The sequence below is a fragment of the Columba livia genome, chromosome 3 (genome assembly GCF_036013475.1).
Source record: "Columba livia isolate bColLiv1 breed racing homer chromosome 3, bColLiv1.pat.W.v2, whole genome shotgun sequence".
NCBI lineage: Eukaryota > Metazoa > Chordata > Aves > Columbiformes > Columbidae > Columba > Columba livia.
In genome coordinates this window covers 22,915,809-22,987,897 of record NC_088604.1, presented here as the reverse complement: position 1 = coordinate 22,987,897, position 72,089 = coordinate 22,915,809, and positions in this window count along the sequence as shown.

Here is a 72,089-nt window from a genome sequence, read left to right as displayed (position 1 = left end):
TACACTCTGGATTTGTGCTGAAAACAGTGTGGATAATACAGGGATGTTTTAGTTACTGCTGGGCAGGGCTTGCACAGAGGCAAGGCCTTTTCTGCTTCTCACACCACCCCACCAGCAAGTAGGCAAGCAGCTGGGAGGTGACACAGCCAGGACAGGACAGCTGACACCAACTGACCAAAGGAATATCCCATCCCATATGATGTCACACTCAGCAATAAAATTAGAGGGGAGGTTGCCAGCGGAGGCTGCTGCACGAGGACTGACTGAGTTTGTGTAAATACAAGTGGGTTTCTTTCTCTTCATTGTTGTTGTTATTGTTGTTATTATTATATTAAACTATTCTTATCTCTATCCATGAGTTTTCTCATTTTTACTCTTTCAATTCTCTCCTCCTAGTCCACTGTGTGGCAGTGATCGAGCAGCTGTGTGGTGCTTAGTTCCTGGCTGGGGTTAAACCATGACTGTAAGCAGAAAACTGAATAAAGTAGAACAGGCAATGATAAAGGACTGTCTTATCTGTGCTTTTCCTGAATTTGGCAGCTTCTCTTCAAAAGGATTATATATAAATATTATCAAAATAACTAAAATTACTAACTTGTATGAAAACTCAGTTTTCATTACCTTTTATTTAAATATGGAATTTGATATTTTTTCAATAAGTTCTATTTCCTTAAGAAAATGTTTTTATTAAGAAAAAAATATTAAGTAAGCTCCTTTTAAAGTTTCTTGTGGCCATTGATTTTCTGGTTCTTACTGAGACTATTTTATTCTTTAAACATTTTAGAAGACTTTCAACCTTGCTTTATGCCATTCAGATTGGAATAATATACTGCCAAAAAAAAATACTCTGTTAGTTGTGTACTTTCAGATTATTTATGAAAAAAACACCCAAACCTTTAGCTTAAAAATCATGCAAATTTTATTTTAAAAAGAATCCTGACAGTATTCTTGTTCACATGTTTGGGAAGAAGTTCTTCATTGTTGAAAATAGTTACTTAGAATTTTCAGTTAACTTTCATAGTCCTCATGAAGAATTTCCTAAATTAAGGAACAGATCAGGAAAAGGTGAAGGTAACTCATTGCCATTCAGCAATTAAATATGAAGTGATTATCTAGATTTTAATGAAATCATTTGACAATTTCTTTCTATCTACCAGTCCTTCAGCTTTATATTTTTCCCATCTTTGTGAAGTTTTCTTGTGTTAACAGTTGTATCTGGACTACTGCATTGAAGCCTACCTGTGTCTGCAGCACTGCCTGTTTCAGTAGCCAGCAGTCTTGGGGTCAATGAGGACCAAAACTGTATTCTTTTTTCCCGGATAAGAGATTAAGTATATCTGTAGAAATTCAGTGGCGGCTTGGTCCCATTGATGAGCCTCCTACTATCATCACTCTTTTTGTTCTAGATGAAGCAGAAGCCTTTCAGCCTTGCAGTTGTAGCAAACTTTGAGACAGGTGTCTTCTCTGAAAGTCACACAGTTCTGTGTATTGTGTACCGACACTTCACCTAGCTTGACATCCTATGATGTAAATGTTATAAAATATGTGTTCTTTCCATGCCAAAGAGCTCTTTCTCACACTTATTAAAATGTATTAGCCAATAAAAGGTTGGTGGGGTTTTGTGCCTGTTTTTTTGTTGGTTTGGTTTGGGTTGGGTTGGGTTGGGTTGGGTTGGTTTTGTTGTTTCATTTGTTGTTGTTGTTGTTGTTGTGGGATTTTCTTTGTTTTGGTGGATTTTTTTTCCCCATTAAGGCGGATCTAGTGATTTTTTAAATCAAAACCTGCAATAGGCAATAAAGATTATCCCTCTTGTAATTTGGTGCCTGGGGCAACAGATGTGCAATGGGGTTACTGCAGTTTAAAAATGTACCGTGTGTCCATAGATCTGCAGTAACTTAACTGTGTGTAGTTTCCTAATTTCAGAAAGCCCATAGAAAAACAAGCTGGTTAAAACATTTTACTGAGACTGAAGTACTTCATTTTGCCCTAAATTTGCCATGAGGTGTGTTCACAGACTCTGTCACTATGCCTATGTTCACATATGGTAATGCCTCAAGAATCAGTAACTCAACCATCTCTGAGCTGTAAGAAATATTCAGTTCTCAGTAGGCAGTTCTGCTAAAACTGTACCAGAAAATGGAATTGAGACATAATCTTCTGGCTGGTCATAGTCTACCCTGCAGTCCTTTTTCCTGATCCAAATCATACAGTAGATCAACTGATGTGATTTTTTTTTTTTTTTTTTTCCCCCAGAGCTGATCAGTTCACATAGCAGAGAATGATCTGAGGTGTGCTCCAGTAAATTCTGTTTTCCAAGTTTGCAGGTGCACTGCAGAATTCTGTAACTGATGATGTAGATTCCACCTATCATAGAAACATAAAATCACAAAATAGTTTCGGTTGAAAGGGACCTTTAAAGGTCATCTACTCCAGCCCCTACAATGCATATCTTGGTGACTAAAGTTATTTGCAAAATGGCCTTTCAATTCATAAGTGCACTTTTAAAGATTTTTATCCTGAGTACTTCAAAGTGCTGAATTTATTTTTTGCCTTCACCTTCTCCTGCAGGGTCAATAGCTGACTTCCCTGAAGTCACAAACTAAATTTACTGTTCGTGAATCTCAGCATGGTGCCCTGCACACTAGAATGTTTTATGTGCTTCAATGGACTGTCTTTTCCTTTTTCCCTTGTTACCTACAGAATATTCACACCTGTGTGGATAATAAATCAAAATATCTAAGTTACAAAATTCTCAGAAATAATTCTGAAGACATATAAAAACTGATTATGGGAAAATACTCAGGCAAAACATATTCCATAGTATAAGTGTTTATGTAAATGAGGTAAACTGAGGAAAGGCAACATTATGTGTTAGATCAACTGTTAACAGTGGGTAAAGCAGAAAACCTGATGAAAACACTCAGCTGAAATGCATAGCTACTTTTAGTGGCTTTATAAACTGGACAAACAAGTTGTCTTAACTCTGCAAATATCTTGCTACAAAGTTTTATTTAAAATAAGTCCAGTTACAAGTCTTGAAAGCATGACCCACATACTTTTTCTAGGTCTAGATGACCAGTATGAATATTTAGGCCCTGGACACCTAGAGTGAAATGGGATGATAAAAACTTAAGATATCAGTAGTAATGGTCAATAATTGTAAGAAAATGGCACCCCAAACCTGAGTAATCACCTGAGTAATTATCAATGTTTGGTTTTATGTTAATAAAACATTTTGGTTAACGATGCACAACATGTTCGGAGAAGCAGATCCACTAACCACTTCCTGTAACATGTTTTAACCAGAGATCTTCCTATCTCATCTTGCATTTACTCATGCAGCTAAGATTAGGTAGGCAGTAAATTGAGGGTAGAATCTTATCTGCCCGATATGGTGACATCTGTCACTGCTCTTTTTGGCTATATATATGCTGGTAGGTTGAAGTCGTTGTGAACATTGCTGGGTTCTGGAATTTAATTTATTCTAAAATTTTTCAGAATTGACTTAGTTATTCTTTTGATCTCTTACCAATTAGATATGTACTAAACAATCCTAGGCCAGGGACAATTAAAAGTAAGCAGCTTATATATGGCTCCTTTATTTAGGAGGCAAGAATTTACTTGAAAGCCCTCTGTGCCAGTTTACCTTAGTATTCTTCTTTGTTTAATTTGGTAGCAAAGCTAGATTTGCTAGCTGGAAGCATTTGCTAGAGGTAGCAAGTAAACAGAAATATTCTGGAAATGCACGGTAAAGAAGAGGATAATTCACCTTCTTTTTGATCAGTGTTCTCTTAGAACGATGATCACACTTATTTGACAGAAATTGAGTTAATACTCTTCATGCAGTTAGAAACTCTTCTTCTTCATAGCCAGTACAGTTTGTTTGTATTTAGTTTGAGAACAGTAAGATAACACCCCAGGAAATGTTTTTCCTGAAGTAACTTTCCAGTGTTTTCAGGTTGGAATGAAGAGAATGTAAGAACTTACTGATATCTTAGCCATTGTCTGGGAGACCAAGTCTTTTTGGGTTTTCTGTCTGTAGGTGTGAGGCAGCGGTGAAGTGAGGCATAGATGGAATGGACCTTGACTGACATCCAGACTGATCAATGAGAATATTCTATACTATTAACATCACACTTCATATTCAATGGTAGTTGGGTATTCTGCCTGTGGTGACCCATTCTGGTTCATCTCTCTTTTCAGTGAGTTCCTTTTGGAAGCTCCTTTAGTTTGGCCGTTTGCCATCCTGAGATTTTGCAGTTGGTCTTTGGGCCTTTCTGCCTTTTTGGCCTTTTTCATTCTCTCCCTGGGATCAGCTGTTTGGATCAGGATGCTCCCTTCCTGGGACTGGCTGCATGATGAGGACTGAGCTCGTGAGGAATTGCTTTAAGCGTAACTATTTTTTTTTTAATTTTATATATATAATTTCTATTAGCAGTATTATTATATTGATATTAATTTGTTATTTTATTAAACTCTTTTTATCTCAACCCACAAGTTTCTCCCTTTGCTTTCGACTCTCTCCCCTAATTGAGAGTGGGGTGAGGGGAGCAATGTTCAGCTATCATGGTTTTGGTTACTAACTGGGCTTAACCATTGACAATGACACATTAAAATATTTACTTCTTGAATAAGATTTCTACAGATCTACAACACCCTGTTCCTATGTATCATTGTCTAATTGGGTTTTATGGTATGTTTAGTAGCTGACATTCAGTTTGCAGTGCTAATTTTTTAATAACATGCTTAAATATTAAGAATTCTGGGTTTTCTTCCCACGTTTACTCTGCGCCAAGATGCATGAATTACATCTTACTATGGGCAACTGTTGCAGAGCACAAAAGTAATTGAATGATAAATCCTAAAAAGTATTACTCTGAAGGAGATTAAAATAGCTTTTCAATTTTCCTAAATAATGAATGGACTTGAGGCTGTGTGTTTTTTTCTCTCAATAGCAAAAGAAAGGAACTGGAAAATATAAATGTAAGAGGGGTCTTCTGTAGTCTTTTCAGCCTCCTGGAGAACATCAGATGCAGTGGATCAATTATATCCTTTTGTATGCAGTATATTTTGGCATGATCTGTAAGAGAAGCACTAAAATGTATTTATTATTAGATAGTTCAGACCATTGGCCTGGTCACAGAATTAGGAGCTAGAGACTATTTAACTTTGTGATCTTCTACAAAATCCTTAATAACCCTCTGCTGACGTCAATAGAATTTAGTCTCTGGTTTTTACTGCCTCATCTATAAGGGAAGGATAATACTTATCAACCTCACAGGGACGGTATAGGATTAATTATTTAACAGTTACACAGTGATGTAAAAGGCAAAGCATTATATTGCCTTCAGAAATACTGAAATATGACACAGTTAGCTTGTCGTCTCTAGTTGAAAGTGGAAAGACAGTGTCTACTGTGTCATCAGCAGTATGCATGAAAAACTGCAGCATTTTGTGTTTGTTGATGAAAAAAAATCAGTTTCCACAGCTTGGCTCCACTTCTTAACAAATTTAATATTTAATATCCTATGTGCAGTTTGACTACACTGGTCATGGGAAAAAGACTGAAGAACATTAAATAGTAGCTAGAAAGTGCAGTACAGGCCATATACAAGAAAAAAAAAAATGGGAGACTCATGCATTTATCGCTGTTCCCAGAGATACATTTCTGTCACAGACACACAACAAGGATATGTTAATTGGTTGAACCATTCCGTAATTTCTCTGCTTCATCTGAACACTGAAAGAAGTCCTAAAATGCAGCTTGTCATTCAGTAATCTCTATACTGAAATATTTTTGTACTGTGTCACAGAAGAGTAATTTAGGGTCTTGATGGCTGTAAAGCAAAGTTTTAGATTACTTAAAATGCAATCTAACAGAGTTCAATGACAAGGTTCACTCTATAACTTACCACATGGAGGAAACATGCCAAGGAGAATCGAATCAGAGTCATTCTAGAATTATTTATCCGGGGATAGGAGATGCAGAAGTGTAGAGGGAGGACCTCCCATTGAGTCATGAGGTTCAGAATGGACTCTCTTTCTTAACTCCTTCTCAGAGAGCAGTCTAGATGCAGCTGGATCCACACTTAGTCCCAGACTTGATCAACAGTATATGTCTCAGAGACACAAAGGGAAAGGGAAAACAAGCAAGGGATTGTATCTGTTTATGGCCAAAGGATTATACATGCAAACCCAGCTCTTTATAGCTAGGATTTTAAAGTTTCATCATGCTGCATCTCAACCTGCTTATCTCCCCTCTAGGTGTCTGGAGACAGTTCACTAGGAAGTCTGCATGCTAGGTCTCTTGAAGCAAATTCTCAGGCATTGAACTTCATAGAAATAAAGAATTTTATCTAGCACAGCAACAGGGTCAGCTCAAGCTGAGTGCCTTTGAAGAGCTGCTGACCCTAGCAAAGAATCCGTGGGCAATTGCATCCTTACAGACTATTTACCCACACCTCGTATGATTTTTCAGTCCCATGGTAATATTCGAGTCTAGGGTTTTCTTGCTTCTCATCGGATTCTTCTATTGTCTTCAGACAGACCCTTGTCTTGTCTAACTGCAGACACTGTTGACAAAATTTGCTGCTTAGTGCTGGCCTTGAAGGCATTATTTTTCTTGAGTAGATACTGTTCTACTGTTCTACTCATTAATGTACGAACTAGACCTTATCTTGCAGGTGTTGTTGATAGTTTGTAGTTGCTTTGTTTTGCTCAAATGGACACAAGTTTAGTAAATACGCGTGGAACTTTACAACATACAGTTTAATATTTCAGCAAATTTAGCTAAGCAGTATACTAAAAATCACATGACCTTCTAAGTCAACATAGGCTTACCCAAGCTGTCGTATTTATAGAATAAAGTCATTGGCTTGTAGACAAATAGCGTACAGTGGGAAGAGTATGCACCAGACTCCTTGCACCCACAACTTATTGGGTTCAGTGGCCCGTTCTCCTTCCTTCTGTGTTTTCTAAAAGTTCTTGGCCTGGCTGCAGCTCAGGTCTTTACCTCCTTTGCAGCCTGTACCAAACTGCTGCTTGTTTGGTTAAGGGAGGGAGGGGTTTGAGTGCATCCATCACATTGTGGAGTCTTTCTGGAACCGGACAGATGCCATAATTCACAAAATACATATTAAAGTTCAGAAACTTACTGTATTTTCTGGTAAATGGGGAACTCACAGTTAATTTTGATGCTCAGAGTAAGAAAATAATTTCCCAAGTCCTACCTTCTAAAAGACTATTATCTTTCGAATCTACATTATTTGAACGCTAGAACTGTCGAAGAAAAACATACATGCTTCAAAGTAAGTTGTTATAGGTAACTGTTTTTATTTTCACTGTTTTGCCAAAGCCAAAATGGCATTATTATCCCACATAATGAAAAATATGTTAGTATATTCTGATTTTGAACATCAAGAAGCATCAAATTTTCAAATTCTAAATTTATTGACATATTAAGTCATAATAATTCATTTTGTACAAATGAAATCTGTAAAGCAGTAAAGGGAAATGATGAGGTAAACCCTGCAAAAAGGAGAGACATTCACTGATCATAACATTTTGTGTATACTCTGATAATTGAATAATATATAGCTAAGCATATCCATGAGAAAATGCAGTGTTGAACAAGGTGCTTTTACTAGCAGATGAGCAATTAACCAAGCTTCCATACCATTTTTCTCTGTAGCAGCAGGAAAAAAGTCCTGCTCTGCACTTTATGTGATGATTTTGCCATTCTGCTTCAACAAGTTATGTATTCATCATTTTCTGAAAAGTAGCTAAAGAAGAAACTGGACATTTCTGGGACATTTAATTGGCAAAGGCATTCTACTGGACAAGTGAAGAAACATGATCAAAAGATTACCAATGAAGGTACTAGGACACATGGGATATAACAAAGAAGTTTTCTAGCATAGAGGGGAATGGCAGAGTTTTGTCATATTCTAAATAAGGAAATAGAAAAGGCTTGTAGCAAGAATGAAATGTAGCCTGACTGCAGCTCACAAGCAATGTGTATCGCATCATTCTACGTATGTGACATGCTTTGTCTGTTGACCATTAGCTAGGTAACTCTCCCTCACTTCAGTGGGTTATCTGCAGCCAGTGACTGCCTTTCACATACATTATTTTTGCTCTATGTTGGTAAAGAGAAGGGTTTATTCTTTTTTTCTAGTATTAAAATGCTGAAAGTAAAATCAGCAAGAAATTATGATTCTCACTCAGAATCTTCTAATATATTTGTGCAAATTTACATATCTGAATAGCTGCATTGACTTTATTATGACTGTTCACATGAGTAATGCAAAATATAGATGCTTGCAGATCAACCCTAAGGCAGCATTTTCTGCATTATGCATTTTACTTCACTGAGTGACTAAAGCCATAGTGTAAGTCAATAGTCCCACAGTTGTATTGAAACAGAAAAAAAACATTATTACTCACATGTTTTTTGCTTTCCTTGCAATGAAATGTGAGTGCATTTCCAAAGTAGTAATTGGCAGAACTTACTTTCAGGCAGTCTTTTGTGGCTTTACCTACGTATCCAGTTCCAAACTCATTATCATCTCACCCTATGTATTCATAAATGACAAGTAACTCTAATGAGATATTCACTACACTGTCTAAACAGTTAAAAAATAAAAAAGCTACAGAAGCACTAAACCTGGTCACATCATACCCATAATGTGCTGCTGCACTGTTTTATGAGGCAATAACATAGTTCCAGTTTTGGAATAAAGTGTTCATCCTTCAGCCTCATAGTCTGGAAACAGGATTATAACCTCATAAAATAGCACAATAGTACTATTATCACTTAATTAGAAACCAGAAATTCTACTGTACCTGTTTATTGTAGTTTTATTAGACTTCTTCTGTAACTACTAGCCTTCCAGCTTCAAAACAAAGTGTCCACACTTACTATAAAAGTGTTTCCAAAACTTGCTACTTTTAATTTGTTTCGTACCAGGGAGAAATCAGTTTTTAAATACACAGAAGTCTACGCAGATAACACAGCTGGCACATCTACTGGAAGTAATATGAGTTTAGACTTATGCAATTATACTGCCCGTAATTATTTCCTCTGCCTTGCATGGTGCCATGTGGTATTTAAACCACATGACTCCAGCTGACTTTAATGAAAATCAGATGCCTAAAATCACTTGAAACTAAGACTTTGAGAAAGGTGTATAAAATACAAAACATGATGATAATTCCATTACAAGCTCATTCACTTTTTCAACCCTTCTCATAAAGATGATTGTCATGATCATTCGCAGTCCTGCCTCTTGTGTAGGAAGTTACTCCTGAGCAAAACAATGCTTCAATGAGAACCTAACAAAATTGCATCCAGTTTGCAGTCACATTGCATGGGCATAAATGGCTACTCAGAATCAGAGTTATAGCTTTTAAAAGGCATATAAAGGCAACAAAAGACACCACCATTGTGGACAATATTATGGAGAGTAAGGCTAAAGTGATAGAGATAAATTGTTCATCCTGACTTTCATTCATAGACTTGTACAATAAAATAAAATAAAATAAAATAAAATAAAATAAAATAAAATAAAACAATAAAGACATGCAAGGAAAAGGACATTAAAAAGACATCTCTGACAACTGACATATAAACTTTGGGAAGAACCTCTCATAAGCCTGATGTACAGTTTTGAAAACCCATGTACAGTCAAACTGCTCCCTTTTTGGATAGTTCTAGACTAGCCAACATGAAAATACAGCTACGCATAGACTGACCACAGATGTTTAAAAGCATGTACAAATTTACTAAATGTTCTACTGAAAATTTCTCCTGCCAGGTTTCCTTTGTTTCCAGATTTGTTCTTAAGAGTTGACATTTCTGATATCATCAGTTTCATAATTATTCTGAATCTAACTGATAATTATACTGGTTAGTCTCAAAGGAAGAACATTTTACAAGAATCAAAATGGTTCCAAATATTTGACTTAGACTGAAATAAGGGACTACTCATAAATGTTTACATTAATTTATTTTTGTGACCATGCTTGTAGATGAAATCACTAGTCTTTAGAGAATTTGGAGAAAACTTCATAGACTTAGGCTTGAGTAACATTTGAAGATGTTATTAAGCAATATGAAAAGAAATGTATCTTACCTCTTGGCTTTTCTGATGAGCTCATAAAATGCTGGCTGTAATGAATCTTCATACACCTATTGCATCACTTTATCTTGACTTTTCTTTGAATCATGGCATATTAACAAAATGTACATCTGTGCAGATGTTGCTACATGTAAATAACACACATAGTATGCCTACAGAATACCTAATATTTGCACTTTTTTTGAAACACTAGTGGAATAATTCACAGAGAACATTTTCTGACTGTTAATAGCATCTTTCAGAATAAAGCATTTTAGACGCAACTGCAAACAAATTCAGTTTCAGAAATAAGATTGATGTGAGAACTTTTGTGTGTCAAAATAAGATAGACCTAGAGAGATTTCAGTCAAAGCTCAGAATACAGGTTTGAAACCTTGATTCTGGAAAAAAAGGAAGATGTTGTTAGTGGAGAATTTCTTGTCCTTCTAGATATTAAGGCACAGGACGAATTCATGTGTATTTTTTTCATTTATCATTAAATGAATCTTGGATATATCTTGAACCGTCTACGGCAGTTGATCTGAAACAGAATATGCATTCACTAATGTCCTGCATTTCTCTAGCTGAGTTAAACTGCACTCACAACCTATTCCCTGTCTTCTCTGGTTTTTCATTCTGCCCTACAAGTATTATCAAAACTTGTAAATAGAGACAGGTTTTGAAAATTCATACTGGTGTCAAAAATCTGTGGTAACAACTGAGTCTCATCTATTTAAACTTTATAATATTTTTGCATTTTCAGTAAAAATGAAATAAAGCAATTTTGTCTTTGAATTGACTTATCGACTTGATCCATATATCTATTGGCTAATTCTTTTATCTCTTTTGGTACTTAAAAAATGGACAGGAATAACAAAATTTTACTCAACTTCATATTCTTACTTTAAATCTTCTTATTCTGTCTTTGGTTGACACTGTGTCTCTCTATAGCTAATAAGGAGTTAACAACAGAAAATAATAAAACGATGTTTGTATCAGAATACAGAATATTTTCCTGTTGAGAAACAAGGAAATTCTACTAAAGAAGGATGTTCAGAGTTGACAACCACTGTTTAACACAATGAAACAAAGAGACTATTCACTTGGGAAATAATCCCACTTAAGATGTTTTATTTGTACATGGTGACATCCAATGTCATCCACAGTAATATTTATTCAGCATTTGTCATCCATACAGTTGTAAGTTAGTTTGCTGCTTTTGAAGATTAATTGTTGGCAAAGGTCATGTACTTCCTCCTTCTGATAGATTTTGTGGCCTCCTCGTTCCCTCTCCAACAGGTCCATGGCTTTCCTGTACTGAGAGTTCCAGAGCTGGAAGTAGTACTTCCTCATTCATCCATTGTGATCAGAACAGATAGGCAGACCTGTGAAGGAAACACTAATTTATTCTTAATTTCTAGAATTTTGATCCACAAGTCTCAGCTTCATGATCTTTTTACTCTTTGTCTGTAGCAACTGCTTGGATATGATTTCATGATTCGTATTCCCTAACTGTAGTAGGAAATGAAAGAGAACTTTAAGTCCCATGGAAATCATAGTCTCCAGAGTGAGAGTACTGACAGCTATGGAGAGATGAGGAAAGGAACAGGGAGAAGAAAGTGATAGTTTTGTGTATGAAATATAGTTTCCTTTTCTGGTAAAATGTTTTTAGGAAAACCAACCAAACAAAACAACAAAAATTATTGTACTGCAATAAACTTCTTCATTAAAATGACTTACTTATTTTAAAAAAAGTTGAATAAAAAATAGCATGTTTATTGTCAGGAAAGGAAAACAAAACCCCTCCCCTCAAATCTCTGAAAATATGCAAATAAGTACTGTGAGGTTCAGACATGCAGGCAATTAATGATACTAAGAGAACCAGTGTGCTTTACAGGAAAGGGAACACTTTTAAAAGAAATAAGTATTGATGCTCATCTTCTTTTTGCCTTAATGATCACAGAACTGGGAAAATCTCAGCAGTAATTACGTTATCAAGTCCAGACAATGAAATATAAACATGAATGAAATGTTCTTATTAGGAACAGAATGAAAGTAGGACTGCTGAATGTACAGCAGTGGTTTTAGAAAAATCAGTGATAAGACAGGAACATAAATATTCAGAAAGAGATAAATGCTACTGATTTGAAAGTATGGCTAAAAGAAATTAAGGACAATATTATCACCATTGTAATATAACAAGACCTTTGAAGAGTTAGTGGACACATGCATGAAAACAATATCTAACGTAAGTAGCCAATGAATTAAGTGCTGAGACTGAAGAAAGGCAGACGTAATACTTGTCTCTAGAAAAACAGGGAAAAAAGGCTGCAGGCAATTATAAAACAGACAGCTTTTGTTACTAGAAGATATGTGACAGGAAGAATAAGAGGAATTATTAATAAGCATTTGAAGAATAACGATGAGATGAGCATGAGGCAACATGGAATTCTCAGAAATGGATCTCACTAAACCACTGCATTATACGAGAGAGACATAGACCTTAAGACTGTGGAAGAAGTACTGCACAGAGATGTCATTTATATGTTGTGTTTATTACATCTTAACATTGGTGATGTTTTGACACTGTATTACATAGCACTCTTAAAAAGAAGGTAAGGTCCTCTAAATGACGTTATTATAAGTTGAATATGAGAGAGAACATCTATTAAAGAAGAAAAATGTATTGGTTAGAAACTTAATAATTTTATACACAACAAAAAATGAACAGAAATCTTACTAGAACTATGGATTTTGACCTTTCCTGTTGGATAAGTCATTGATTTCATGTGTATCCCATTTCACTAGTGTTCTTAGTCATGAAACTGCTAAAGAAGCTGAAAGAGAACTGCAGGCACTAACTGTGGCAGTTGCACTTACCCCCCCTGAGAACTGGTGTGTCAGTTGCACATCCCTCTCTGAGAACTGGAGCCTCAAATGGGGCAATTGATGGCTCTTTTTTGGGACCTGGAGTCGGTTGACAGGGTCGTTAGCAGAGGAGGGGCCCAGAGAAGCTGAGAAGCTTTTGGAATACCCACAGCCAGATCTGATCAGACTATAAAACAGGGTTTCCGCTGAAGAGCTCTTTTGTGTGGTCTTCTCGGAGCAGGGGGTCTGCTGAGCCTGAGCCCTCCCCTTAGACTGGAACGCCGTCTAAGGAAATTTCCCGGGATCAGGAGCGCCTCACCTCCTTGTTTGGGTGAGTGATAATTTACTGAATATATCCTTGAATAACTCCTTGCTTAACCAGGCGAGTGTGAGTCCTTGCCTAATCCAGGTGAGTGGAGTACCCTGGAGTCAGAGGGCTCTGGTTTGTTTCTTGTGAGTGTGTGCATGCACACTCTGGATTCTCATTATTCTCATTTTGCTGCACCCCAATAATCTCCTCAACTGATATCCAAACCTGTATTTTATGTTGTCATAGTGCTAACTAATTGTACAAACCCTGTTTTGGTCGGTTTATTGACTGCACTTTTCCAGCCAGAATAAAGTCTAGTTTGGAACTTATTGTCTGCCTAAAACTGACTTTGGGTTGCATCCGTGACACTAACTAAAACATTATTTTTGTAACCTACTATTTCAGAGCTGGAATTTTAATGAGTTTAGTACCTTGAGCTATGTAAAATTTCTGGGTTTAATTTTTGAAATAAATCTAATTCATAAATCTGTTACATAAACTCCCTTCTCACCTCATTATCTATTACCTATGAAAAATGTACACCGCTCAATATCAGAACTATTCATAGAATCACAGAATGTTAGGGATTGGAAAGGACCTCAAAAGATCATCTGGAGCAGGAACACTTAGACGAGATTACACAGGAAGGCGTCAAGGTGGGTTTTGAATGTCTTCAGAGAACTAGACTCCACAACCCCCCTGGGCAGCCTATTCCAGTGTTCTGTTACCTTCACTGAGAAGAAGTTTCTTCTCAAATTTAAGTGGAACCTCTTTTGTTGCAGTTTGAACCCATTACCCCTTGTCCTACTTTTGGTTGTCACCAAGAAGAGCCTGACTCCATCCTCATGACACTCATTCTTTATATATTTGTAAACATTAATAAGGTCACACTCAGTTTCCTCTTCTCCAAGCTAAAGAGACCAGCTCCCTCAGGCTGTCCTTATAAGGGAGACACTCCACTCCCTTAATCATCTTTGTTGCCCTATTGGTCTTGCTAATTTTATTTCTTCTACACTCTGACAGTTTTGTTCTCCAAAACCTGCCAGTCACTCAGAGAACAAACTAGCTATTCATTAACTTATATTTGGTCTAGCAAAGTGTCTATTAAGTGTCTTACACTCATTCTGGTAAGTTTATAAAGTTGTAACTGTAAAACAAAGCAAATTGGAACATACAATGGAATCTTGAACACCAAAATTCAATTGTGACAGTTCTCTCTGCTGCATACCGTCCCGGTTCATCTGGGATAGAGAGAATTTTCTTCCTAGTAGCTGGTATAGTGCTGTGTTTTGGATTTAGTAAGAGAACGAAGTTGATAACACACTGATGTTTTAGTTGTTGTTAAGCAGTGCTTACACCAAGCCAAGGACTTTTCAGCTTCTCATACTGCCCTGCCAGTGAGAAGACTGACGGTGCACAAGAAGCTGGGAGGGGACACAGCCAGGACAGCTGACACAAACTGGCCAAAGGGGTATTCCATACCATGTTGCGTCATGCTGAATATAAAAAGAGGGGGAAAGTTACCCTAGTGACTGCTGCTCGGGAACTGATTGGACATTGGTTGGTGGGTAGTGATGAATTCCATTGTACATACTTTGTTTTGTTTATGATTCTTTTTTATTATTATTATCATCACCATCATCATCATCATGATTATTGTTATTCCTTCCTTTTCTGTCCTATTTAACTCTCTTTATCTCAACCCATGCATTTTACTGTACCATTCATAGGATGAAAAAAAGGCAGCTAAGTTAACCAGACTGACTTCTCACCTGGAAGTTTTCTGTTGGTTTTAGTCAAACTCAGGTATTTACTTTGGGAGTAGTTAGTTTCTTCCCGATGCTGAAAACATAAAATTCAAGCAAAGGACTGTCTAAAAAATATGTAATGGATCTCACATTATAAATTTTTAATTTTTATGTTCTTTTTACTTATTGCTGCCATTGAAATGGGGATTTTGCCTTTTAAACTGTCTTGCTCAGCAACATTTCTGGAATTAAAGTAGAAAGTACTCATTAATTTAATCTGGAGTCCAGGAAGAAAAAAATATTTTCTTTTTCCAGGAAAGGAAATTCCACTTTTATTATCCCAGAATTTTAAAACATTGAACCTTCCTAATGGTCTAGATAACACATGCGTTCCTCTCCCACCATTAAGATGTGCCTTCTTTCTCCTTAGCAGAGGAACTAACTAGGCAGACTTCTGATTCTTCTCTTATCTAGTCTGGGCTAATAAAATACACATACTAATTAGAAATTACAGCTAAACCAGCTTAATTATATTACTATGAAGTGCTGCTTAAGGAAAATGAAATCTATGTTCCTTGCACCAGCTAGTTTTTGGAAGGGAAAACATAGATCAGATCTTAAACAGTGTCTTCAAAGACCCTTCAAGAGCCTTGTTCCAAGTGTAAGGTCATATATTTTAAATTTCTTCCAGTAATCATAAGCAAATAGGACATCAGACACATTTTATTTTATTCTCATACCACTTAAATGTTTTGGGGAGGACAGAAGATGAGAAGAGTCTGCATATCAAGTACTCCTCTCATCAGCTACAGTGTTTTCAGAAATGTTCACATCCCAGAGGTAAGGAGCCTCAATGGAAAAGTTCACCTATCAACATGCAGCACTTCATCAATAGCACAAAGTGCAGCCTTTCTTCTGGAATATCAAGCATCCTCCTTAACTAGTTCTCCAATAAAACAACCACATTTTCAAATTTAATATTACAAGTATTTGAAGCTTTAAGACTTGCTTTTTAACCCAAGTGTATTGGACAAATATTCAAGTATTTAAGTTTTCTCAAGTAAGCCTATGAAGGTTTGTTCTGCTGATCTGGTATCTCTAGCTTAGAAACTCTTATGTTTTTTTACAAATCGTACTGTTTTACAGCTTAGACTATTTTTAGGAGTTTTGTGTTCTGTTTTGTTTTGGTGGACTTTAATTTCCTTTGAGTTCTGTGTTTCAGATCAGTGAAGATTTGTTTTTAAAGCTAAGGTGATAAGGCAGTTGTTGACAATATTAGATATTTTGAGAGAACACAAATAACTTGTTACTGTGCAGTCAGGGTGTGTTTCCTTAATAACAGAAGTCTAGTAGTTAGAAAGGCCAAGAAAGCTAAAGGTGTCCTAGGCTGCATTAGACAAAGCATTGCCAGCAGGTTGAGGGAGGTGTTCCTTCCCCTTAATTCAGGACTGGTGAGACAGTGTCTGGAATGTTGGATCCAGTTCTGGGATCCTCAGTGCAAGAGAGACACAGACATACCGGAGAGAATCTAGAAAAGGGCCAAAGAGATGCTGAAAGGACTGAAACATCTCTTCTTTGAAGAAAGCATTAGAGAGCTGGGACTGTTGAGCATGGAAGAGAGAAGGTTTGTGGGATCTCATCAAGCAGTTTAAATATATAAGGGATGGTCTGCACAAAGGTGGACTCAGGCTCTTTTCAGTGGTGTCCAGTGACAGGACCAGAGGCAATGGGCACAAACTGAAACATGGATGGTGCCATCTGAATATCAGAAAAAGACTTTCTTCCTGTGAGGGTGACCAAGCACTGGCACAGTTTGCCCATCTGACCATTCTGAATTTCTCTTTTCATGGAGATATTGCAAGGCCATCTGAAGACTGACCTGCGCAACTGGCTCTAGGTGGCACTGCCTAAGCAGGAGCATTGGATCACATGACCATCAGAGGTCCTTTCCAACCTTAACCTTTCTATGATTCTGTGTTTTGTTGTTTGTTTGTGGGGTGTTTTTTTTGTTTGTTTTCTAAAAGACTACATTATTTTTTAAAAAATTCAATATAATGTAAAGTACACAATCATTCTTAGACATTTTAGCCTCAGGCTGTGATAGTCAACATTATATAGCTGATATAAAAGAAATTAAATATCTCTAGTTTCAATAACGAGACACAGATATTTTAATTCCACCAAGTAATCCTGTTGGCATAGTTGCCTTGAGACAACTGAGATGATGTTTGAGAGAAGGCAAAAAGAGCTTTTAAAAAAACATATTATGTTTTCATTTTATTATATTAAGATTGCTTATAAGGCAAGACTGGCATGGTTTTTCACTGAAGTGAGAAATGTCTTCCAAATTCTCCTACTGCAAGATACTGTGGACAGTGACTGAACCATAAATTTCCTGAAATATTAAGTGTACTGAGTTCAGTTTGAGGTTGGATACACTGAAAACGTGGCAAACTTCAATGAATGTAAGAGCAGAATGAAATACATGATGTTATAAATTAACCTTATTCTTTATGGGGATCATGATGTCTATATACACTCTATCAAATCCTAATAATGGGTTTCAAATAAAGGTTTTAATTTACTGGAATATGTAAATGAAGATAGAAGAAAGGAAAAACAGAAAACAAAACATACTGAAGGAGAAATTCTCTTCAATCACAAAAACCGGATAAGGTGTAGTATGTCAGATGATCCCAGGTAAAGAAGAAAAATCCTTTCACCTGCTGGAAAACAGTTCAGAAATCCACAAAAGCTCTAAGCATACAAGTTGGGTCTCCTCTCAAGCTGGTAATGTATGAGTAAATGGAACACCCACATCCACTATGGAAGAGATTCAGATCACAGAGTAAAACACAAATATAGATGTCTATGTGTTTCCATTCCAATTATAGTCAAGGAAGATCAAGGATCTTGTCTATGCACAGATTTTAAATCCCATTTGTGACACTCTTACATAACTAAGTCAGCCCATGCACAGCTACAGATCTTCTGTAGACCTGCTGTTATATCTGCCAGCCATGTGCTATCTTAGCTGTTGTACCTTGGAGCATCACTGATGTGCCTATGTTTAGACAATTCAGTTAAGTCTTTTATTCTCATATCAGGTTTTGTTTTGCATATCTCACATTCCTCCAGATGTGGAATAATCTGTTGTCCTTCTCTAAAATTCAGCAGTTGTTGCAGTTCCACCTCTTCTATGTCTTGAATTCAAAAAAGATTGAGAGGACCTTAAAGTAGTCTTAGCAATATTGTGACTAGAGCCTCAAATTATCCCACATCACAGTCGTTCCTACCTCTAGCAGCAGTAGAGGATGTAGTAATAAGATTCAGTTCAAACAGGTGACCAAAGGAAATATCTAAAGATTTATTCTTCTTGGTTTGTACAGATGTTGATATAAGAAATCACCCCGACATTAAATTTCAAGTACTCTTTACCAATTGCAGGATAACATTTAAGCAGCTGGTGTGAGGAAATGTTTGCCATCTTTCTGTATGCAGAGATTTATAGTTATGCATTACTTCGGTGCAATGTGGGTGTACATGTCAACTAAGATATGAATTATAGATCACTGATTAACGGTTTTAGAAGACTTCTTACTAAGTCAGTGCATACTGATTACTTTATTAGATTTGCTAATGTACCCCTTCATGTTCTCTCTGGAAAGCTCCTAGGTTTTGTCAGATTTTGAACTTCAAATTTATTCTAAACTTTGGATATTGTGACCTACAGTAACACTGTTATCACATCTTATGTGAGTGAACATGTTAATGTGCTTTTCTTTATGTCATTTTAGAACTCAGGTACATTTTTTGTTGATTTACATGTCTCATGCTGAAGTTATGTAGGCAAGGTGATTTGTGAAACTATCTGAACATTGTTTTACACAAAACCACTGTAAAATTAGTAGAAAACTAGTCTGAAGATCATATTCACTGAAGGTAACACAGGAACGACTTTTGGCTTCATTACTATTTACTAAATACTTAATGGTATAAGGAGTTTAAATAATTCCCAGCCAGAAAGAACAACAAATAAGTTAAAGACTGAGTTATAATCCTAAATACAAGGTAAAAGATCATCTATAACAGTGCAGGAAGAACAAGTTGAAGAAAAAGCTCATGGTGGATGCTGTGTATCAGAACACACTTGAATCAGCAATGCTATGCTGCTGCAGAGAATGCAAATGCCATTGTGGGATGTTTAAGAGTGCAACCTAGAGATAATCTTCAGCAGTGGTAAAACTTACACTGAGATACTGTGTCAAATTTTGTGAAATATGTTGCAGCTTTTGCACCTCTAAGAGGCAAACCCATTTTTAAAAGTCCGAAGGAGAGCAATGCAGATGATCACAGTTCTAGAAATTTTGACTTTGAGGAAAGACTGACCAGAGTCACTTTAAATACTCTAATAAATTAGAACCTAATGGTATTCTTTGCTAGTTTTCAAATATATAAAACATAGTTTCAAGAAAGAAAAAAATGAACTGTTTGATTTTCACTTTGTGCTTGAGAAGAAATATTGGTTTGCCATTGCATAACTTATTTGTTAGGGCATACCACAATAGTCTTCAAGTTTTAGAGGAAAAGAAGGGTGTAACCTTTTCTCTGTAATGACGCTAGAAAGGACAATAGGTTGTGGGGAAGAACAATCAAGTAGAAAATGTTAGGGAAATGAACCAGTGGGTAATCTAGTTGTGGCTTCTTTTCCCCTATATGCCTTCAAGAACTGCAGAAATACTAGGAATGACATAGAACCAAATGCAGGTTTAACAGCCAGTCTTCTAACACAGTTTATCAGAAAAAAAAATGCACCTTATCAGAAAAAAATGCACTTTATGTAGGCTGAAGAAGCACACCTTATGTGCAACCCAAGGATTTATGGCTAGTGTAATTAAAATCTTAAAAATCCAATCAAAGAATTATTATTAGTCATTTTACAATGTTACAGTCCAAATTATCCAATTATTATAGCTCATTCTTAATAAAAATACAATTAAAATTGATGTGCAGTTTCCTATTTTCTCTGGTGCAATGCTCACCTTTCCTATATCCTTCTGGGTTCAAAGATTGATGAAGAAAGATAGGGAGTTAGAGAGAGCCCTTAACATGCCAGGGTATTTTCCAAGGGAGTTTAATGTTGATGCTGATGGTTTCTTGCTCTAGAGTCTGCTTAGGTTCATTATTTTTTTATGTTTTTTAATGTGCATTACACCTTAGCATCCTTCTTCATGGGTTCATCACTCCATTTTAAATCCAAATTGACTATGTATGGTGTGCTTTAGTCATGTTGGATATGTTTTCCATGTTCTTTTTTATCCTTAAAACAAACTATACCCAGCCTTCAAGGTTGCTTTTCTTTGATGACCAGTAGTTGATCATCAATGAGAGGGCCTGAGGCCTCTGGCTTCATCTATTGGCTTGTACTTTCAAGGCCTATGACACCATTTGCTGCTTATACTTTTGGGAAAACCTGGTAAACTAATTTTTTTCCTTAACAGCCCTCAGGCTGTGGTTTTCTGATAATACAGCTAACATTTATTGGAACAGCATTATCAGAAATAAAAATGTCATGAGTAGGTATTTCTATCAAAACAACGATGTACTGGAAGGCACATACACAGACACTTAAATGGGCAGATGCAATGCTCTGGTAACTGCTTGTCAACAGTATCTGGTAGTTACAGGAAATATCACTGGTGCATTGTCAGAATTACTCTACAACAGTAATTATAGTTAATTGCAGTAGGAAAAGGATTAAATGCATTCTGAAGGTGTCTTTTAACAGTATAATTCTGTTGTATACGCTGTACCACAATTATGGACTTCTGCCTCAAAGTTAATTTTAAGACAAAAAAGGAAATTAAGCTTCCTGTGTAGTAATAGGGTAATAATAAAGTAGTGTCCACTCCTATTCCAGCTGTGATACTATCTAAAATGAGATTTAATATCTATTGAAACAGCTATGATAGCAGGAGCATGTTGTGCTGTAACAGAAAGCCAATAATGCCAAAAATGGATAATGGTCCTCCAGTATGTTCTTCAGTGATTAGCTGTGATGAGAAACTTATAAAAAACAGTTTTATTTCCAGCAAGGTATTCTAAAATTATGTAGAACTTAACTGTAGGACTTCAGAAAAATTTAATTATTAACACATCCAACACTTTACCTAATATATTAAAGAGAATTTCTCTGTATTTCATTGAAATAGTCACTATATTAGCATAAATCAATGTCTCCATAATTTTCTGCGAACAGTGGGCACACACTAGAAACATTGGGGCAGTTTTGTAAAATGACTTATCAGTGCTATTACAGTTTAAAACTGCAGCATTTTTGTGTTGATGTGTATGGAATGTCACATCGTGACTTTAATGAGTGTGAAGATGACACTGACAAGCACTGCTCCAAGAGTGACAATAAACCTTATGCCACTTCACAGGAACACGCAGTGTGTGACAAATGAAGACAAAATTCAAAGCTCTTCCAATGTAACCTGATGTGAACTATTCTGGAAACACTGAGTCATGGTAGAGAGCAGCAGTTAGATCACCCATCTAAAAGGATTGGAAAGACAACTCCAATACTCTGTGGCAGCACTTTTCACGACATACTGTCCTGTCAGCTGTACAGAACATCCTACTAAAAATATGGGTTGTTTTCATTATATTATACTTAATTATGTACATTATAAAGCATTGGTGAGTATGATTCTTGCCTGATTTATATGACATAAAAGATGTCTGTTCCATGAAAAACAATTTTACTATTGAAAGTGTAAAACCAATAAAAAAATCAAAATAAAAAAATGAACTTTTTCTTATATTTAACAGATAATTTGGAAGTTAACAGTGAACATAAATTGGAAATTTGCTACCACTTATTTTATATAATGTGATAAGACTTATATAGATAGATGGAATTTTTGAAGTTTAAAAATGTCAACATTTAGTTGCCCTTGATATGATTTTTCCAGTCAAAAGAAAATACAAATCATTGAGGATACTCATGACAAAAGAACAGAGATGAACTGTGTATAATTCAGCTTCTCTTTCACCCTGTCACTCTGATAAGTGTCATGTTTGTAAATCTGATTATCTATGAGATCCCTGTTGAGTCCTTATCTATGAGATCCCTATAGTAAAAGAGGATTTGATTCACATTGTTCAACCTTTAAGCAGTTTTTTCAAGAGACAGTAGGAAATCAGTTATCACAAATGAGAAGAAAAAAAAAAAAAAGGAAATTTTTTTTTAGCAGTCACAAAATAGTATAATAATTCTAAAAGGTAAGTGTACTATTCTAATCAGTGGGCCCATAAAAATAAAATTAAAAAAAAAAATGAAGTTGTGCTGTATTTGTTTAAGGTAAATTACAAAAAGTTTATAATCTTTTTTAAGAAATCTTGGTATTCTGTAGGCTCAGCTGCCTGAAAACATTGGAAATGCTATGTAAGAATGTAGACATTTGCAACTGGTATTAGAGTGTGTACTGTTCTCAGATTCATAGTATAAATATGAATGAATGCAATCTATATACTAATGCTTCAAATAGGTAAACAGGTTATATGAATTAGAGGAGCCAGATAACTGAAAAATAGGGTTTGCCTTGTCTGTTGGAGGAAAGCAAGTGCTAGCAATAAGCTTGTATACTTACAGAGTACAGGAGTATTTGCAAGATGTTCAAATAAAACATTCAGTGAAAAAAAATCATGAAAATGATCAGTGAGAATTCAGTATATAAGGTTTTTGTTAGTTAAAGCTTTTACTTTTTTGAGCATGTGAGAAAATAAATCACTTTTTAAAGCACTTAAAAATTACAAAGAAGATTTTGAAAACTTCTGGAAGTTTCTGTAATGTGTGGGGAAATAGTCTCTACTGGAATTCATAGAAAACAGGAATTCATCAAGAATTTCTTAATGCTTTCTCAAACTCTTTGGAAAAACTAATATTCTATTGTGTTCCAAAAGCTATAAAAATATTGAGCAATCATATAGTGATAGATTATAGGGAAACACACACACACACAAAAAAAGTAATAATAGTTTCAAATGGGCAAACACCTTTGCTACCTCATGAATTTATGAGGTATTTTTAATTCCTCCTCCAAATCCTTTCAGAAGAAAAAGAGGACTGTCTGAGGTCAGAGAATGGGGAAAATGTTAATAATTATGATCTCAGATGCTGCTAGTGCAAATGAACCCAATATTACCCCTGAAATCATTAATATGGACATTCATTTTGTAGAGAGCTCATTTACTGCAGCTAAAACTTTAGCTGGTATATATTTAAGGATAAAGTGATGTGAAATGTTTCTTTGCAGAAAGTGCTGGCTACAAAATGTGTGAAACTAGAAGATACTACGAGAATCAGATGCATACAAACCTGAGGACAGATTTTCAAATTAAAATCAAAGGCAAATGTTTATGGTCAGTGTTTTTCAGTCCAAAATGAAAAATACAAAGTAGATAAACTGCACAAAAGATCAAAAAGACAAGTAGTGAACTTTCATCATATGTTAATCAGATTTGTTTTTTCCGCACAGATAGGATTCTTGGGAATAATCTGCAGAGCTGAAATTACTGACAATGGTTTCAAAAATACTTTTTTGACCTTCAGAATACTGATCTGCAGAAAAAAAAAAAAAAACATAATTGTGCTTTTTCCTTTGGTTCCTCAAGTTTTATGTGGAAAGAGGATTGCTATAAGTTGTTATCAATCATTTTTAGTCATTGATAATGTTTAGATATACATGGAATATAATTGTCAGTCAGACTGAAATTTTCAGTAACGAGTTGATACATAAAATGTACATCCCTTTTTGTTATTTTTAAAAGATAAAGGTTTTAATAGTTTTACAGGATTTTGTTTTCCCTCAGACCAATTTTTAAAGTCCTCTCACAAACAAAATCTGTATTAGTTCTGATGTATTTAATCACACATAGTAAAGCCTGTATCTGCTTTTGTTGTACATTCATACAGAGATGGCAATTGCAATGGAGAGAGTGTGGCCTGTTCCCACGAGTCATCTATAACCCTCTGACCATGGGAGTCCCCCTTCCCCACCATGCAAAGCATGGACAGTGCACACACTGGTACTGAACACAGTGCCACAACACACCAGGGTGGAAATGTGCTCTGCCCACTCAGCAGACATCTCCATCACTTTTAAAGCAACCACTGTGCTGAATGAAATAGGGACCAGCTGGAATAACCTACCCATTGGCATAATTGAATACAGATAATGAGGCAGCAGAGACTTATAATATCTTCTTCATAGGTATAAATCATATAGGATTTATTAAGGTGTTTTGTCACAAAGCCTACATCACAATAGCCTCTGTTTGTTGTTTGGTTTCTTGCTACTTAATACCACAGAGGAGAGAATGTTTTAAAACTTCAGTTCTACCACAAAGTTTTCCTGGTAGGCATGCCTGAGATCAAGGTGGTTTAAAAAACTCATACCAAGAGTTATCATGCTCATCATCAACAAAATGATATAAAACAGAACAGAGGTAAGACTACAACTTAAGTACAAAGCAATCATGTTGTCGCTTAGAGGAAATCTTTATCTCTTTGCAATTACTGCTTGTGAAGAAATGCTAGTGGAAAATAAGAAAATAGATGTTTGAACATTTAAGATAAATAAATGAAAGAAGGTACTACTATATTTTCAGTTCTAAACCAGAGTGAAAGAATAGGTATTTCTGACCCTTTAGATGTAATTTCCTCAAAATAACCTTTTCTATCTAACATAATTTTATCTTCCATTTTCCTCCTTCATATTTTCATCTTTATCTTTCATTGTTTCATCTCTCCTTTTTCTCTTCCAAGATGCTTTTTTATTCCTCTTCTTGCTCATTCCCTCCCCCCACCTTCTTTGTTTGTTTTTCATTTTGATTTCTTGCACATAGCAGTGGTATATCCAAGTCCTGATATCCAAATACGAAAGAATTATAAAATTAAATTAAAAACCAAGAAAGCCTACTTTTTCTACAGAATTAGGACTAGGGCACTTTGTCAATTTTACGCAGGGAATGTAAAAATAAATATTTTTTTTTTTTTTTAAAAAAAAAAAAGGAGGGAATGCAACACTGAAAATAATGCACAGAGCACTAAAATTTGGAGGTTGGGAAAGAGAGGAAGGGACTTGAATTCCTTTTGAATTCCTTTCTATCTCCCACCTCTTACCACTCCTTAAAGTCAAAAAGAACAGTTGCTCACACTGTCCAGAAGATTTATGAACACACATGCTGGGAAGAGTTTCAGATATGTTTCCCGCTATTATAGAAATATTTTTTATTCATGATTTTTGCCTTAGTAATTCACATCAGCTGTGTGTGCTGTTGGCTACTGTGCTGGCTGCTATATTCTCCATATAGGATAGTAAAGTGAGTTTCCTAGCCTCTGTTTAGGAATGAGGCACCAAAAGATGAGGCAGAGCATTAATGAGTTTACGCATCCTTTTGTGGGAATAGACTTCGGTAAAATATCACAGCTTTGAACATAATGTTTCAAAATATTTCAGGTATAAACTGAGAGACTTACCTATGCAAGATAGAAGAGATTTTGAGAATCAGATAGCTGCTTCTGTTAGCCAGGTGAAACCTAGCTGTTTGTGAATGTTAAAGCAACAAGTGATAGAAATGTTGGGAAAGCTAGAATTCAGACAACATTAATGGACATGTACTGGTGTACTTAGTTCTGAAAATCTACTTTTGCTGGTTTAACTTCATTTTTACTATAGGCAGTAGTATAAATGAAAGTACCTATTTTTCAGAACTCAGCCATGCTGAATTATTGCCTAAACTATGTACAGTGAAGTTCAGCCTTTAAAAAAATTTTATATGTTCTCTGCTGTGAAAGGATTAGTTTCTAGCAGCAACGCCACAGCTTTCCTTGTATAATTTATAAGTTAAAGGAAAAAAAAAAAATGTTGATTAAAAATAACTTCCCTGTATACAAACGTAATAGTCTGCTATAGATCTTAAAAACACAGATTTCTCCATAATATGAGTAACTGAATCTAATTTAGAAAGCAGTGAATTTAATTTCTGAGAATAACTATCAAAGGTGGGATCATTAATTAATATTGCCCTTGTCTCATTAAAACAGAAGTTTAGATTTATTGCATATGTGGCTCAAACACCAGAATATGTCCTTGTCTTGTGGTCCCCAAGTTTGAGTGAGGGGAAAAAGAATTTATTATTATTTTTAAATGCATTTACAACTGATAGCCTACTCGTTTGCTTTGTTTTGTTTTGTTTTTGTTTTCTTTTTCAGATGAATTTTTCTTTGATTAACTTTGCACAATAAGGTAATAATCAAACCCCAGGTAACATTGTCTCAAGTACAAATAATTTTTCATTTTCAACACACCTATACTTAAAAAAATACTTTTGCATGGTAGAATAATTTGAAAAAAATTGAGCTTATTCTAGTATCTGTATCAGTTGCATCTATAGAAACAGAATGTTTATAAATATTCTACTTAATGAAAAATCTACATAGATTTTCACGGACTTGTATTTTTCTTTTCTTTTTTAACATTTTAATTTTAATATTTCTTAATCTTTTGCTAAGTTCATCAGTTCACTTAAACGTATTTGGAAGATTCCCAATGTATTTCTACTGTGTCCTGTTCAAGCTGTCTTGCCTTCCAAACTATCTTTGTGGACAGTAGGAGCTAGTGTTCTTTTGAAAAAATATTGCAGAAACATGAAAGCTCTCAGAGCCCAGTTAGAGGGAAAGGCCAACCTAACAGGTTCTTAGAAAGAAAGGTGAAGTGTTTTTGCTCCAGATGCTTCAGTTCAGCAGTTTCTTAGAGAATGTTCAACAATCTTTTCGAAAATATTCCTAATTTGTTCTGTCTTGGGCTTTGAAAAGGTTAACATTTGTTCTTCTTTTTATCTACCTTTTCTTTTTTTTTTTTTTTTTCTTTTTGTATATGTAGGTTTTGCTTATACGCTTTGGTTTGGGTTATTATATTTTTATTTTATTTCCTTTTGAGTACACGCCTTAAGAAAATTTATCAAGTGTTCTTTATCATGTCCTTAAAAGTAAAGAGTTTCTATTCTTTTTGGAGAACAGCTTAAAAATATAACCTTTTCTTGAGAACAAATACTATTTTTGTCTTTTGTATAGAATCAAAATATGCTCACATCTCTGTGGAATGTGCACTTTTGGAAACAGTTCTAAAAATACATGAAAGGATATAATAGTTTTGTTCTTAGCCTATCTTATCCACTGCAAAGAACAGGAGAGTACAGGGAAACACAGGAGAGATGTATAATCAAATTGCTCTCACTGAGCAAAAAATCAAAATATTTCAAGGAGAAGCTTCTGCCGACGCAACTTTCAGATGGGTGTTGGAGCGTGAACAGAGTCATCAGGGATCTAGACTTCTAACAGAGCAGGTAAGGAGTTCAGATCTCGTGGTGATACTGTAACATGCAAGGGCCCATATTGAAAACCATACCTGCAGAATTCTGGTAAATTGCTAAGTATTACAAGACAGAGTTGAGTATGCAGTGTATGTGGTTTACATATTATTTTCATCACTGATCTACTGTGCTTGAGGGGTGGTTGAAAGAGCTGGTGATCTAGTAGCCCCCAAGTCCCTCTGATCCTGACATACTCAAGTTGAATCAGGCCCTTCCCATAAACACAGGACTACTGACATAAAAAGTACGCCACCTGTCCTTATTTGGTGGCAGTGCAAGTTTTTTAATCATACTAGACTTGTGGAATTGTGGAAAGCTAAACTATAGACTATGCAAGTACCCAAAAAATTCTGGTGGAAAAATAAGAGAGGATATGGAATTTTCTTCTTTTTCCTTTTCTTCATGTGATTGGAAAATAGGCAGATCAAAAATATGTTGGGTGGGGGTGTTGTCATTTTGCCCTTTTGACATGCAAGGGAGATCAAATTGTTGGGGGTTTATTCCTCTTTCAGTAACAACAGAATGTCAGATTGCATTTTAAAGGAAGAAGTCCTCAACACTGTATACCACCAAATGTATCCAGTATATTAGATCTTTTTCTTTCAAAGACTCCTACTTTTCAAAATAAACATGAGAAAAAAATAACACTTTTGAATTTATTCAGGGAGTTACTTGAGTAATTGCTATGTTTCCTGATCATCTGCGACTTAGGTATATATAAAATTCAGACAATTTCTCTGGTGCCTAAGAAAAGAGGTACAAGCAGGGGTACGGTCTCTTCACAGAAGTGTACAGGAAGACAAGAGGCATAATTAATACAGGAGATGTTCAGACTTAGAATAAGGAAAACTTTTCACCTTGAAGGCAGTCAAGCATTGTAATAGACTGCCTAGTGAGATCATTTAGTATATGGCCTTCAAGGTTGTTAAGGCTCACTTGGATGAAACCCTGAGCAAGCTGATCTGATTTCATTACTGATATTGTTTGAACAGGTGTTTGGACTGTAGACCTCCCGAGGTCCTGTCAAGCTTGAATTATTCAATGATTCTGTGGTAGGTATAGTGATTCTGTGATACATATAGATCTACCTATCTCTATATATAACTAACGTTTATGCACATGTCAAAGATATATGTAGATAAGTATGCAGGTAGATAGACACCTGTCTATATATGATTCACAGTCCCCTGTATATGTGATAGATGAGACTATCTATCTATCTATCTTGGATATATTTTGTGTCTATTTAGCTGCATATTTTCATCTTCTAGGTCCTAATTGTACTTTAGTGAAGGTTTGTAGAGATCTGGTATTAGGATGGAGAAAAAGTTTACATAGCAAGACATACTGAATATTTTCCTTCCTTTCCCTAAACTGCTATTACATTATCTAGTACACATGCATCTCTGAACTCTCTTGCACTGAGATTCCCACAATCAGTCTGAAAGGGATAATTAATTTTATTTTATACTTCTGTCCTTGACCTATATGTTGGTGGTTTAACAAATAAGCTGCAAGCTGCTTAGCTTGTAAACTAACTCTTACAAAACATTTATTACTTCTTCTATTGCTCACTCGATCCTTTCCAGTGAGCCATTAGCCTGGCACTAGAAAAAGAAAGAAAATTAGCAACGTTCACTCTACTGTTATTAAGTAACATTACAGAAAGTGCGTAGCTAGAAATAGCCTAGCACATGCTGTCTTTGGTCTTTCATTCTGTGCCACTGCAGAACAAATTATCTTAATTACACCATTCCTTAAGAAATTACACTTTTTTTCTATAGGTGTTTATCACACTCCCTTCACAGAGGAATTGAGGAGAGCAGAAAGAGTTGTGGTTTTCTTCTTTTCTTGTTTTCATATCTAGACATCTCTTGAAAAACAGTGGTAGATATTTTTTCCCAGTAGCCCAGAAAAACAGCCATCATTGACTGCGGGTTAGGTATCAGTGTAGTTCAGATTAAGGAGACTTTGATGTACGATGGCTTTTCAATATATGAAGGGGGGTTGCAAGGATGTCGGAAAAACACTTTTGACCAAACCCTCTAGTAACAGGACAAAAGGCAGTGATTTTAAAATTAAAGAGGATAGATGTAGATTGAACATAAGGAAGACATTTTTTACTATGTGAGTGGTGCAACATTGGAACAGGTTGCCCAGAGAAGTTGTGAATGCCCCACAATTGACAGTCTTCAAGGTCAGGCTGTATGGGACACCCTGATCTAATTAAATATGTCCCAATCCTTGGCAGGAGAGTTGGACTAGATGATGCATCTTCAAAGGTCCTTTCCAGCCCAAACTATTCTATAATTGTGTGATTCTATTTTTCTACAAATGATGTGCCATCAGAGCCTTCTAGAAAACAAAATTATAAACGTCAGTGTCTTATGATGCAGTTCCATGCATATGTAGAAAAACATGAAATTTTGCTTGTAATGTGTGATACTGTGCAGATAATGCACTGTTCATTTTCTGTGCACCTTTAAAAATGTGTCTGTCATCTATTCTGTTTTTTTTACATAGTAGATACATGTTTTATGATTTCTTCAGAAATCTTTTATCCTCTTTCTCTATCCTCCTTAATTTTAGTACCATGTCTAAATGTATTTAATGTTCATTGTCACTACACTGATGTGCTTATACTGCTTTCTGGATAATTAAGACAGCAAATAAACTTGGAGCAACGAATGGCATTGATATTACTAGATATTTATGGAAATTCAACAATTCCTAATGCAGACTCAGTAGTCTTAAACACATTCTGGTTGCTTCAGATGTGTATTCAAGCACAAAGGAGTGAAGAATGCTATACATTGGAAGTCATGTTTGAACATTCCCTGTATTCTCTGTGTTCTATTAGTTAGGAGTTTTAAAAGAAAACATGTCTGAGAATGATCTAATGGTAGCATTTGAGATCTTGGTGCCGCCAAAGTCACTGCTAAGTTTTTCCCTTGTACAGCTAAGGGATCAATAGAAGGACACTTTCATAAAACCACCTTTCTAACATTTGGGAGATGTAACTTCTATATTTCTGTTTTACAAGCCAATGCCACAGTAGAATAGAGGATAATGGGACTTATTTATCTGTGTAAAGCTGTGAGAAATGCCACACTACTATCTGTATGACACTTTAGAGTTATAACACACCTTAACAATCTGGCAGAGAGACTTCTTTGAAGCTTTATTGCCAGTTTAATTTAAGCTGACAGAGCTATTAAAATTCAAGTTGTTAGATATACTTTTCTTGTTGGAAACCTAAATACCATGTCATTAAGTTGTCTCTTATGCCTTGCAACTGAAGCTAAAGCATGAATATCTTAAATCATCTAATTAAAGATTTGCATCGACAATGAAACATCGGATGTCTCTAGTGAGCATGAAATGATCCAAAGACCTCTGAAGTCAGTTTGATTCTTTCTGTTGACTTCATCGACATTGGATTATACCTTTTGTGTATTTATACTGTTCTCTTAAAGCAGAGACATAGTATGTAAGGGTCTTGACAGACAGATAAATATAATTGAATAAATCGGTATGTGAGAACATAAGGCATTATGTTACAAGATAATTTGGTAAGATTGTATCACTTCATAAAGCAAGTCTAATGTTTCAGAGGATGAAGAAATTGAGCACTAAAAGAGCAAAAAGTAATTTTCAAGGAATATTAAATATTCCTGCTACTTATCTCATGCTGTTTTCTTTGTAAAAACTAAGAGCTAATTAAAAAATGAATGCTAGAATAACCTTAAGTGGGGAAAAATGTCATTGTTCAAAATGGCATAGCAAATTCAAAGACAGTTGCTATTGACAATATTGTCCAGGAGTACCTGAAATGGTATCTACAGAGAATCACAGAATCACAGAATGTAAGGGATTGCAAGGGACCTCAAAAGATCATGTAGTTCAATCCCCCTGCCGAAGCAGGAACACCTAGATAAGGCTACACAGGCGGGTTTTGAATGTCTCCAGAGTAGGAGACTCCATAACCCCCCTGGGCAGCCTGTTCCAGTGTTCTGTCACCCTCACTAAGAAGAAGGTTCTTTTCAAATTTAAGTGGAATCTCCTGTGTTCCAGTTTGCACACATTACCCCTTGTGTTACCATTGGTTGTCATCGAGAAGAGCCTGGCTCCATCCTCATGACACTCACCCTTTATATATTTGTAAACAGTCTCCTCTTCTCCAAGCTAAAGAGCCCCAGCTCCCTCAGCCATTCCTTATAAGGGAGATGCTCCACTCCCTTAATCATCTTTGTTGCCCTGCGCTGGACTGTCTCCAGCAGTTCCCTGTCCTTCTGGAACTGAGGCACCCAGAACTGGACACAATATTCCAGGTGTGGTCTCACCAGGGCAGAGTAGAGGGGAAGGAGAACCTCTCTCATACTACTAACCAGCCCCCTTCTAATATGCCCCAGGATGCCATTGGCCTTCCTGGTCACAAGGGCACAGTGCTGGCTCATGGTCATCCTGCTGTCTACCAGGACCCCCAGGTCCCTTTCCACTATGCTGCTCTCTAATAGGTCATTCCTCAACTTATATTAGAACCTGGGGTTGTTCCTACCCAGATGTAAGACTCTACACTTGCCCTTGTTATATTTCATTAAATTTTTCCCCGCTCAACTCTCCAGCCTGTCCAGGTCTCACTGGATGGCAGCACAGCCTTCTGGTGTGTCAGCCACTCCTCCCAGCTTGGTGTTATCAGCAAACTTGCTGATAGTACACTCTATTCCCTCATCCAAGTCATCAATGAATATATTGCATAAAGGTGGCTTCAGTACTGACCCTTGAGGCACTCCACTAGATACAGGACTTCAAGTAGACCCCACCCCATTGACCACAACTCTCTGGCTTCTTTCCTTCAGCGAGTTTGCCGTCCACCTCACTACCTGATCATCCAGACCACACTTCCTCTGTTTAGCTGTGAGGATGCTGTGGGAGACAGTGTCAAATGCTTTACTGAAGTCAAGGTAGACCACATCCACCTCTCTGCCATCTTCTATCCACCTCGTTATGTCTTCAAAAAAGGCTACGAGGTTGGTCAAGCACGACTTCCCCCTGGTGAAGCCATGTTGCCTGCCCCTAATGACCCTATAAGTCATTTAAACGATCTGTCCCAGGTTTCAGATTACATATTTCTCATAATCGAGTGAGATCTGCCAGATGTCAGAACCTTTGAAAATTACACTGAACTTTAGGAAAGAACTTTAGACTTCTTTTATAAAGAAAAAAAAAATAGCTTTTTGGTGTATAAACCAGTAATTTAAGTTCTCATGTCATTGCATTGGTTGAAAAAAAAAAAAAAAAGAAAAGAAAAAGAAAATTTTTTGTACATTTCTATTGATCTTGATGAAATCATAATGCAACTTTCTAGCAAAATAAGACAATAAATATTATCTAATCATAGATTATATATTTCAAAGACAACAATGACTATTTTAAATGTCAGATAAGAAGGACAGCGAACTAGGTAAGATTAGGAACCAGAGAAAGAAAACAGAAGGAGTTGGGAAGTAAGATGAGATTGTTCTTAGATACAAGACAGACAATGTTTACAGGAAGAACACATGCATATTCAGTCAGGCTGTGCATAAAGAAATTAAAATTCTAGTATTTTAGACACATTCTCTTATTGTCTAGTTAAACTAAGACCAGAAAGGTGTTACCTTATTGCCTGGTGATTAACTAAGTTTACTTATTCGGTAAACAAATTTGGGATTTTGATTTTCTATACTTCTATTCCTTTTACTATTCCTTTTCTGCTCACCCACATGTGTGACTAAGTTATAATTATACACAGCTTTTTGAAACACATTTTATGACTTTACCAAAAGCTCTTTTACTAAGTAAAAAATTAACTGTTTTAGAGAGAAGCAATGTTTTCAACCCATTGGAGAAGAAATTGATGAATTTGTTAGCTTACCAATCCATGTTCAATTCTCTGTTAAAACCCAACACCTTACATGATTTTCACCAAATTACTTAATTGTTTTGTGTTTCATCCCTAGTTGCAATTGAAGTATAATAGCATTTCCTGTTTCTTATCCTTTTCTGAGAATTTTTACTGCACTCTCTCTCTTTACTGGACAGGACTAATACTGTTCAGCATTTATCTCATTTAGAAACTCTTAGTACTTTTCATTGTGGTTAATCCCTGAGAGTAGAAACTGATGATAGCAAACTGGGATGAGGAGAGAAAATCTTAGATGATGGATCAGGCCTAGTTAAGACAAAAAATATCACACCTTCCACAGCTTCTTTAATTGAAGTGATTTGCTATTTATACTGCTGATACAAAAGCAGTAATGGAAGCTTTCCTTTTGCAATTTTACATTTCTGACCAGAAAGACCCACACCTTTGCTCATGATGGGAAACCATTGCTGCTAATTTGCAAATACGTGTTCCAAAGTGTTCCAAAGTGAGAGCTGCTAAGTAGCACATAGACATGTGAGTTGTTAAGGTGTTCTTCACACAGTTTCATAAGCAATCTTTTTTTTCTTTTTTTTTTTTTTTCCACACTGTGCTTTGCTGCATAGGAGTAATGGTAACTTATTTACTCATCTGTATAAACTATATGCATACCTATTTTAAAAAAGCATATCTTGTTGAACGTGAACTCTGTATGTTCATATGTGCAGTATCACAACATTTTGTCTTTGGTTAGCTAAAATTGGAGGAAGGTAAAAAGGTATGTCCTGGAGAATCTCCTCAGCTAATAGATGAGCCTTTTCTGTACACCTACATCTGTCAAATTTCAGCAGCTTTTACACCTTCAACTCTTTTATATAACTTCTGTTAGAAATAGAACTTGATTCATGTATAACATTCACATTTATTCTTTTAGTCTTCCAAGACCATGATAATCAAATTGGAAAAAACCTGAAAATTCAATTCTGCCAATGACTATGTAAGGGAGGTCCAGTACAAGTGCAGTACACTTAGTCATTATACAAAACTGATAGACACATTTACTTCATTTTTCTTGTACTAATAACTGGCCCAAAGCCAACATCAGAACCACAAACTCAGCTGCTGAAGATTGCTTTCACAGCTGGTCACCATGACATAGTCCTAGAATCATAGAGTAGTTTGATTTGGAAGGGACCTTTGAAGACCACCTAGTTCCAACCCCTCTGCCATCAGAAGGGAAATATTTCACTAAATCAAGTCACTCAAAGCCTCATCCAACCTGGCCTTGAACACTTCCAGGGAGGGGACATCCACAACTTCTCTGGGCAACCTGTTCCAGTGTCTCACTTTCCTCACAATGAATAATTTCTTCCTAATAACTAATCTAAACCTACCACCTTTCAGTTCAAAACCATTAGCCCTTATTCCATCACTATTCTACTTGATAAAGAGTACTCCCGCATCTTTGCTCTAGGTCCTCTTTTAAGTATTGGCAGGCTGCCGTAAGGTCTCTCTGGAGCCTTGTCTTCTCCAGGATAAACAACCTCAGATCTCTGTTCTCACACGGGTAGTACTCCAGCCCTCTGATCATCTTCTTGGCTCTCCTTTAGACCTGCTTGAGCAGGTCTATGTCTTGCTTATGCTGAGTGCCCCTTAGCTGAACACAGTACCCCAGGTGGGGTCTTGAGAGCAGAATAGAGGTGGAGAATCACCTCCCTTGACCTGCTGGCCACACTTCTTTTGATGTAACCCGAGATATGATTGGCTTTCTGGGCTGTGAGCTTGCTCATATTCAGTATTTCATACCCCCAAGTCCTTCTCTGTAGGACTTTTCTCAATCCACTCATTGCGCAGCCTATAGCCATGCCTGGGACTGCCCTGAGCCTGGTGTAGTACCTTGCACTTGGTCTTGTTGAACTCTGTGAGGTTTGCATGGACCCACTCCTCAAGCCTGTCAACGTCACTCTAGATGGCATCCTTTACCTCAAGTATATCAGCCGCGTCACTCAAGTTGCTGAGGGTGTACTCAGCTCAGTTCCACTGTCTACATTTGAACAGGAGGTCCTTACTAATCCTTGTCAGTCTCCTGCTGTCCTTGCCGAATTTCTTACATGTGGTAATCAAGAACTCTTGTACCCTAAGAAAAATATCCACTATATGTTAACTGGCTTAGGTGTCAACACAGAATCATCGTAGACAAAGCCAAACCTGTGCAGTCTCGCACAAGCAGTGAGGAGGAAGATGGTATTACACAGATCAGTGGTTTAATTACTAACCTTTTTTCAGGAAGTTGCTGTGATGACCAGATCAAATAAGTATATTTTTTTTAGTATGAGGGTGGTGAGACACTGGAACAGGTTGTCCAGAGAAATTGTGAATGTCCCATCTTTGACAGAGTTCAAGGTCAGGCTGGATGCAGCTTTGGAGAACTGATCTAGTGAAAGATGTTCCTGTCTATGGCAGGGGGTTTGGAGCTACATAATCTTCAAAGGTTGCTTTAAACCATACTACATTTCTGTGATTCTATGACTCAGGTCTATTCATTCTCTTTACTATTATACTTTAAGATAATTGCTATATAAATGTACACATGCATACATACTATATAATATGTTTGTACAGGTGTATTATTTAAAGAATTGGACCCTACACAAACCTCAATATTTGCAAGATAAAACAACAATGGTATATCAGTCAACAGGATAAAAGTATTTATCGTGAAATCTTAGCATTTCATTGTTACTTCATACCTGGTTTATATATATTCATACTTTCAACTATAAGTTGTTTAGGCTATTTGATATCTTTATTTGGAATAAATAGTGAAGTAGATCCATAGCTTTGTTAGATACGATCACATTGTAAATTATTATATAATTGCCACATCTAGCACATTCTACATGTACTACAGAACAGATATTGGTAGCTTAAAATTCTAAGAAAGTGGTAGCTTTTTTCCCCCTCTTCTTCCTCTTTTCAGACTTTATGAAAAATTACAATTTCATATGATAACATCTCAGTTGTTTGAGTGAAGTCCTAGCTTAGCAGATTTCACTGTTTTGTGTTTAAGTGCCGATTATTTAGTATTTCAAAGCACAGAATATCAGCTCCTTTTTGTTATAACCTACATTTTTGGTTTGCTTATGTTTTAAATTTGTGTCCTGATTCTGACAAAAGACATAAGTTATTCCACATTTTTAATAATATAAAGTGTCCTAGCAGGAAGATTGTTTACTATTTTATTCTTTTCACATCTACTTGGAAATCTAAACACTACTGTTTTGGTCAGATTATGATTTATACTTAAACTCCACTGAGATTCTAACTATGAAGTTTTCATATATTTGCATATCTGAAATGTCTTTTTAAAATATGGTCATTAAATTGAAATGGATTACACTGATAAGAATATGTAACAATTAAGGATTTTTGAGTGCTTTTGTTATACTATGACATCAGGTGTCTGCAGTACATTAGTCATTTCAGGAATTACTGTTGTCTCAATGACTTTCTCTGTAATTAAAATTGGGGAATAATAGTAATAACAGTAATATTTCTAAGAATAAAGAGAAGAGGGGATTTGACAATCTTTTCACTCTTTCTTGTCCTGTATACCAGATCCTGTCTGTCTCATCAGCAGGCCGTTCATTTACAGAGGTTTACTTTCAGAAAAAGTAGTTTTAGTGAGTAAACTTCAAGTTCCTGGGTAAACAAACATGTATAACAAAGTCATGAAGTGAGAGTTTTCTGAATGTACCATAACTAATACCTCTTAGAGCACTGTCTAAGTGAGCACTAGAACACTGGAAGATTTAACACAATCCTTATTACTTTAACATTAGGGAGAGCTTTTAATTTACTTGTTCATCTGTTAGCCTATTCCTAAGAGAAACCACCTAACTGCCTTACAAAAATACATTATTTGTAATCAAAAGTTTATTTTTGCGTGGCTTTCAGAACCAACAGGAATGCTCCAGTAAGTGGGTAGGGTTAAAAAGTGATTTAGACTAACAGTAGGAAAGATGTGATTTGATTGTGATAAGGTGATAATGATTACTTTGGTAACTGGAGCTGTAACATAGGCCTTTTTATAACTGTCTCTTTATTCTTAGCATGAACTAAGTCTAGATTTAAAGTTGTTATTTTTTAAACTTTTTCAGGATAGTCAGGAAACTGGAAGCCTCACTTTCTGGAGGATTGAAGCCATAGCCTTTTGGCTTCTTACTTTCAAGATGTTTAAAATTATACATAATGGAAATTAAGATTGAATATATCAATTAAAGACTTTGGAAAATTGGTATTAGATACTCAATGTCAGCTACCCAAAGTTAGAGTTCATTTTACATTTTGTATCTTAATTCCCCAAGTGTAAACACTCACATATCATTATTTCACCAGACTTTGTGTGAATATACTGCAGTAATCATCAAGAACTAAAGGCTTACAAGAGAATAAAACAGTTATTTTCACAGAATGGTTTGAATACCAGTACATTAAATGGGGCCTGTAAAGTGTTGAACAGTGATGGTAAAACAAATTATTTGAATAGCCTCTTATGAATTGGGAGCTCTTAATTCTGTGCAATACGTTCAAAATAAAGCATTTTATGCAGAAACATTTCAAGTGCAGTTGCACAAGTTTCTTCCAATACTGGGTAGAGCTGTCCTGTTCACTAAAGGAAAGAAATGTTGGGAGCTGAGTTGTACAGGTTTTAGGTGAACAGAAAACATGCGTATAACATATGTAAGCATTCTATATTTCACAAAAATACACAGGTTTAAATGCAGATCCTGTACCTGTAAGAAGAGCAATCAAGGGAAAGCAGAGAGAGCAGCTGTTACAACAGTGTCTCCTCTGGTTAAGGATGCTGTGCCTGATCAGTGCTGCTGTTTATCCTCAACAAAGCCTCCCTTTCTTTCTGGTAGAGAAGGGAGTACTGCTTTTTGATTTGCCATTCACCAAGTTTTGCTATTGCAGCCCCTCTATCATGGTAAAGATGTTCTCTTTACTACATCTTTGGTTGAAGTAAATTAAAATATTAGGGAACACCCTGTGTGTTTTTTCTGCTCCACTCTTCCTGCACAACAAGTTGACTGGTAGTACAGCACTGAGTGAGAGTAACCCCACACACCACACCAACACCAGCTTATGGATAGAATAATAACAATGTGATCCTGGTCTGGTTTCAGCAACAGATGAAGTGGAGAAATTTTGAATTTCCTCAAGAAACTGAATGGAGAGGTGAGAAGTAGATACCCTACTGAAAGAGCCAAGAAATCCCACTGTCTTAGAAGCTCATAAACTGAAAGATATATTTCCCAGTACAGTCCTCAAATATAAACTTAGTAAGGGTATGGAGAGATTGAAGAAGATCCTGTTCGCATTACTTGCTATCAGTTCTGTGTGGATCCGATGTAACACCCAAAAGTGCCAACTCAGTGATATGTTTACTTCCATTATTATCTAAAGTTTCCAGAAAGCTCTTGTACTGAAGGCATTACGACAATTTATTGCCCCAAGAGCATCTGGCTGACACTGACTTGAGGTGAGTTCACAGACAACGGGGTGCAAGGTGTCCATAACGCTACATTTTTACTATCCATTTTTATATAAGTCACAAAATTCAGAATGTAGGAGGAGAAAATAAGGTCAATCTGTAAATCTCTTGAGTTTTATATTTCTTATTCATTGACTATCTTAATAAGACAAATCAGACAATCTTAATTCCCAAGTAAAATATCTTTTAAACCATTGTAAAATCTTTAAATTTTTATTCTTTTTTATTAGAGCTGGGCAAAAATGGAATGTGAAATGAAAGGATTTTTATTGTTTGTCTCTGTAAACCAAATCAGCCACAGGATAGTCATTGCAGAGTTTACATAATGGTAATTAGTAAATATCTCTGGTGATTCAACAGCTATGTAAGGAACTGAGGCAGCATTCTGCTAGGCAAGGTGGTTTTTTTTTACATAAAAGTGTATATTCTGCAAGAATTTGCAAGGAAGCTAAGTAAAAGTGTGTTAGTGACACAGACTTACATTCCAGATTTTAAACATTTCTGCAGCATTTAGCATTTCTGGTGCAGTTTCAAGACACCTTATAAATATTGAAGAGGGTATTTTCTAGACAAGTTTTAAATATTAATAACTTTATTAATTTTTTCTCCCAGCTTCAGAGCACTTCTTAGGCTCTGTGACTTGGTGTTTTTTTTTGATCTTTCTATGTTCTGAAAAAAAGGACTTAGACACCAGGTGTATCAGTTGCCCTATTTTTCATTGAGAATTGCAAATAAATTGATATTAGGTAGTCATGCCTGTGATATCAAGACAAGAAGGTATCGTTTTCTTCCTCTTGGCTGTGCTGAGTGTCAGGTTACAGAGTAGTGTGTGTACATGCAGAGTTTGACAATCCCTTGAAATGGAAAGTGCTGCGTCAGTATAAAATATGTAGCATTAAATACTACTTTCATTATAAAAATATGGTTTTCTTGTCCTGTAGCAATTTTGAGTTACAAACCACCATTCTTTCTACCTCAAAACCTTTTATAGTCATCAAAGTTTAAGTAAAGATCTAGGTTTTGAGAAATTCAGCTGCCTGAAACTCCAAAAAACATTTATTTCCTCCTCAGGAGCAGAATTAATAACCAAAGGTTAAATAAAAATATTATTCTCTTACCCTCAAGCTAGTTTAGAACTTGTTTTGGATATTTATTCCATTGATATGTGAACATTTTCACATATATGATAAAGTGCGACAATCCCCTGGATGTGTGTAGCTCCAAACAAACAACTCTGTGCTGTCACCTCCCCACAGAAACACATAGCTGGGAAATATTACTCAGGCTAATGGTAGGGAGTTTGATCTAAGGAATAAAATTTTGTCAGGTTTTATGAAATACCTAATGTACCACAATTCTTCTGATTATTTGGATCTCAAAGCATCCAGCACCCATCATAAAAAAGGAGAAATTTTGAGTTTGGAGAAAGAACAGATTGAATGTCAGCTATCAGAGTGCAGTGTGGTTAACCATCCCTGTACACCCTTCAAAAACTGCCCACCTATAGGTATCTAACAGGCCAAACAATCAATTTAGTCAGTCATCCAGTTGTAATCCTTCACAATCACTATTGTAAATCTCTGATCCCGCAGAAGTCTTCTACAGTGATCAGTAGCAGCCACAAGGCCATAAACATTCATTTCAAACCTGCAACCAACGCAAACCTCTAAATATAATATTCAGCTTTTCACAGTTTTCAGTATTTCTGGTAGGCTTTATCTGTCTGTATTTCAATATTGATTTGGAATTTTTACAGGTCTAAAGATCTTTGCAAATTATTGATCTCTTAGTCCATCATATGTGTTCTGTTCAAGTGAAGTGACAGAAAAAAATTAGAAACTGGAAACAAGTTAAACTTTTTTGTTCTGTTTTCAGAGTTATTCAAGACACAGTGATCATGTCTATGAGTACAGGACATAGAGCTTCTTTGGAGAAAATTACAATTCAAGATGAGACAGGCTTTTCAGTTTCCTGGAATAGTTTATTCTAGTCCAGCTATTAATAGATTCAATGTCTACTTCTATATGCTAAATTAATACTCAGACTATTCCTAAGCCTATATAGGACTGGAGATTAATGTCTTAGGGAATACCAATCTATAATTAGTTAGTAAAAATGTTTGTAGGATTCTGTGTCTAATACCTCATATTTACTGATGTCCAGGTTACACTTGACCAATCCTTTAGCCTAAAGTCTATCTGATAAGGAAATAAGCCATTCACAGAGCAAGGAAGATAGCAGTCATGACAGTCATATTTTTAAAGTGCCACTAAGGATTTATCTCTTATTTAGGAGCCACATTTCATAAAAGTATGGCACTTCTCCTCCATAACATGCTTTCCTGCACTCTAAAACTACCTTTTCCAAAGAAGACTGCGTATAGAACAAGTTGGAAGTTCATCTTTAGGTTGTTCTTTTGAAGTCTATTCTGCAAACTTCCTTACAAAATGCTTAGAATGAGGGCATATTAAGTATCAATCCTTTTGAAGGCATAATCCAATTAATTAACTGGAGCATGAGAACTCTCCTTTTTTATACACTATGTACAAGCTAAGTTATAACATCTAACAAAGTTGTTCATCTGGGCTACTTCAGGAAGTCTTATAAGATTATCCTAAGCTGTGTAGCTGGCATGGCAATTATAGTAGTACATTTACTTTCTTTCCTTTAGACACCTGAAAATTCAATCTGAACTATGTTAACTTTATTTGATAGCAATGGATCTATAATAGTCACCTATGATAGTGAGCTGACTAACAATTAGCCAAGGGATCATTTACTTTTTTTTGTTGTTTGTGTGCTCCATTTCAGGGTGTATTCACTTTGGAAAACTTCAACAGTGCAAACTTGATAGGGGGAAGGGATTTATTTTATTTTTGTCTTAAAAAAAAGAAAGTATCTGGAGATCCCTCACTGCAAATTTTGATCAAATAATTAGGAAAACCCCTTTTCTTTTCCAGGAAAGCAAATGCTTCTTGCAAAACTCATGTCACAGGTGTAGAGAAAGATTTCTTTAGAGGCTATCAAGTCATAAATTTTAAGGCAAGATAAAATAGGACCAAAAAATATCTTTTTACTTAGGAAAAAAAATATATATTTTTTTCCTGATAAATAAACAATTTTAATTAAAAATTACATCTTTTAAAATGGAAAATATCATATCAAGAACATTAGAAAACTAGTATTAGAAACCGTAAAAATAAAACATTGTATAATTTACAAATGTAGTTAACAATCGTAAATACACAGTACTTTTAGTTGTAATACAAAATACTGCTAATCTCTCCATGACAGTTCATTTCATTTTTTTTATTTTGTTATTAACACTTTAGAATGTAATTTCATTCATAAATAGAAGCATGTCTGATTAGAAACCCTCTCAAGAGCTAAAACGAAATCTGAGAGACCCCAGAGTAAGTATTCTGTGCTATTATGTTGCATGACTCTGGAGGTACATATGTGTGGAAAGAGTCAAGAGAGTGAGAAATTGCCATTGGTTAGACAGACATTTTGCTGAACCCTCCCTCTATTTTTGTGTCAAGGACAGAGCTGTCACTGATACCTGTCCTTTAAATTCACTTTCTGTTAAACTTGCGTCTTCTCATAGTGAAGACACCTGTTCAAATAAATGGACCATGACTGTTCTCTGGGGTGATATTTTCCTCCATAAGTTGGAGTGGTAATATGATAAAAGCTTTTCAGGTATTTATGCTGAAGACAAAGTAATTATTTTGCACTAATAGCAAAATATGAAAACATATTCCTTTAACGTGATATCTTTACATCTGACAGATTGTCCATAGGATCCTTTTAAGTGACTGTGTGGCAGTTACACTTCCCCACCCCATCTCCAGCTCTGAGTACTGCTGTGGCAGTTGTACATCCCCCTCTCCTTCAATGGGGCAGTTAATGGCTCTTTTGTGGGACTCTAAGTGGGTTAGCCAGGGTCATTAGCAGAGGAGGAGTGGCCCAGAGAAGCTGAGAACATTCTGGAATGTCCACAGCCAGATCTGATCAGACTATAAAACTGTGTTCCCGCCGAAGATTCCCTTTGTGTGGTCTTCTTGGAGCAGCAGGTCTGTGCTGAAGCCCTCCCCTTAAACTGGGACTTCGTCTAAGGAGACTTCCCAGGTTTGGAGTGCCTCACCTCCTCGTTTGAGTGAGTGATAATCTACTGTAAATCCTTGCCAGTCAGGCAAGTGTAAGTCCTTGCCCAACCAGGCAAGTGTAGTATCCTGGAGTCAGAGGGCTCTGGCTTTGTTTCTTGTGAGTGTGTGCATGGACACTCTGGGTCCTCATTATTCTGATTTGCTGCACCCCAGTAATTTCCTCAATTGATATCTGAACCATTATCTTATGTTATCGGAGGGCTAACTAATTGTATAAACCCTGTTTTGGTCAGTTCATTGGCTGTACTTTTCCAGCCAGAATAAAGTCTGGTTTGGAACTTGATTTGTCCCCTAAAACTGACTTTGGGGTCCCTTTGTGACAGTGGCCCTTTACAAGATCGTGTTTTCCCAGGTTTCAATTGATTCAATTTATTTTTAAAACTTTTTTAATATTTAATTTTTGATAGCTCTGCAGGTTTTTCTTTCTCAAGTGTATAGTACAGACAGAGGAAGAAAGATGAGTGATGCAAAAGAACATAAGTCAGATTACCTTTGACGCTGGTTCACTTTGTAGCCCTATAGGCATCATTTATCTTCTATAATCCACATGTAAAAGCAACACCATACGAATGCCCTAGTTTGATACTGGTGATATTAAAATTATTGGGGATGCTTTGTCTTGGATATCTACTGGACTTTGGCAAAGTTTCACTTGTACCTTTCTATTTCTAACTAGTAGAGAAACATAAGATCTATACCCAGAAAGACATTATTAGATGAGTATGATTCTAAAATTAAATGTTGTCTGTTACAATTTTGACCTTGATCAAAAAAATTGCAACTAACGAAGCAAATTATTCTCTAGTTACAATACTGACTTCTTTATATTTTTGTATTATACTGCTTTAGAACATTTCAGTATCAGTAATCTAATTTCTTTGGAGTGTCAGTGACATATTCCTCCACAAAATAATTAAGTCATAAATTAGTCATAGAAATAACACAACCCTCCTCTCTAGAAAGTCATGGTATGATTTCCTCTAGTAATGAGTATTTTCTGCTTTTGATCGAGTGGAAAAGAAACACAAAGATTGATTCAGTCACTGTCTGTTCATAGGCTTCTCTCAGGACACAAAATGACTGTGTGCCATACAGTTCACTGTACTCCGTGTTTTATTTTTACTTTTGCCATGTGCTGCACTCTGACAGCAAGACCAGTTTTCTAAGAGTATGTTAGCCTTTTTAACATTGCATATTTATATTGCAATAACATGCAGAGATGTAAGTGGAGTTTGGGACTCCAGTAATTTCCTGACAAATATAGACACAAAGACATAGCTGCTGAAATGAAGACCTGGCAGGAGCTCACAAATTACTGGACCAGCACAGGAACAAGTGAACAAAATTTAATGAACCATGACAGATATATAAGGACAGATTAGATGAGTGAGTAGTCCTTCCAGCTTCAAACTTTCTGAATCTCTGAATTTATACAGTGAGAAAGGTTTGCACTACTATTTCTGTTTTCCAAACACTTACAGTAACTTTTTTATTCCTAACCTAACCTTCATTATTAGGTGGCTGATGTCCTATAATCTTCTTACACTCACCATGTATGTTTTGTTATAAGTGATAAAGTACTTCTATCAGACTGATCTGTATCTGAATATTAATTAGAAATTCTGTTGAGTTGTGTTGTTTTTTTTTCTTATCTCAGAATGAAGTAATGATTTTTATGACCATTTTCTGTAAAGAAACAGGTTTGCATTAGCATATTAATACCATCTACCAATAGACATTTGGAAGCAGTCAGCCAGAAATGTGGACAGCAGAGAAATGAATTCAAATATAAGGGAGGAAAATTCAAAATGTGTATTTGTTATGGCATACCATATTTTTCTCATAAAGAAACAATGTCATTTCAAAGAGAAAGAAAAGGCAAGTCTTGTTTTCTAAAGTGATGATATAAATAGGATGTACTGCTGTAGAAAGGGAAATCTAGAACACAGTGCAAATCTGAGTGTGACATTTTCTTTAGTTCAAGTCATGGTTTCCCTGGGCCCCAGGATGTTGCTCTGTTCCCTACTACCCTCTGTACAAATGCAGAAATAAATATGCTTAGTGTCATTTTCTAACATTTCTTACAGAGGTGATCTATTTTATACCTGAGAGCGAAAAACTATTCGTTTCTCTTTAGGCATAATCCAGAATCAGGACTGTTGCTTGTAAATAAAAACCAACTGAAGATCCTTTTGGTACTTTGGGGGAGTCAGTATCTTCAAATAAACTGAATATTTACTGTTTTAAAGTGGAATGTCAATACATCTATCAGTACTTCTTTCAGAAGAAAAATACTGAAATGGGATACAAAAATGTCATATTGTTTACTCCATTATGTCCATTTTGCATTTTCCTTCTGCACATCTCCTTCTACAGGCTTTGGTTTCTTTATCTGTCATCTCACACAAGAAATATGAACAAATTTACTGTACATGTAAAATCTTTCTCATTGGGTATATTTAATAGGAATTAAAATATTTTTCTGTGAGGATAAAATTAATCTATCAATGTCACATAAATTACTAGGAATTCTACAAACTATCTAATCTAACATTTATCCAAATATAGTAAATGAAAATCAGAATGCAAATTAATTTCAGTTGATCACTATATTAAACTTGAGAAATCTGTTGTGTATGTAAGTAAGAGATAATTCTGAGTGACTAGACAAAAGGAACAAGATCTGAAGATTACAAGGTCAAAAGTACCTTCCAGCAGGTCACAATTCACTGACCTACTCATGTGGTGACAAAAAATTAAGAAAGTCATTACTGATTGATTTTTGCTTGGACAGTATTTGTCTGTCAGCAAGTCTCACTCAAATGTTGTTTAAACACCAGTATTTATTTCAATAAATTTTGGATTGGGCCCCAAAGTACATAAATTCACTCTGTCACACTGCTTCTCATTCCCTCTTTCATTACAATAATATTCTTCATAGTCAGTCATTACAGTAGCTAACACAGAAAAACATGCCTAAGATCTAACAAATGTGATGTGGCCTTTTTCAACAGCCTTCTGTAGTCATTTGTTACACTCTTTCTGTCGTTTGTTACGACTAATTACAAGGGTGCTAGGGGAAGAATGGTAAAGGTTAGTGATGTCTCAGATCCTGTATTTGTTGCTACTGAGGAGAATGTAGCTTCTGAGGAAGTCAGATTCTCTTTTAATCACTACTGGGTCATTACTGAGCTAATTAATTTTGGAGGAAAATAAAGAAGTCTGCTAACAAGTACTAAAAAGAGGAAAAGATACAACTTTTGACAATAGATATTTCAAGTTTGTACTTTACGGCTAGAGGATCTTTGTAAAAGACATTCATTTTCAGTAATGTAAACTGGTACATAATTTACAATTTTCATGTCTCATTACTAAAACCATGGCAGCCATCATTTTGGCACACTTTATCCACAGGGAAGTAATTAGAGTTTTCTGGGAGAATCAGAGCAGCTCTATCCTCTCCTAGGTTCATACTTAACCATTTATCAATGACTCTAACAAGCAAAGAAAAATAAAAAGCACCAGAACAGTGTTACTGAACATGGTTTCTTCTGCCATTTGCACAAACTCCTGAAAGAGATAACTTATCCTGCCTTTAATCTTGCTGTACTGTAATGGAGACCCATCAGGATTAGACAAATGAGTAGAATAACACACATTTAAACTCTAACCAGTAAAGAAAGTTTTCAAGTCTATGTGTTTTGCTATAAAATGATGCGATAACATTATAGAAACAAAATTGTTGATTTGAGGGCATACTGCAGTCACACAGAATTCCTTAGTGTACTTTGGAGGGGCAGATTCACAGAGCAGTTGTGGAGTAAATCACTTAAAATCAGTAAATACATTCTAAAGGGGTTATTTATGATTGCAATTCAATAGACTGTAACATTTTGGCAGTGATTGAAAACCTCAATATTTATGTGATACCCTTTCCAGAAAAGACATCACAGAATTCTGTATCAGAAACATATTCATTCCTCAGCTTTGAGTTATTTTCTTTTTCTGATTCATGTGCATATAAACAGGTGGATTACTTTTCAAATATGCAGCTAAGTCAGCAAGGAAGGAAAAACAAACACCACCTCGGTCGTTTTTTCATGCCAAAAGAGAAAATGCCATGCAGTACTACTATCACCATGAAACAATGATACCTTAATATGATCAGAACAAGGTAAATGCATAGGTTTCCAGTTTTTAATAGGAAACAAGCCTATTTTTAGCCCAAAACCACAAATTCAGTCTTAGACTCCACATGCTTAAACATACTGTATTTTTGCAGTGTACAATATATTGATGTTTTGAGATAGACTTGACACACTGCTGAGGGTGGAATGTGAGCAGCAGCAGATTAGTACAGTGTCAGTTTTGAAAACTGAAATTATTATAATTCTCTGTTAACTTATTAGCAATTTATAAAAGTTCAGTTGGACCACATTACTACCAAAATACTGATTGCTCATTCCTATTTGCTCATTCCTACAGTAATTCTATGGAATATAGTTACACAAGTGGTGAAATTGCTGTACAGTACCAGAGGTAGGTGGCTGTCTTTTTATAAGGTGCTGACCTACTTCTCAATTATGTCACAAGGGTTTATTTGGTATTGAATATGGCAGGAATGAGGCAAGTGGTCAGAAAATATGTTGAAGGCTATTTGTTTCAGACAAAAACTCTGTAGGCCATCTCTTTTTTTAGTCATGTTTATTGTCTTCAGATAGAGCTTAACCTCAGATGCTGTAAAATTGTCTTTCAAATGGCTGAAATAACTGGGCTGATGTTTTCCACCTATAGGCAGAGAAGATGTTGCAAACATTTACCCTGGATCCAGTCAATTCTTCTGCAGTCTCTAACTGGACTTAATATACTCAGCCTGAGACAAGAGCTACAAGCAAACCATGGAAAAATGGCACTAATTCATGGTAAGTCAAATTACTCTTTCACTGTGTCAAGGTCAGTGATTAAGATGCATGGAGGTTTTACTTCCTCCTTGTCTCACAGAGGTGGATTTTGCAGTTACATGAAATGTTAGCACAGATTTCTGGATAGCAGACTCCTGTCTATTAAGCATGTATGGGCAACCAGCATGATAACATATAAGCCTGGCAAGATGCTTCCCTCAAGGACCTTAAAAACACTGTGTATGTAAGGTGACTTTTAACAGCTCCTTTGAAAATTATTAAAGATTGATCATATTATAACCAGCAAATAGCAAATCATCAAAACATCAGGGTCTCAGCTTAGCCTCCTTTTTGTCTGGAGGCTGGGACAGGTTTCTTTGTTAAAGGAATTTTGCAATTGTTGGATGCAAGGAGATGGAAAACTTTTAGTGTTCTTTTGTCAAAAAATCAGAAAACATTGATTCTTTTTCCAAATCTTCATCTTGGTACACAGCTTTTAAAAAGACCTAGATTTTCCTTTGAAATACTGTAGTCACATTCACATAGTAAAATCATATTAATTTCACCAAAAATCGTTCTCAAAGAGTGAGTGAAGACATTTGAAGCTTTTTAAAAATATCAGCTACCCAAATTACTTAATCCTACCTAATATGAGCATTTATACATCAAAGTAGTCCCCTTGAAACCAATGTTTGCTAGATCTGAGTATATATCATGTTATTCATGACAAGCATAAAGACTCTTGACCTCACTTGCTTCTCACTCTGCTACTAGTTTTCCTAAAAGTTCAAAAATGCTCCTTCAAATGGCATAGATATTTCTGAAAATACACAGCATTTTACAGGGCGGGATTCAGTTAATGGCAAGCAAAATTAGTGAACTATAAAAATCAAGGTATTTTTAAATACAGACAATGCAATAAGGAATTGCTTTGTTTGAAGCATTCCTAGGAATAAAAAAGTTTTCCCTCTTCATTCAGGGAAAAAAGATTGAACTTGTACTGTATAGTGACATATTTTCACATTTCAGGGAATCTCAGTGGTCTTTCAGAGTTAATATTTTCTTTGCCAGAGAAAATGCATTCCAGGCATACATCATGATAGAAACAGAATACGTCACTAATAAAGAATAGCAGTACATGTTAAAAGGAGTAAGTCCTTAAGGCAGGGCTATTGTGTTCATAAGGAATAATACCCACTTTCTCATGTGAGGCTCACATACTATTGCAGGCTGAAAGTCTCCATGATGTTCTTCATCACAAGCCAGTGCACAAGTCAATAACCTGTTACTGAAATGTACAGCATTGCTGCAATCAATTCCATCTTGTATCTTACAGCATTTTCTTGACACTGTCACAGTAATTATAGCTTTATTTTTAAAATAATATCAAATGACATTTTCAAGTTCATATACACCAGATAGACCATTTACCATTTATTATTTGACAGTATAATCAATTAATTTGTCTCATTCCTTCTTACAAACAAGGTTCATAGTCTCATACATTTATATTTTGGATACTTGGATACTGTGATAGATTAGCTTACCTGTAGATACTGAATCAAGAGGTGCTAAGACAGTTTGAAATATTAGGTTTTGGTTCTATCAGTGCTCACAGAGAGAAGCTTTCATAAAAGCATCAAACAGAATTATACTTATTTTAGAGTTATTCAATTAATTTTTCAGAGTATAAAATGTTTAAAGGTTTTAAAGGAAAGAAAAACGAAATCTTCTGCACGTTTCACAGTTGCTTTTTAATGTGAACATGATGCTTCCCCCTCCTGGAATCCAATCAAATTTGTCAATAATTCACCAATAACCAAATTGAATGTATTTGCCTTTTCATCTTCCTTGCCTCTGAAATTTCAGTTTCAGACTTCAATATACCAAAACAGGAATAAGCTTTTTGACAATGTTCTAGTCTTCTATAGACAAGTGTGTATTTCCTCTTGATAACAAGAAACTCATGGGTTTATTGGTATAAACTCTTAACTCAAGGAAACTGGTGCACTGGAAAGTTTCTCTTAAATATTTCTCATCTATATTTTCTATACAAGCAGTAAAGACAACATGGAAGTTATCATGGTAGATACATTTTAGCCAAAGAACAGGTTTCATCAGTCCCAAATTACTAAGCTGAGTATGGGCTAGCTTAGGGAGCTGTAGTTGTTGTGGATATGCAGAAGGTCAGAGTAGGTGATCCTTATTCATTTCTTATGGACTTGAACCCTACAATGAATAATATTGCATAAAGGTCTGAAATTGTCAGACTAATGGGTAGCCAGTGCCTAAGCAGGGGTAATGAGTTGTTTGCCGTTTTACAGTCCATGTATAAATTAGTTCTTTACCTAACAGTAGCAAACCCTTACTATTTATTATAGACATATAAAGCCTAATGAGAAATAGTAAGGGCATAAATAAAAGTTGCACATGGCCTGATTTGCTGTTGGGTTGTGCTGGCATTTTTCCACTGCCATTCAGACGTTCCTGCATTTCAAATCTCCAATTTAGTTCTAACTGTCCTTTCACTCACAACATTTTTTGCTGAAATTTCCCAGCTTTACTGTGAGATCTTTTACTGTGATCAGTTAAAGGAGCTAAGAAGACTATGAAGAAAATGAGACAAAACAACAAAATGATAAAATTTTTTAAATGTTTTTTTTCTACAACATGTCAATTATTCCATAGAATAGTAAGTTTATTGTAACACTTGAATAAAATATCTAAGTCTGGAATCCACCTAAATCCTATCATCAGACATGACCGAGGTTAGAATTTCAAAAATATCTGGATTCCCAACAGTGCACAGCAGAAGTTATAAAAAGTTAACAGCTGAGATTCAAGAAGTGACAAGTGGAATAAGTGCAATATAAAGATGAGAAAAGAATTATAACACAAAAAATAACAGTGAAGAGAGATCTATTTTAGATATATGATTGGATATAGTAGATATAATGCAACCCTGAGAATAAAAATCATACGCATAGCACACCAGTGTTAAATTGCTAAAAACAAACAAAACAAGACAGAAGAAACTAAAAATAGGAAGTCATCTTTTATAAAATTACAATTCTGAATATATTTTACACCATGAAAATGCCTGGAGAGTGTAAGTCTATGCTACTGTTACAGGAAGTAAATTCTTTCTGCTTTTTTCACAGTTAATTCTCTCCAGAGATTTATAAAGTTTTGACAGTAACTGAGTAATGGAACGACAAAAAGAAATATAGTTGTCATTTTGGACTCCAACAATAGGAAAATAAATTTCTTTTTCATGAACTGCTGTTCTTGCAGTTAAATTCTGCTGTCAGATACACATATGACCTTTCATCTGATGACAGCATTCAGCCCAAAAAAGAAAGTGAAAGGGAAGTTTACCATAAAATAAAATATATGAAACCTCAGTACAATAAATATCATAGAAAGATGTAACAGAAGTGTGATCTTCCTGCTACTCTTGGAAACACACTGCCACCAGAAGTACATCATATTTTGGTACAAGAGATGAATGATTATACTTGAACTTAAGTATTTTAAGTATTTTATTGAAGAAATGTCAGTAATAAAATATGGTGAAGATACCACATATGTTGTTAGATGAGCTAATATCTCCACTCACAAAGTCTGTGTGGTTTTTCATATATTTTTTAATATCTTGTATGAGATCATTATCTGAACAGAACTGCTCTTTTTATGGGCACGAATGGGATTTCTTTCAGTCAGAAAAAGGAAATAAGTAAAATATACTGAGATTATTATAACAATGATTTTCCATTACTTGGAATGCTATATTCAGTTCTTGTCATCCTCCTTGACTATGGTAAGAAAGAAGACATTTCAAGGTGATAGAAAAGATTAAAAGTGTGTAAAGATTTTGCTATAAAAAAGGTCAATTTAAAAAAGAAAAAGATAAAAACTAAAACAAAAATATTGAAAATATATTGAGATGTGTGATTTAAAGGACCAAATAATCTGTTTGTACCTTCTAATAAAACAAACCAAAAGGTATTTAGTGAATTGAATAGCTAAACTTTAGAACTAATTGTTTCGAGATATATCTGAGATCAAGAACTTAAAATGGCTCAAAAACCCACAATTTAAACAAATATAAAAATAGTTTTTGTAGTAGTAGTATTACAGATAGAAGTGACGAAATGTAACTTTGGTCATATATACTACAGTGATCATATATTATGGAGTGCACAGTGTTATGAAATAATTCAGACGAAAAGTAGAGCGGAGAGGAAATTGTATGCCTTGCCTGAAAATACATCTCATGTTTTTTAAATATTGCTGTGTTCTGATTAGCCAAAAGTTGTAAATACTTTCTTTTAAATACTGGTTGAAGTGTTTCATTTTTTGTTTTGCTTGAGAGGTAATTGACAGATGAATCAGGTACAATCATCAGTACATCTAGTAGCTGAGGTATGTTTTTAAGATGAGAGATGGATCCAGATTGTATTCCCCTGAAAAAAAATGAACAGATTAGGCCAGAGAGGTAGAGAAAGACAGACTCCAGCAGCTGTATGTATGATGACAGAAGCAGATGGCACTAAGATGGCTTCCTTTGTCTTGGCTTTGCCACAAATGCAAGCCTGGAGAACATTTCAGAAACATTTCACTAGCCTTATATGATTTTGAAAAAGTTCAAATTTCCCATAAAAAACAACTTCATAAAAATAATTACCAAATAGTTTTGGTTCTAACTGTGTCCAGAGAAGCCTCACATGTTTTCATAGTCTGTTCAGGCATAAGACATACAGCTCAGCTGGCCAGGTTATGTAACTTCTTTCTTCCAAGTAAATGTTGTTCATTATGAGTGTCAGGATACTGGTATATGTGTAGCATTATTTTGCCTTTCTGTAGTAACCTTGTGATGCTACATTAATTGCATTCTAAGTTAGACACTACTAGCAGTTGTACAGTTAGAAAATCTGGTTTCTTTGCATTTAGAAATGCCATCGGCACCCAAAAAATGAACAGTGCTGTTGTGCATAAATACAAAAAAAAATACTGAGCTCGATTCTAACAAGAGAACCAAAACCTTGCAACTCAATACCATGCATTTGAGTTTTTTCTTTTAGATACTTGTCTTGTGGGAGCAAGTAACTGTCACTTCTGGGATAATCCTCTTCAAGAAACAAAGAAGGGTAAGCTTTATCTATTTATTATTTAGCTACAAGAGAATTCATTTTGTTTCAAAATGTTTGACATGCCTCCAAAAATCAATATCAATAAACGTCAAGGAACATGGAGATAGAGGTTAGCTGTCTGTGATCAATTTTTATGTGACAAAATAGTGAAATGGTGAGAAATGAATTTCTTTAGTAACACAAGTAATTCTGAGAGAGAGATAGATGTTCTAGATATTCTGGGTCTGTATGAAAGTGCATTACTTGTTTAGTGAAAAACAGAGAGTATTGGCAATCATTACTTTTCTGATATAGTCAAAATATACATGGTTGCCTCTTGTCCTCTTTTTACACGTAGTCTTTTTCCAAGGGTGTGTCCATTTTTTAAGCTGATTTGCAGTATTCAAACCATCACAGTGTGTGTCTAAATTACTTTAATATGTAAAATGGAAAAGTTGAAGATAAACTATTATTTTTCTCTTGGTGTTGTTTTTCTTTCTGTATACTTCTCTATATCAGACACTTCACAAGTTTTGGATCAGAATTGGTATAAAATTATAAACCATAGAGCAAAAAGAATATTCACAATACAATCTGTTCATATTCAGTATTATGAGAATTCACCTAACAAATTTTATGATCTTTGTTTTTTAATATGAAATACATGCTAGATATCCCTTTTCATCTATAATTCCCTTGAAATGGAAGCTTCAATGTTTTTATTACCATTGATGAGGTTTATATTATTGCCAGTATATGTAATTTTTCTAATGAATTTGCCAGGAGTTTTGCATCAGAAAAAGCTTCCCATTTTTTTTCAAACACGGTGTTTTGCAATGAGAAAAATGGTGGGGCTTCTGGTAATTTTATTCTTCATCTTGTTGAAACTATGTAGTCCAGAGAATAAGAAATGTTAGGCCTTATCCTGACAGTATATTTAATATAAGTCAAATGAATTGTATCCTTGAATGCAATCTGGTTTTCTTCATTAACTAACATAGACTGAGTCAAAAGTCAGGCTAGCAGAATCCCACCATTCTGAACGGGTAGAGGGAAATCCTTCTAGCCAAGTTCTATGAAACAGGAACAAAAATGTTGAAATCAGCTACTAGAAGCAGGTTTTCAAGAATTATCCATTTCAAAGAACATCTTTACTTTATAAACCTACTGATTCTCTCTCCTTAGAGAGAAATCTTGAGAAAATTAATACCAGTTTTGGACCATAACTTCACAGTAAATCCTAGGGTTTTTTCACTTAGAAAAACAGCAATGTTAAAAGGAAAAACAGCTAGCAGTTTCCAACAACACATCTGCAATATCTTTAAATCATTTCAAGAAAATATTAAATGGAGTCCCATAGCAGTACTCCATCTCATGCTGGATGTGGAAATTCCAATTATATAATAATGTAGCAGATTCAATACCAGACTGTGAATTACTGTTTTTTTCCAGGCTGTTGAATGCTTTTTTTTGTCTTATGACAGTATCTTTACTTCAGAAAGATTTGTACTTTGACATTTGTCTTATGGGGGTAAAAGATGTACATCTTTCCAGATGTTCCCTGGATCCTAATATTACCCTTGATGTATATTCATTAGCTCTGTAGTTAAAATAAATGCATTAGGGGAATCTTTATTTAATGAACATGCCAGCCCTTAATGCTTATGTAGGACACTGTGTTAATTCTTTTCCAGCTTTGTAGCTACAATACTTTTGTAGACTGAATAGATTTTCACGGTAATCTTTAAAGGGAATGTTTTTTCTCTTTCCCATGCTTATATCATGTTGTGATTTGGTTTAGTTTCAGGGATCAATACCAGTGGAAATTCTGCTTCACTTTACTATGTAAAATTCTAGCTTTGAAAGCATTATCTTTGAAAGGATACATTTAAGATGCTTTGATCAGTTTTTTATTTTCCTAAGTTTATTAAAGTTGCTTAAACAACGCTAGAAAACACTTCATTTCTCAGGCACTATAAATAATTGAATATTCAAATTACTTTCTACGTTAGTAAAAAGTTATAGTTATAACCCTTTGGTTCATCTAACAGTAATTTTAAGAGAAGATATGAGGAGTTTGCATTAGAAAGGAGAAATGAGGATATGCCTTGCTCTTCAAGGAGGTGCTCAGGTTGGCTGTTTGGTGTTAATCACACAATTTACATTATTACAACGTTATTAAAAATGTTCCTTAGTGAAGTCTTGAAGGAGCACTGTTTTAAAACAGAAATAGACCTTTAAGCCTCTGTGGGAGGAGGTGGGAGGAATCATCAAGAAGAAATACAACACTTCTTTCCCCCAGTCATCTTCAAACGCATCTTCAAATAATTAAAGCTAATCTTAGGGCCATAGAACAGCTGAGGTTGGAAAAGATCTTTAGAGATCACCAAATTAGAGGAGCAGATCTCATGAGAAAGAAGCAAAATGTTAAGGTACCAAACACCTTATTCACCTCATTTTTTTCTGGTAAAATTTGCCATCATGAATCCCAGGCCACTGAGACCAAGGTGAAAGTCTGGAGAAACAGAGACTTACCCTCAGTGGAAAATGATGGGATGGTTAGGGACTGTTTAAACAAACTGAACATGCACAAGCCCATGAAGTCTGATGGGATGCACTCATGAGAGTTGAAGGAGCTGGCTGATGTCATTGTGGGGCCACTCTCAATTATCTTCAAAATATTATGACGAAAGCTCCTGAAGACTGGAAGAACGCAAATACCAGCTCTAGCTTCAAGAAGGGGAATAAAGAGGACCTGGGTATCTAGTGGCCTCACCTCAGTCCCTGGAAAGGTGATGCAGCAACTACTCCTGGAAACTAGTTCCAGACACATCAAGGACAAGAAGGTGATTTGTAGTGGTTAGCATGGATTTATTAAGGGGAACTAATGATTGACCAATCTGAGAGCTATCTACAATGATATGACTAGCTTCATGAATAAAAGTGAGTGCGTGCAGTGGTTATCTTGGTTTTTGTAAGGCTTTTGACACTGTCCCCCGTAACATCCTCGCAGACAAACTAATAAAATAGAGGCTAGATAAGTGGACAATGAGGTAGGTTGAAAACTGGCTGAACAGCCAGGCCCAGAGAATTACAATCAGTGACACAAAGTCCAGCTGGAGGCCAGTCACTAGTGGACCAGTACCTCAGGAGTTGATATTGGGGTCACTGTTGTTCCACATGTTCGTCAATGGCCTGGACTTTGGCACAAGAGTGTACCTTCAGCAAGTTTGAAGACAACACGAAACTGGGAAAAGTCACCAATACACTAATTTATTGTTCTGCCATTCAGAGCAAACTTAACAGGCAGGAGAAATGGTTGATGGGAGCCTCTCAAACTTCAGCAGAGGGAAATGCAAACTCCTGCACCTGGGGAGGAATAGCCTTAAGCACAAGTATGTGCTGGGTGCTTACTGGTGGGAAAGCAATTTTACCAAAAAGGTTCTGAGGGCCTTGGTGAACACCAGGTTGAACATGAGCCAGAAATGTGCCTTTGAAGAAAAGGCCAACAGCCTCCTGAGCTGCATTAGGAAGAAAAGGCCCAGTGGGGATCTTCTCATGGTGTACCTAGTAAAGTGAAGTGGAGAAGAAACAGCCAGAATCATCATGGTGGTATCCAGTGAAAATACACCAAGCAAAGAGTGCAAGCTGATATGCAGGAATTTTTGCTTAACCTATCGTGGTCAGACACTGAAGCAGGTTGCCAGTTTTGTCATTCTATTGCAATACCTTCATTTTCCTTTCTCTTCCTTTTTATTCCTCCACACTCTTTTAAAACCCTTTCTGATTTCCTAGGGTTTTTCTCCCACATTATGCACATCTTTTACAACATCCAGATTTGCCCACTATTTCTGTGTGAGGTCTTGCTGTTGTACATGCTTTCCAATGAAGCATGAAGTAAGCTTTCTGGCAGAACACAGCTCCATAACATGCTGCCTGTGCCCAATGATGTAGTACACCATCAAGCTGTGTATAGCCGATGAAGCCTACAGCAGCCTCAGTGCCTCAGTTAATTGTTTATTCAAGTTCCAAAACAGAGCTGACACCTGTGAAAACTTGGCTTCTGTTTCTTTGTCAACACATATGCATCATCCATAAAGGCCTTGTTGATGCTTAATAGAAGAGATTCATCTGTGGACTCTCTGTTGCATATGTGCCTCTATTAGATGCTTTAAGAACAGAGATAGCAGCACAAGAAGGTACCATTCCTTACGAACCACAGCATCTCTGCTTTATGACAAAGAGTAATAAAATTGGTATTGGTGATTTATCAGTGTTATTTTAGCTGCCCAAGACTTAAACTACACAGCTTGAACAGCAAGAAAGAGAGTTATCTGACTGGTCTAGACTGTAAAATCATCTTCCATAGTGTTAGCTCCCAGTAAATTCTAATAGTTTAACAAACTTATTTACCTAGAAACTTCTCATTACTTGGCTCATTTATTGCAATGTCAGTAATTAATTACTTATTTGTTTATTTTAGGTATATTAAAGTTAAGGAAAACAATTTAAAACCAAAAATTTTTAGATACAGAAAAGAGAATAAGTATTTTTCTCAGCAACCCGATGACAATTCAAAAAAGCTTTTTTCTTTTATTGTCTATCAAAAGAAACAGAGTGAGCATGTGATTGCTTACTGAATAAAGAGGAGGAGATTCTGAGTAGGGCTGAAAGCCAAGCATTTTTGAGCTATTGTTCTCCGACTAGAGACTTATTGATGTTTTCTTTTGGCATACATAGTGCTTTAAAAAAATTGGATAAAAGCTACCAGATTGTCATCAGACAGGTTGTCTGCTAGCTATGGAGCCCCGCAGTGAAAATTTTCAAAAATAAACCGCCAGGTAGGCCTACGATATGTTTACACCAAAGCAAATATTAAGAAGACTTGGGAGAAGAAAAGGCAAAACTTGAAATACCCAGTCCATGACTTCCTGGAGTAGTTTTGCCCAAAAAGTACAGCTTGAAATTTGATTTGAGAAAACATGCAGCTCTCTGGAACACCTTCATTCTGTGGCTGCACTGTTACGTAAGTTCTTACAACCATTTTTTGTTTTCAGCATGGTTCTTAAAGTTAATTAAAATACACTAATTAGTCTCTGCTCCTTTTCTGAATATGGAGATACGTGCTTTGTGAATTCATAATTTCTAAATAATTTGTATGCATTTTTTTACATTTTGCTCATTTTAAATAGGGAATAAATAAAGATCTGATAGAAAGAATAATTTATCAGAGATCACAGGATGGATTAATTTCAAAGCTAGGATTTGATGTGAAGTCTAGGTCAATGTTTAATTCACATTTAATGATGTTATTTAGAGTCATCATTTTTCATCTTTTTTTTTTAGTTACAATTTTAGTATTTTTAATATGTAATATTTTTTATATTAAAGTGAAAGGAATGTATCAGTTGCTCTTGTCTTTAGACATTTGATATTTCCATTCAAGTAAATTTATTGCTCTCAACACTCTATAACAATCCCTTAAGGCCAGGCTGGCATGTTTTTTAAGGGTTATAAAACACATTTTTTTTCTTCTTTTCTTATTTTACATTTTCTTCATCTTCTTTTTCATGTCTTAAACTCTTCTTCCAGGAAAACTTAAAATTGTAAAACAAAATTTAAACTAATGCAATTATGCAGTCTGAGACCAAAAATAGCCTGAAACAAAATTCTATGAGCTGTTAACCCCTTCATTTATGTCAGTCAGGGGTGTAGAATTAGGCATTTTTCCATGATGGAACATAATGGAATTTTTTATTATGACATTCATGATTTTCTTTAGCCTAATACTCAACGTACATTAGTTACAGTAGTTCTACAGGAAACAATATGATCCTGTTCTCTCTTTTTGTTTTTGCTTTTCTGTGTAGCTGTGGTAGGCAACACAAATTTCCTATCTGGCAGACAGCAAAAATGTATTTTTGAATTAAGATTATGGAAGTAACTGTATGTGCTCAGATGAAACTTTTAACAGCTAGTAATAACTGTAGGTGCTTCCATCATCCAATGAAAGGAAGAAGTGTTGAATCATGTGGAATCTAAGAATCCTGCCTTATAGAAGAAATACTAAATTTCTTAATTGTTTCAAAATTAGGAGCAAATATTCAGATCATGGAGGTTTTCTCCTATCTGTCAGCACTACAGATGGTGTAAAAAGGTTCCACATAACTGGAAAGACACAGATTATGCTATTTATACAGTCCTGCCTATTACCTGCTATTTTTTACTCAAATTATAAGCATGAATCTCATTTCAGAGAAAACCACCAGACCAAGCATAGAAATGAGAACCACAAGAATGTTAAGGTATTAGATTTTTTTTTCTACAGAACTAATTAAACTAAGCTGCCTTAGACCATAAAAAATGAGTGTTTCATAACTTAGGTTAATCTATGTGATTCTCCTTTTAGAGGTAGGTATAGGGAGTATATTAGGTATAGGTCGTATTGAATAGAGACAGGTATAGGGTAGCTTAGAAATTATCTCAGGAGAGTAAATCTTTCCCTCAATAACTGACACACCTTGAAGGTAGTGTAAGTAATTAAGCTACTAACTTCAACACTTCCATTTTGATGCCTAATGAATGGAATGAAATAGACCTACACATTTATATGTGAAGGAAAACCATCCCCACAGCCTTCATGTCTTTAATCCCTAGCATTATAAGTGTTACATTAGAATCTGCTGCTTGTAATCAAATACAAGTAATTTATTTCCTCAGTGACACAGTAAACTTAAGAATCCATGGTATAACTATACTAATTTGAGGTCTGTCACCTAGTAGATTTTTGGAAAGTTGCTACTTCTTAAGACAACCAAATGGAATTATAGTTATATTTGCCCAGAATGAATCCCTACATAGGAGATGGCAGACTGTTTCACAGTCCATTGATGCAATGCGCGGAGCAGGAAAAACAGAAAAAATACCCTTTGAATTATTTCAATAGCTATTTCTCCCACTGCAATGCGCTTGCATTATCATCCTTCTTGTGTTGATGGTGCATGCAGTATCATAATGAAACGATACTAGGCTTTAGACAAGGGTCCAGCCTACTACACTCACAGTCATTTTAACATTGTTTACTTTTATGGGAATTTGTGAGTACATAATATGCCAGTAGAATAGCACAAAGTACCTGATAAGGCAGTGACAGTTTTTTGTTTGTTTTTAGCTGTTTCTTCAATGAAACTCTTTTCTAGCTTAGATAATCATAGAATCATAGCATAGTTTGGGTTGGAAGGGACATTCAAGGGTCATCTAGTCCAACCTCCTGGATTAGTCAAGTACTCATTCAAGGATATATCAAGTAGAGAAAAATAACCACTCATCACAGGAGAAGGTGAGGCACTCTTAATCCCAGGAAGTGTCCTTAGGCGATGTCCCAGACTAAGGGGAGGGCTCTAGTTCACAGTCCCGCTGCTCCGAGAAGACCACTCAAAGGGGGTCTTCAGTGGGGACCCCATTTTTTAGCCTGGTCAGATCTGGCTGTGGGCATTTTAATATAGTCCAGAAGCTTCTCAGCTTCTCCAGGCACGTCCCTTGTTGAGGGACCCTGTAAATAGACGGAAGGTCCCACCCCTCCTGACACCCCAGTTGGGTGGAGGTGAACTCACCCCGCCCCGGGGTAGGGGGGGGATGTGACTGTCAGCACCTTGGGCGTCACCCTAGGTGTGCACATGGGAACCGGCACAGTGGGGCACAAAAGGTGCCAAGGTGCCGTCAACTGCCCTATTGAAGGCTCCAGATCTCAGGGGGATGTGCAACTGACACAAAGGAGGAACATCTTGTCTGAACTAACACATTATTTAAAAGTAAATATACATAGAAGTATTATTTTATTATGAAAGTGGTTTTGTACAATATTTAATAGCATTATTTCTCTACAGGAAAGTTGTATTAATTAATCTTCTTACTCTAGAACCCACAGAAGAGCATACTCAGCTCCCCTTTTTTTTGAACAATGCAGGTGATGATGTAAAGCTTCTTATATTCAGTGGATAAATGCACTGTCACTAAAAAATGGCTGTTTTTTTACAGCAGGGTCAATCTTCAATAGTATTCTGCAATATTTTTAGAGTCTATATCTGTTCTCTTTAAGGGCAATGGATGTATAGTTTATAAGAACATGAATAAACAAATTTAATTGACCATGTGTGTGACACCAAGTCATGCTAATGGAATAGTTCCAAAATACTGACAAGAGGATGCCATCTAAATCTAACTTAACCCAAATTTGGATAGATGTTTACATTTTTGATTCAGTCAGATGCTACCATGCAAATCAAAGAGATTATTAAATAGGATTATTTTGATTAACACATATTTTTTTTTGTCCACTTAATCATTGTAAGTTCTCCAACAAGGAATGGAGTAGTTGTTTTCTAATAAGCAAAATAAAACATCATAGTATTACAGAAATATGACATTTATACTTAGTGAGAAGTCTCAAGGAAAAAAGCATGTAAGAATCTGTAATAAACCAGATCTAAAATTCAGGAAGAAAAAGAGGAAACTCATAAGAAAAAAGTCACTATGAAGATGTCTGTGGTTGGAATTTGATCTTTGATATCTCTATATCAACTTGGAAATATATGGAAATGCACTAACTTCCTTCAAAAACAATTTTCAGGTCAGATTCTGAATTATAATTTTTGTTTCAGTGGGAAAACTCCATTTGTTATAAATTTATAAGAAGACAGTGATGCTGTCAACTTAAATTATACTTATTGATTTAACATATTAATTATTGCTTTGATATCTACAGATATTGGACATCTTGTCCTGGAAAATGAAGAAGTTATTATGAGACAATGTATGAAATTCTGTACTTCATCCTGTATCATAATCCAGAAATACAAGAAAGTGTGTTCTCTTCAACTCCCATTCCTGTTCATGGCTATAAATTAGGATAGGAGAAGATTTTTTTTTTTTTTTTCCTATTTAATTGAGGAATTACAGGAATAAAATACTTTGAAAATTACAATATTAAAAATAACACCTTGAATTTAGATTTTGAAGATCACATTTTCAATGTTCTCAAACCCACTAGTTCCTATCTAAGCACTGATCTAATCAGTTATATTTCCACTTCATTTCACTTATTTCTTTTGCTTTCTTTTTCTGTAATAAATTTAGTCCATTTACTACCATTCATTTACCACTTCTGACAGTCACAAAATGAAAACATATAGAGAAAGGAGCTCTTACAGTTTTATGGGATTTTTGCAGCACTGTGGGGCAAATGTGTCAGACAGGAGAGAAATTCTGCTCTAGCTATGTTACACCCACATAGAGAAATTTAGAAATTATTATGTGGTCCTAGGTTAAGCCTAAATTAATAAATGGATTGGTACACAAATGAAGCCAACACTGGACTAACAGGAGCTCAGGTAAGATTAATATTGAGAAGTCAGTGATATGCATATGTTTCTGTGCACTGAGCCCTCAAGCTACAGATGTGTTTTCTTACGTACTCCTTAAATATTGAACAAATGAGACATTTTATTGCTGAGAACTCTGGATGATAATGTCTCATTCATCTCTTATGCACAAAAAGTACATATGATCAGAAGTGTTAGGATTATTTTTCTTAACATAGTTTAGGAAAAGATAATTTAGGTATTAAAAGGCACTTTATGTACTAAAAAAATAACTGCAATTTTCTAGATTCCTTCTGACTTCTTTGGTGTACTGAACTATTTTCCAGACTCACATACATAAAGATCAATCGTGTATATATTGACGGACCATCGTTTTCATAATTGTTAGTGTGGGGTTTTTTGTTTTGTTGTTGGTGTTGTTTTTTGTTTGTTTTGATTGATTTTAGTTTTCCCCCTCAATAATTCAATGGCATCGATAATAGTTTTGTTTACAGGAAAGGTAAAATTACATATGAACCAGATCAGTAATGAAAGTTTCCAAATGTGCAACATCACCGCTATACGTAGTCTATGGACCCAAGAGAAATTTCAGACCACCTATCTCTCTTTCTTCTGTATTATCAGTACTTCACCTGCATCTAGACTTTTTACGTAGACAGCTCTACAAAAGGAAATGAACCACAGCAGGGCTTTTGCAACAAAATAATTAATCGCCTTAGAAAGCCATATGAAGGCTTCTTTATGGAAAGCATGAGTAAAAATAATTCATCCAGTCCACTAGAAATATAGGAATCTATTTATGGAACACATGCTTTTATTTGACTGACCGTGAAATGGTTTTAAAAAGTATGTTTGTGAATATTTGCACTGGAACATTCTTTTTTTTGCAGAACTGCAATAATAAAATATAGCTTGAAATAGATATCTATTGTTATATCTAAAAATTCACCTCAAATAAATCTTATTAAATAGTAATAGCATAGAAACAGCATTGACTGAGTGGTAATGGTAAGAAAAACAGGATATCAGGGATTTTTATTTATAGGCCTATATCTTTCCCAAGGAGCAGACACAGAAGATACATCTGATGGCTCATCAGCAGCCTCAGTCCCCAGAAAGCTACAGGAAAGCAAGACTGAATTTTAATGATTTTATATCAACAGACATCTTGTACAATTTGAACATACCCTGCCTTTCCTACTATTAAGGGTTTTCCCGATCACTATGTTCATGCCAGGAAATATAAAAAAAATCCATAGTCTCTTTTCTGGTCCCAAGGGCAAGCAGAACAAATATGTATAACTTGTAACCATATAAAGAGGGTCTTTGCCTTCATTTTTCTATCCCAAACTAAGAAGACTCTACCCGTTACAGTGTGCTAAGAGCAGTGTCTGACTAATGGCCTGGCACAGGCTCACAAACCTGTAGAATCACTTTCTTTGGACAGGACCCCTGAGGTTGCTTCGCCCACCCATCTGCTCAAAGCAGGGCAAATTTATTTACCGTGATCTAAGAAATCTGAGTAAACATGTTATTAACTTAGCGGTTCAAACTGCTGCAGCATAGCTTTCATCCCCATCCGCTCACTCTGTTTATTGAATGTATAGTTCATAGTCCCACGGGAAATATTCTGGAAGGACTTGACATGTACCTGTAAAACTTCAGATGTTGATACCAATGTCAACCATATCATAGAGTAGAAGATCTATGTTTCCAGAGAAACCAGACAGCAGTTTTCAAGAGCGCTAATTTCAGAAACTCTATATATCCACTGTCTCTCTCTATTGACTCACTCTAATAGGCACTTTATCTTCTGACATAAAAACTGTAGAGCTGGGCTCTTACCCCTTAGCTGGGGTAGTCACAACTTACAGCAGCAGGGGGAGATATGATCTCCAGAACTTTATTAACAATTATTTCTGGTCTGGAATCATTATCTGATAATGCTTTCAATTAAAACTTGTAAAATGAGAACTGGGTAATACTATCAAGATGTTTTGTAGACTCTAAGGCACTGCTATTATTTTGTAACCAGCAGATAACTTAAAATTGCTCCACTCTGATTTATTGCAGAATGACATATAGAGCTGAAATAGCTTAATAATATGTCAGTGACATCAACTCTCCCAACTACATGTCAGATGTGCATGAAGGGTAAATAAACCAGCAATCTCACTCCATTTTCAAAGATAAATAAAATGTCTGATTTATTAAAGGTATGTCGAAACAGAGATTTTATTCTGTTTCCTGAACATAGGCAACAGGCTAACATTTCCTGAATTTTAGTCAAGGTCAGATAATGGATCTGTGAAAATGCCACAATAATCATCATAGAAAATAACAAATCTAACACCTAATGGTTATTGGAGGTCCCTTTGAGAATCACTTGATACGTGTTGAAAACCAAATCCTAGTGTAAGTAGCATGACAGCTACAGGGTACGTGGAAGCTAAGGTGCTCAGGAGCTTTGAAGATGGAAAAGAAGTCATTTTACTTGTAGCTAAACTGGAATTGTAAAAGGGTTATTCTGTCCTGACTTTCTTCTGCCATGGCAGGGTTTTCTTACCACATTTGTGTGCTTCCATATCACATCCTCAACACTAGCCATTGCAAATAATCTCTGACACAGACTTATTTGCTCTTCACACTCTTACAGAGCACAGACCTTTACCAGTTTAGCTCCGATTAATCTGCAATTTTGCTAGTGATAACATTCACAAAAGTAAATAGAACCTGTATCTATACCATATGCTGAATAAGAATGTCCTCTACTTTCATATTTGGAGACAACTCAAATATCTGAGCTCACCATATTCCTACTATAACTTTGGAACAATTATTCACTTCTTACCCAAATTTAAGCTGTATTATTAGTCTTCTGGTGATTAAATATGATGCTTCTTTACATCAATATTTAGTTAGACAACTTCGAACTTATCAACTTGTTGCATTTTTTCCACAAAGGATTTATACAGTAAAGTACGAAAAATAAACACATCCATTCTGACGTTGGCTGACAGCACTAAGCTCAGCCTCCTTCAGTCATATAGTCCAACATAAGATATTAAGAGGATAAATAACAGGTAAAATTATTGTATCAAATGGATCACTAAAGCATTAATATTTTACTTCACTTTTGTTTGTTTCTTAGCTGCAAAATAAAGTCTAGGTAATATTTAAAGACATCAACCAATATTTAACCACTTACCATTTAATGTAAAGTCTGAAAATATTCAGTTTCAAAATAATTTATTGTAAAGAGAAATTAATTATTCTTTGGAGAGCTATAATTTATGTACCGAGTTTATCCGTCTCAAACATTTTCAACAACAAAGCATAAATATGTGAAATTCACAAACATTGATAAATGTTAGCTTTCTTCTGTTATTTGTGAAGTCAAAGATTTATTACAAAAGAATGTTATTACTTCAAGTTAGCATATTCGGCATGTTTTTATTATGCTTGCAATTATTCTTATGTGATAGATACTATCAGTGGACCTAAGGTATAGTCACATGAGAAAATTAAAATGCATCATTAAAGAGCAGGTAATTAATAGTATTAGAACTTTCAGAAGCAGTATGTGGCAGATGCACTCGACTTTCCCCAGCCAAACCAGCAGCAGTTTGGTTCATACTCCAGAGGAGGCAAAGGCCTGAGCCGCAGCCAGGCCAAGAACTCATTCTAGGAGACACACAGGGAAGCAGAATGGCACACTGAATGCCAGTGGCTTGTGGGCACAGGGAGTCTCGTGCAGACTTTTCCTACTGTGTGCGATTTGACTACAAGTCAACCACTTCGTTCTGTAAATACAACAGCCTGGATGAGCCTACTTTGAGCTCTCCCTGCTAAATAAGTGAGTTGTATGGTAATGGTTTTACTACTCACAGGTCAGTGGATGAGCCCAATTCAAGTTCAGTGTTGATCATTTAGCTTAAGCAGATGCACACCAAATGTAATGGATTATTTAGAGATATAAGGCTGTATGATTTTTAGTGTACTGATTCATATTACTTGGTAGACTAGATTTGCTAAAATTTTAAGCTGTAAGGTCCTGCTTGTATTTACCCAAAGCAGCTGCAGGCTACACTAAATGCCTGCAAGATAAAGTCAAGCTTGCGTTTTGCTGGAAAAAAATGAACTGATTGGGAAAACAACAATCCAAGGCTAACACAGAGACATTACAGATAACTGCATAGCGAGGTGTATTTTGCACTCCACTGAGAAGAAAGGACTTATCCAGACAAAATGGCACCTTCAAGGGTATGGACCAAAAACAGTGTCTACAGCTGAACAAAACAAAGGCCCACATGGAGTCAGAGAAAAAGGGTCCAATGGAGAGCAAAGGACCTGGTGGTAAAATTTTGCTATTGGACTGGATCTTGGTGTGAATGGTCTGTAAAGATATAAAAGTTTGTAGTTTTCTATGCTTGGGCGGAGCTCTCCACAGGTACCCAGCTTGAGCCAGCCCTTCTGCTATTCTACTCCATTAAATTTTTTATTTTCTGAGAATCTTGTCTCCTGAAAGTCTGCTCTGCACATGGTGATAAGGCCTCACCTGAAAGTTTGCTGCTGAAGTTCTAAAATACAGACTCCAGAGCAAATGATTATCAGGGAAAGAGGAACCCTGACAGTTTGCACCGTGATGGATACAGCCCCTCCTGAGAGTTTGTCTCTGGAGCTCCAAGACACAGCCCCTGGAACAAACAGTTATCAGGGAGGGAAGACACCTGAAAGTTTGCTTTGTGAACGGGTACAGGCACCTGAAGAGAAAGTAAGCAGTATTCAGCTTGGCATATTTCCCCCATGCAGTAAATAGTAGAGTGAACTTGCCACCAAACTCTTTTAAGTCACACTTCTCTTTAAGAAATCTAAACATTGTTCTGCAGCAAGCAGAACCCTAAATTACTCCCCCTGCAACACAGTATTAGCATGTAAATAAATTTACATAACAACTTGACTGCATTACCAAATTTTATTCATTTAACCAATAAATTTGATTAAAAGCTGCAAGAGAAGTCCCAGAAATCTAGAATCCACTGTTTTCCTAATCATTTGCTCATTCTACTGATCTACAAAATTATGGTTCCTGATCTGTATTTTATCTAGCTTCATAGCTACATTATTCACTGTCCTTATCTAATGTCTAGCTGAATGATTAGGATCTTTGCCAAGCATAAACTAGCTATTACAAAATTATGTTTCCTAAGATTGATCTGAACTTAGAACGTTTTTTCTACTTAATTGACAAATACTGAAAAGTGACAACGGAAAGGCATTAATATTGTAAGTAGTAGGAATCCATTCATGGATTTAAATCTCATTTAAATATCTTCTTGACTATTTCTGAACTGCTCAAACTTGTAAGCTTCAGCTCAAACAGAAGAGCAAACTTCAAAGTTCAAATACCAATTTATGTGAATGTGCAAGAACCTGTCTATATATACAGTGGCAATTTTGCTTTCCAAATTCAGCTGGGCATGTCAAAGCTTAGCATCTCTGGGAAACACGTAGTCTGAAGGTCAATCTTAAGCTTAAGTATTTGCTTTCCATCTGATGCCGCTTTATAAGTTGTAGTCGGAGGCCTGGGGATTTTTTTTGATCCAATGAATATGTTAGATGCTCACGGAAGATAAATCTTCAACACTAGACACTTGGTTTCAAAATAGCCAAAAGTAATAGATGGGAACTTCAAGAGTTCTGTGTACAAATTTCTGCTATGAATCATAGACTCCTAGAATGTCCTGAGTTGGCAAGGACCCACAAGGATCATCAAATCCAGCTCCTGTCCCTGCATATGACAACCCCACAGTTCACACCATGTGTCTGAATGTGTTGTCCAGTCTCTTCTTGAACACTGTTAGGCCCCCTCCCCAGGGAGCCTGTTCCAGTGCTTCACCACTCTCTGGTTGAAGAACCTTTTCCTAACATCCAACCTAAACCTCCCCTGGCACATCTTCCTGCCATTCCCTCAGGTTTTATCATAGGTCACTAAAGAGAAGAGTTCAGTGCCTGCCCCTCCTCCTTCTCCCCTTGTGAGGAAGCTGTAGACTGTGATGAGGTTTCCCCTCAGTCTCCTCCAAGCTGAACAAACCAAGTGACTTTGGCCGCTCCCCATACAGCTTCCCCTCCAAACATTTCACCAATTTTGTAGCTCTCTTCTGGACACTCTCTAGCAGCTTTTTATATATTTTTATACTGTGGTGCTCAGAATTGCACACAGTACTCTGGGTGAATCCTGGTTCATGTAAAAGGGAGATTTTAAAACACTTCTATGCAGTCTGAGATGGCAGCCATAATCCTGAATTAGTACCACGGGGACAGCAACTGAAAACAATGCATTTGGACAATATCTAATCTTCTCTCTCCCTGAATTTTCATCCTTTTCCTCAGCACTTCTGATGGGATAAATTAGTATTCGGGTATTTATTTGTATGCCTGCTATATTTGTCTAAATTCCCAACATGTTGTACTGATGGTCTAGCTACAACTTAGCACTGTGTATTCTACTATCAGAAAGACACTTAAAAGTGAGAGATTGTACCATTCAAATCATAACTCTTAAGTAATTTTATGACCTATCTCTTAATTTCTCTGTGCTTAAGTTCCCCATCTGTAAAACAGATAACTATATTTGCCTATCTCATAAAGGGGATGTAAGGATAAATATGGAAAAGATGCAAAGGTACTGAATTCAAGTACCAGAGACAGACAGCTATTGAAGATGACATTCCAAAGGCAAAGGTCCTACACTGATAAGGAAAACAGATCACGGACAGTCAGATTTAAGAAACAATACAGATTTAGGAAACTGCACTGAAGTATGTTTCAAGGCTGGAACTTAGGAGAGCTATGGTAACACTTTAACGTGAGATCTTATCTATAAAATAGTCTCAGTGATTGCCTACATTTTTTATAATACTGCAACATGTGCTTAAATTAATATAGTATGAAAATATTGAACAAGTTCTGAAAAATAGTACAGGACCAGAAAGAAGGAAAAGAGAAGACAAAACCACCTGCCCCTTTCTTCTATATACAATTCTTCTTTCTTATAGTGAGAGGTCAGACAGGAGAAGAAAATGCAATTTTTAGGACAATCTAGGAAGTTGTAGATTTGAAACTTCTAGTATTATTACCAGTTCAAATTATTTGAAAAACAAATCTTTGGAATCTTTTGAAATGAACACTTTTTAGATTTCTTCTCTATGTAAGCAAACTCACAGGAAAAAGCAAATTCACATTCAAATGAAAACACATCTTTCCTGAATCTCAGTAATCAGTTTGTCCCATATTTTAGCATTTTACTGTCAGAGAATTTGATATTCTGTTTCCCATTACTCCAGATTGTGTTACAGAATTACTCTATCGTAGTCAAGGTGGGAGGAAATATATGTATTTCAGACTCCCCTGCTGATATCTTTCCCAGTTTTATAAAGCATTTCAACAATATTTGAAAGAAATTACATATCAAAAAATAGTTTTCCCTAGTCTTAAGAATCTATTTCATAAGGATAGGACAAGAAAAATCATTAGATTATCCATCTTTTTGCCCAATAATGCCTTCAGAAGAGCTCTGCTCCAAATTAAGTGACAATGCTTCTTACTATGGATGTTTTTTATTGCTATAGTTTGAAATATCCCATGTCACATCTGAGACATGTACTCAAAAAAAAGATCAGCAACTATTGACTCATGACCAAACTGTTATATCTGTCACTAAGCAAGACAGCCAGCTTTAAATTCACTTTTCGTATTAAATTGAGCTATTATGTGCACAAGCCATAAAAATCTCAATTTTTGTGTGAAAATGAATTAATAAGAATTTGGAAAAACACTGTTGCTAATAGCACTTCCAGATAATAACCAAAATGGATTAACTGATGAAGTGGAAAAACACCATGTAGATAAAGTAACACCATACACGGGAGAGCTGCTATTGTACTTAGATCTATGAGCCTTAAACAAGGAAATCAAGCAAAAAATTTAACAGATGCCTAAATTTGTGATGTAACAAATGGATTAACTGATGTCAGCATTTTAGGCACTCCGAATAGCTCTTAAGGGTACTGCCCGAAGAAATGTCAGTGTTTAAGTACATTTATTACCTCACTAGGGAGATATAGATTCACTCAGTTACCCTTTGATTTTTGAGCTCAATAGCTTTTACAGAAGTACAGACATTATATAAATTATGTATTTTAAATTATTTCACCTTGATGAGATTAAATAACTCTTGTCAAGATGTGCATTTTGGCTGTATGACCTGCCACTGAATCTCAAAACAGTACATTACTTCCATATTCAAGAAGAATAAGAAATTGGTTATAAGGAAAACATCAGAATCTTGAATTTAGTTTCAATTTTTCTGGTGATTATATTTGTTTAACTGTTATATTTATAGTGAATAGAAGGAAAGTCAGTAGTCGAATACTTTAAGATTATTTTTTTTTTGTGCCATAAACTGTTGGTATAATTTACTCTCAGTTGTTCCACTGAGATAACACTACATTTGTTTATTTGAAAGTTCTGACAAATAATTTTAAAATAATTTGGCAGAGGAAACAAAATAATAGACATATTCCCTGACAAATGCAGAACACTCTCCACACTTCTAAATTGTTAATTTAATTAGGATATTTTCTGAAAATGGTTCCATCTAAGAATGCTTAAGAAAGGCACTGGAAGATGAAATTGCCAAAATTTGACAATGACAGTTATTAAAAGGTTATTAAAAGAAATCTTGCTTTCAGGTCAGAAATTCACTTGAGAGAAGACTAGTACTAATAAATGTGTAAGCCTGATTTCTTTAAAATGAATGAATAAAACCAAAGGAAATTAATCGATCAAACTCCTAGACAAGATAGTCAGTAGTCCAATAACTGGAATACTTGCCCGTGATTCAAAAGATGCAGATTGGAGATTGTATAAGTCATGGATCAAGGCAAAAACACAGAGATCACTTAACAATTACCATCATGGGCAAAAAAGACGACATGGGAAAAAATAATTTCATTTATTGCAAATTAAAATATGTTTGAATAATGAGAAACAAATATCAAAAAAAACAGCTTACTCTCACCCTCAGACTTTCCCAGGCTCAACTTCACTCCTTCATTTCTCATTCCTCTACCTCCCTAACCCAAGCAGGGATAGAGAATGGGGTCCATAACAGCTCTTCTCTGCCACTCCTTTCTTCTCACACTTTTCACCTGGTCCAACATGGGTCCCTCCCATGGGCTGCAGTCCTTCACAATAAACCTGCTTGAGCATGCCGTCACCACAGACTGAAGTACAGATATCTGCTCTAGAATTATCTTCTTCACAGGCTGTAGCAAAATCTCTGGTCTGGAACTTCAAGCACCCCCTCCTCCCCCATGTCCCTTCTTCTTCTCTCACCTTTATCACTATTGATTTTCACACATTTGGGGGTTTTTCCCTCACTTCTCTCCAGTCATTGAGTATTTTTGCCCTTTTTTACATATGTTCTTGTAGAGGTATCACCAGCTTGGGTGCTGGGCCTAGCTGTGCCCTGTGGTGGATCTGTTGGAGCCAGCTGG